Source organism: Meriones unguiculatus, chromosome 5 (assembly GCF_030254825.1).
Source record: "Meriones unguiculatus strain TT.TT164.6M chromosome 5, Bangor_MerUng_6.1, whole genome shotgun sequence".
Classification (NCBI taxonomy): domain Eukaryota; kingdom Metazoa; phylum Chordata; class Mammalia; order Rodentia; family Muridae; genus Meriones; species Meriones unguiculatus.
Genome location: NC_083353.1, coordinates 97,992,728 through 98,064,816, shown reverse-complemented (window position 1 = coordinate 98,064,816; position 72,089 = coordinate 97,992,728). Strand labels below are relative to the sequence as shown.

At 38.9% G+C, this 72,089-nt stretch overlaps 2 protein-coding genes across 5 annotated transcripts; one reads left to right on the top strand and one right to left on the bottom strand.

Annotated features, from left to right (window-relative positions):
* The first annotated feature begins 21,195 nt into the window (after nucleotides 1-21,195).
* Nucleotides 21,196-39,769, top strand: Crbn (cereblon). 2 transcript variants are annotated; one of them, XM_021649380.2, is made up of 11 exons: nucleotides 21,196-21,305; nucleotides 25,097-25,212; nucleotides 25,980-26,182; nucleotides 26,919-27,068; nucleotides 30,781-30,940; nucleotides 35,677-35,739; nucleotides 36,678-36,762; nucleotides 37,096-37,211; nucleotides 37,569-37,633; nucleotides 38,279-38,410; nucleotides 39,152-39,769. In XM_021649380.2, the coding sequence occupies exons 1-11, from the start codon at nucleotides 21,239-21,241 to the stop codon at nucleotides 39,330-39,332; spliced, it is 1,338 nt and encodes a 445-aa protein (XP_021505055.1). In that variant the 5' UTR covers nucleotides 21,196-21,238; the 3' UTR covers nucleotides 39,333-39,769. The 2 variants fall into 2 exon arrangements, with proteins under 2 accessions (XP_021505055.1, XP_021505056.1); XM_021649381.2 differs by having other exon boundaries at nucleotides 21,207-21,305; nucleotides 25,100-25,212.
* Trnt1 (tRNA nucleotidyl transferase 1) lies at nucleotides 37,503-55,854 on the bottom strand. Of its 3 annotated transcripts, none has more exons than XM_021649383.2 (9): nucleotides 55,753-55,854; nucleotides 54,935-55,107; nucleotides 51,177-51,370; nucleotides 48,622-48,760; nucleotides 44,809-44,935; nucleotides 42,265-42,458; nucleotides 41,372-41,625; nucleotides 40,958-41,239; nucleotides 37,503-38,463 (listed from the first exon to the last, which is right to left on the bottom strand). In XM_021649383.2, exons 2-8 carry the CDS (start codon nucleotides 55,080-55,082, stop codon nucleotides 40,991-40,993), a joined length of 1,305 nt encoding a protein of 434 aa, XP_021505058.1. In that variant the 5' UTR covers nucleotides 55,083-55,107; nucleotides 55,753-55,854; the 3' UTR covers nucleotides 37,503-38,463; nucleotides 40,958-40,990. The 3 variants fall into 3 exon arrangements, with proteins under 3 accessions (XP_021505058.1, XP_021505057.1, XP_060239864.1); XM_021649382.2 differs by lacking the exon at nucleotides 55,753-55,854 and adding an exon at nucleotides 55,386-55,746; XM_060383881.1 differs by lacking the exons at nucleotides 54,935-55,107; nucleotides 55,753-55,854 and adding an exon at nucleotides 55,386-55,746.
* Nucleotides 55,855-72,089: the final 16,235 nt, after the last annotated feature.

Below are 72,089 nucleotides of genomic sequence, written 5' to 3'. Positions count from 1 at the left end.
AGCACAGGAAACTTTACACATTTGATGGGGTCAGTCCTCATCACATTCTAGTAATAAAACCAGGGTACTGTTCTTAGTTGCAGCCTGAGGGAGATGAACACGTGAGGAGGGAAGAAAGGTCAAAGAGAGGCAACATTGGGAACCTTGAACATAGAGAAAGAAGACTATGGCCCAAGGAACATGAACAGACAGCCCTCAAAGCTATAAAAGGCAGGTCTTTTATTACATTTCCAGAAAACAAAACTGGCAGCACTTTTACTGTGGCCCAATAAGATGACAAGATTATAAATATGCAGCGCTTAAACTGATAAATCATAGTTATTTTATGATAATAGTAAAAACAAAAGTAATAAACATGTACTAAAATTACAAGAACTAGGCAAGAGTCCGATACTGTGTGCAGCTTACTGGACAACCCAGGACCTCTTGTATATGTATCTACAATGTTCTTTGGCTTAGCCTCACACATGTGAGGGTTCCAAAATTTAGCTTTTTCTGTACTAATTTCAAGTACTCTATTTAAAACATGTACGTATATAAATTGTATAAATGGAAACACGCACATATGTACAAGTGTGTACATTTAGTCAGATACAGTTAGTGAGGTTAATTTTCAGCATGCCCTAAATGAAAAAAAAGACACGAAGTATTCTAAAATCATAGTTGGCAAATGTCACCCTGCTGAGCTCATGGTGGTGGGTGAGCAAAGCACACACAGTACAAGAACATGCTGAAGAAAACAGCCTTTACTATGCAGCCTTGAATTAGAAAGGCGAAAATAGTTTGAGAAACTTGGAGGCTCCAAGTAGCAACTATGTGCATATGAGATTAGACTAAAGTGCTTGCTACACAAGCCTTTAGACGTGAGTTCAATCCTCAGAACCCCACATTTTAAAAAATGGGTATTATACTATATAATTATAATCCAACACTAGAGAGGCAGAGACAAGTAGATTCTTGGGATCTGCTGGCCAACTCACATAGCCTACTAGGGAGCTCCAGGAAAATAAGAGACATTGTCCCCCAAAAGGGAGGGAGGTAAATGCCTCTTGAGGAGAGACAGCTGAGCTTGACCTCTGATTTACACTCATTTTGTATACATACAGACACAATCAAAGAGAGAGAGAGAGAGATAGGAAGAGAACTTGTAAATATCTCATGACTCCACCTTCATTACAGAGACTAAGAGCACCAACAACTGCTACAAACCACACTCAAAGTATTCTCACACCTACAGCAGTTCTTACCATTCAAAGGAAAGCGGGATTGCAAAGTAAGCTTATGTCAACAGTATCCTAGAATTTGCATTATATGAGCTTGTCTTAAAACACCACTAGTATATCAACTTTTGAAGATTTTTTAACCAAACCAGGAAGTTAATCCTGATTTTAAATGCACCACATGGAACAGAAATATTTTTTTATTGCTGTGATAAAATACCATGACCAAAATAGTGTAATTGGGATTATGGTTTCAGAAGGTTAGAGTCCATTAGGGTAGGAAACAGGAATGGCAGCAATTAGCCAGTAGGAAACAAAAATAACTCTGGCAATGTCTCAAGCGTTTTAAAACCTAAAAGATGGTCCCCAGTGACACACCTCCTCCGTAAAGACCACACTTCCTAACTGTAGCAGTTTGCATAAGAATGGGCTCCATAGGCTCATATATTTAGTGTTTAGTCACCAGGGATTGAAATGCTGAAAGGATTAGAAGGATTAGGAGGTATTGACTTGATGGGGGAAGTGTATCATTGGGGGTAGGCTTTGAGGTTACAAAAGTGCATGCCAGTTCCAGTCTTGCTTTCTGTCTGCTTTTGGATCAAAATGTAGCTTTCAACTCCTTCCCCAGCACTACACCTGCCGTGCTTCCCATCATGGTCCCTGCTATGATGATAATGGACTAAGCCTCTGAAACTGTCAGCAAGCTCCAAATTAAATACTTTCTTTTGTTTATCCTATCTTTTAGGTCTATATAAGCGAGTATATTCCATGTTTGTCTTTCTCCTTCTGGGATACTTCACTCAGAATGATCTTTTCTAGATCCCACCATTTGCCTGCAAATTTCATGATTTCCTCCTTTTTGATTACTGAGTAGTATTCCATTGTGTAGAAATACCACAATTTCTGTATCCATTCCTCCGTTGATGGACATCTGGGTTGTTTCCAGGTTCTGGCTATTACAAATAAAGCTGCTACAAACATGGTTGAGCAAATGTCCTTATTGTGTACTTGAGCAAATTTTGGGTATATGCCTAACAGTGGTATAGCTGGGTCTTGAGAAAGCGCCAGATTGACTTCCAAAGTGGTTGTACCAGATTACATTCCCACCAGCAATGGAGGAGGGTTCCTTTTTCTCCACAACCTCTCCAACATGTGTTGTCATTTGTGTTTTTCATCTTGGCCATTCTGATGGGTGTAAGGTGAAATCTTAGGGTCGTTTTGATTTGCATTTCCCTAATGGCTAATGAGGTTGAGCATTTCTTTAAGTGTCTCTCTGCCATTCTATATTCCTCTACAGAGAATTCTCTGTTTAGCTCCGTTCCCCATTTTTTAAGTGGATTACATGAAATCTATACACCTAAAGAAGATAATCAAGAAAGCAGACATGGGGTATGATGATCTATCCTCATTTAGAAAGACAAATGGGATATGCATTGAACGTATGACAGGAGTCTACTGCAGAAAGCATCTGAAAGACTCTACCTAGCAGTGCTCCAAAATAGATACTAAGACTCACAACCAAACCTTCAGCAGAGTGCAGGGAATCATATGAAAGAAGGGGAGTTTGAAGTGGAAAGGATAGGAGCTCCACAAGGACCAAACGTATCTGAGCACAGGGTCTTTTCTGAGATGGACACTCAACCAAAGTCCATGAGAGGATAAAACCTAGAACCTCTGCTCGGATGTGACCCGTGATAGCTCAGTAATCAATTGATTTCCCATAGTAAGGGGAACAAGGACTATTTCTAACATGAACTCAATGACTGGCTCTTTGACCTCCCCACCTCCCAAGGGAGGAGCAGTACTGTTAGGCCACAGAGGAGGACTTTGCAGCCAGTCCAGAAAATACTGGACAAAAGTGAGTCATATGAAAGGGGAGGAGGTCCTCCCCTATTAGTGGACTTGGAAAGGGGCAGGGAGGAGATGAGGGAGGGAGGGTGGGATTGGGGAGGGAATGAGGGATACAGCTGGGATACAGAATTAACAAAATGTAACTAATGAGAAAAATAAAATTATGAAAAAAATAAATAAATACTTTCTTTTATAAGATTTGTCATGGTCATGTCTCTTCATAGCAATAGAGCAGTGTCTATGACATTAATCCTTCCCTAACTCCACCTACTTAGGCTAAGTACTTACATATATGAGTTAATGGGGATGTTCTTAGTCAAACTACCACATTCCTTTCTCTACCTCCCACAGGCTTATGGCTATATCATAATGCAAAATTCATTTAGTACAACTTCAAAAGTCTCCATGGTTTTTCACGGTCCCCAAACTGTTTTAATGTCCAAAGTCTCCTGTGAGATGCAAGGCAACCCCTTAACTGTGACAACCTATAAAATCAAAAAGTAGATTAAATACTTCTAACATACAATGGCACAGAATACACATTACCATCCCAGAAGGGAGAAATCTTGGCATCGTGTGAAACTAATATACCAAAGAAAGACTGAAAGCCTCAAGACTTTTCTCCTCAGAAAAGTATTAGATGGCCTGGGATGACCCTTCACAGTCCACATAGATCTCAGCACTGTCTTGAGCTCTTCTAGGGTGGCCTATTAGACTCTGCTTACAGCATTCAACAGTTTTTCTAGTCCAAAGCTCCAAAGCCTTTTACATTCCTCCCCAAAATCAGTTGGTCAGGCCTGACACAGCAATAGCCCACTCCATGGCACCAACTCTTAGTTACTTTTTTATTTCTGTGATAAAACATGATGTCCAAGGTAATTTATAAAGAAAAAGCTTGAGTGGGCTTATGGTTTCAGAATTAGAGTTCATGATGATGAAATGATGGCTGATGACAAAAATGGTTTGAAGCTCACAATAATGTCCTGAGTGTCTTGAGACCTCAAAGCCTCTCTCCCCAGTGATACAACAACTTAAACAAGTCCATGCCTCTTAATCCTTCCTAAACAGTTCCACAGACGAAGGACCCAGTATTCAAACATATGAACCAATGAGTGCCATTCTTACTCAAACTGCTACAAGAAGGCAGCAAATGCTAATCTAACCAATAAATTCATGGCCACTAGTATGGAGAAAGATACTTTAATCTCCAAATAATAGGCACAGTCTCCTTTAAAATATTTATCTTAATTTTTTAATTTTTTATATCCAAATATAATAAATATATTAAACTATATATAATAAACATATATTTATATGTTATAAATATATAACTATATAATATAAATAATATATAATATTTAAAATAATCGTATAATATATAAATAATAAGTATATGATATTAAAACATATAATACATATGGATTTTTGCTTGCAGGTTTATATACCACTTGTTTGCCCAGTATCTACAAAATACGAATTACAAATAGTTATCAGCCACCGTGTGGGTACTGGGTTCTTTGCAAAAGCCACCAGTACTCTTAACCACTGAGCCATCTCTTCAGAACTCCCCTTTAAAGCACTTTACAATTCACTCTCGTTTAAATTATTTGAATAATTTTGGTGTTATCTCTGATGTGTTCGTTCACTTAGTGAACATTTGTTGGCATCATGTTTGAGCTGAGAGAAACTTGGGTTACCTTATTTTTTTTTTATCAAAATTATACAGAAGAAAACATCCTGCAAGATCAAATGTTGATCTTAGGAATACAGACTGAGTTTCATGTGCATTTGTTAACTCTCAGCCTGGGTGGAATTTAGATGATGTTTTTATAACAATATCATAAAAGTCTCATAAAATGCTTCTATAACTCAGCAGCATGCACAGCCATTGTCTAACCTTCAATCTGAAAGTGTGCTCACTAGGCGAGAGTTCATAGTCCCTAAGAGAAGAAATGGTCTGATCACCCAAATTTTGGGCGAATACGTAGAAGACACGTATTCATTTTCTTCAGGGAAAATGAAATGAAAGGCTCTAACTACTTGCTGGTGTTCTGATAACCTCCTCAGCCAAACAATGTGTTTGAAAACTATGGATTTCTCATTTTCTTCTCATCCACCACATGACACCATATTATCAAGTGGTCAGCAATTACTCAGATACTCACTATAATACTTAGTCTTAGATAAAGTTGGTGATCCCAAACCATTTTTCTATTAAACTTAACACAAAGATATTATTAAAATACTTAAGCCTCAAGATCTTTGCTGGGGCAATTTCCTTGCTCTTTGCTCTGGATTTTGATAAATTCAGTCCTTAAGGAAAACCAAATTTCTACCTGTCAAGTGATATAGTTGTAACAAGATTCATTTCACTGTTGATACTTAGGGGGCAGTGGGATTTCAGATTGAAGGCATTTGCATTCCATGGGGATACTTGTTATTTGTCCCTGTGCTAATTTTAAATCTCATTCTGGAAACGAAATGTGTAACTAAGAAGAATTGTGTTAAATGATCCCTAAACATTGAATAATCACTTGCAAAAACTGATCATTTAATAAACTAACCTGAAAATGTGAAGAATGCAATGTAATTTTTCTTTGATGATTCTAAACTTACTCAAAGGCTGTACAGTATCTTGAGGTCATCACAGGAGTTATGACTTATAATGGGTCATAGAACTTTGGGATTAAAGAGGTAATTTTTGTATTATATACCATTAATAGTAGACATCCAAGCTTTGCCAACTTTTAACTTGCCAATTGTAATTGATTGTGTGGTTCTGTATGTTAAGCTGAGAATTATAAAATGATATTTGGACCTGGTACAAAAACATGATGTTATTGATTAATGATATCTCCTTTGGGTACAGAGACTGACTAGCTGGTAGAGAAGTCACTTACTTTCTTTTCCAATTCCAGACCACTTCATTTTAAGGATAAGTATCTTACAGTCAATATTTGCCATAATAAACCATCTGGTCTGTGCTGAAGCTGGCCTAACCACTATTATTTCTGTTGCCTCACTCAAATTCTGAAATTATCAATAAAAACAACCTGAAAGGCCACAGAGGAAGACAATGCAGCCAGTCCTGATGAGATGAGTCAAGGGTCAGATGAAAGGGCAAGAGGACTTGGGACTTGGCAAAGGAGGGTGGGACTAGGAGGGGATGAGGGAGGTGGCTGCAGCTGGGATACAAAGTGTATAAATTGTAATAAATTGAATTTTTTAATTAAAAAAACATCCTGAAAATAGAAAACCAAATCACTCTTTTTTTGTGTGTATGTTCTCTGTGTAGCCTTGGCTGTCCTGGACTCACTTTTTAGACAGGCTGGCCTGGAAATCACAGAGATCTTGCCTGCCATTATCTCTCTGAGTGCTGGGACTATAAGCATGCACCACCACACCTGGCTAACTAACTATTTTCTTTTCTTAGGTCTCTAAAAACGTTGGCAGTAAATAATAGTAATAATAATAATAATAATAATAATAATAATAATAATAATTTAAACGGAAAATTTATTTGGATAATGACATACTTTACCTAGGAAATTGGTGAGAGTCCACTGCCTAGTAAAAAAAAAAAAGAATTTGAAATCAGTCTTCCTGTGGTGCACCATATAGCTTAAATTGTAATTATGATTTCAGAATTCATTTTCAAATACCCAACAAATATATTTGAATGTCTTCACTATATAAGATAGTATATTAGAATGGTGAGAATAGTAATGAGATGATTTAGGCAAATATTCCCTAGATATGTATTGAACATTTGCTGGAGTCAGGCAACCTTGAGCTTTGGAGATCCAAAACCAAATAAAACCCTTCAGTAATAACGTTGTAAGCTTGCTTGGCAATATGTAACGTAATACCTAATGAATAAAGCATGCTTTGTTTTGTGAGTAGACCTACAGGAAGCTGCAAGAAACTAAAGATAAGTGCCACACTATGAAGTTAGGGAGAAACTCTGAAAATAAATTTTCAAAATAAGTGCTGAATGAAGTTCAGGAATGTCAGGCTTTAAATACTTTAAAACTTTTTATTGAATTTAACACACACATAAATCAAAATTTTTAAAAGTCAATGAAGTATCCCACAATGAATGGCATCACTACATCTATGAAATCATCAACCCTGCCCAGAAATAGAATACTATCAACATCAATGTTCCCTTTTCTTCTCCTACTCAGTACCCCTTACCTTAGGTCAAGGTTAACTACAATGCTGATTTTCAACACCAGATTTGTTTACCTTGTTTCTCTGTATTTATTTTTTTCTCATAGATACATCTTGACTGCATCCTCCCTCCCTTTTCAACCCTTAGATCCTCCCCCCGACACCTCCACTCTCCCCCAGATCCACTGACCCTCTGTTTCCCTTCAGAAAAGGACAGGCTTTCCAGAGATCTTAACAGAACATAGAATAGCAAAGATGAGGCACAAATACCCATAGCAAAGCTGAACGAAGTAACGCAGTAGGTGAAAACAGGTTCCAGGAGCAAGAAAAAGAGTCACTGACATCCCCACTCCCACTACTAGGAGTCCCTCAAACACCTCAAGCCAAACAACCACAGCATGTATGCAGAACACCTAGCTCAGATCTATGTAGATTCTGTACCTGCCACTTTCGTTTCTGTGAGCCTCTACTAGTGCTGCTTAGTTGATTCTGTGGGATGTGTTCTCCTGGTGTCCTCAACCCCTCTACCTCCTACAATTCTTTCTATACCTTTTCCACAGGGTTTGCCAAGCTCTGCTTAATGTTTCAGTGTGGGTCTCTGCCAGATTCTCCTTTCTAAGTTTAAAACTTTTCTTTTGGGTGAAATTATATGCATTGTTTCATAACTGGCTTCTTTTATTCAACATTATTTTATTTATTACCTACACTAAAAATACCTGTAGTTTGTCTAGTGTTTTTGTCATCTAATGTCACAATGTATGTGTATACTGACTCAGTATTTCAGTGAGTCTGAAATAACATTTTCATACTACTAAGAAAATTGAATATCCACTTATATTTTGGGGAAGGTCACTTAGACATAGTCTTTTATAAGCCTTTAATTCAATTTTCAAAAGTTTTTCAGTTAATTTTCTGAGTTATTGTCTTATTTTCCTTAACTGTTTTGGTTGGGTGATATTCAAAGTAAGAGCTTGAGCTTCTGTAAAGCAAAAAACACTGTCATCAAAACAAAATGACTGCCTACATATTGGGAAAGGATATTCACCAACCCTATATCTGACAGAGGGCTAATATCAAGCATATACAAAGAACTAAAGAAGTTAAAAGGCAACAAATCAAGTATTCCAATTTAAAAATGGGGTAGAGAGCTAAACAGAAAATTCTCATTAGAGGAATATCGAATGGCAGAAAAATACTTAAAGAATTGCTCAACATCTTTAGTCATCAAGGAAATGCAAATCAAAATGATCCTTACACCCTTCAGAATGGCTAAGATCAAAATGCAAGTGACAACACATGATGGAGAGGATGTGGAGAAAGGGGAACCCTCCTCCATTGCCGGTGGAACTGTAAACTTGAACAACAACTTTGGAAATCAATCTGGCACTTTCTCAGACAGTTAGAAATAGTGCTTCCTCAAGATACAGCTATACTACTCCTAGGTATATATCTAACACATTCTCAAGTATACAACAAGGACATTTGCTCAACCGTGTTCCTAGCAGCTTTATTTGTAATAGCCAGAAGCTGGAAACAACACAGATGTCCCTCAGCTGAGGAATGGATACAGAAATTGTGGTACATTTACACAGTGGAATACTACACAGCAATTAAAAACAAGGAAATCATGAAATTTGCAGGCAAATGGTGGGAACTAGGAAAGATCATCCTGAGTGAGTATCCCCAAAGCAGAAAGACACATGGTATATACTCACTTATAAGTGGATATTAGACATATAATATAGGATAATCATACGAAAATCTGTACACCTAAAGAAGCTAAACAAGAAGGAGGACCCTGGGTAAGATGCTTAATCTTCATGCAGAAAGACAAATGGGATAGACATCAGAAGAGGGTGAAAACAAGAAACAAGACAGGAACCTACCATAGAAGGCCTCTGAAAGACTCTACCCAGCCAGAGTATTAAGCAAATGCTGAGACTCATAGCCAAACTTTGGACAGAGCCCAGGGAATCTCATGAAAGAAGGTGGAGATAGAAAGGGAGGGAGGGGACTGGAGCACCACAAAGATAGCAACAGAACCAAGAAATCTGGGCCTAGGGGTCTTTTCTGAGACTGATACTCCAACCAGGGATCATGCATGGAGTTAATCTAAAACCCCTGCACAGATGTTGCTCATGGCAGCTCAGTGTCCAAATAGGTTCTCTAGTAATAGGAACAGGGCCTGTCTCTAATATGAACTCAGTGGCTGGCTCTTTGATCACTTCCCCCTGAGGGGAGGCAACCTTATCTGGCCACAAAGGAAGACAATGCAGCCAGTCATGATGAGACCTGATAGGCTAAGGTCAGTTGGAAGAGAAGGAGGACCTTCCCTATCAGTGGACTGTGGAAGGGGAATGGGAGGAGATGAGGGAGGGAGGGAGGGAGGGAGGAAGGGATTGGGAAGGAATGAGGGTAGGGCTACAGTTGGGATACAAAGTGAATAAACTGTAACAAATGAAAAAAAATAAGAGTAAAGATTTTAAGAAATGAAGCACACACATACAAAATATAAATCAATCAGATTAAAGACTCAAAACACATGGGCTATCCCTGTTATGTGAAAAGAGAGGTTGCAATATGAAGAGTGGTGAGACAGATGCAGATTTTTAAGTGGGTAAGTCAAACCAAAATAAGAACATTAAGACATTCTGCAGGCAGCATTCTTGAAAAAACATCTGCCTCTAAAAGAACCAAATTGATGTTATATGCAGGGGTGAGTTGAGCTAAAATGTGTGACTCAGAAGAATTGTCACTGGTCAGCTACTGTAAAATCTTTGACAGAGTACAATTCAACTTTTGTGAATGTTGGACATGATGGCTATGAAAGCAAATTGGCACTGTTGTGATGTACATGAGGAATTAGACTGGTGCTCCCCCATGCCAGATGGAGAACAGAAGACTGGAGTCTTTTCCACCTCAAGGTTCACTCTGTCATCTTCTAATAGCCCCAAATGTCATAAAACAGAACGGTGGGTTGGAGCTGAGAGGCCACAGCTTAATTAGTGGCAAAAGAACAAAAAAGCAAGCCAAGGAAATAGAAGTATTCATTCAACAAGAGGAGGCCATTTTGACAGGAACGTTGCTTAGCAGTTATTAATAGCTAAGCATTGGTCGTACCTGCCCTATTCTTAGGCTTCTTCACATTATCATGTTTCACGTTACAATCATCCTTGAAGATGTGGACTATCAGTAACTGGGATAACTCATTACTCAATGAGAAAGCCCATGAGGATAAACTAGCTTGCCTCCATCTTAGGTTTAAAAGTGATCTTATAAGTACAAACTAGGTTCTTCCCTAGTTTTTCTTTATGTTGATTAAATATTTGCTTCTTGAGGATTTGGGCGATGACTCTCTTGTAATCTTAACTACAAATGGTTCTATACTGCCTGTTCCATGAAACAACCATGCCTTTGTTTCAGAACGTTATTATGACCATCTGTTGTGACAATCTTGTTATAACTACCTTGTTATGACCATCCTGCAAACATGTGGTTGTTATGACCAACTGTTATGCTTATGTTGTGCTTCTGTAACCTCAATAATTTTCTTCCAAACTCCCCATTTGGGAATGCCCTACTCCTGAACTATAAAAACTCTTATCTTACCCATGTCCAATACTGATCTCTTGAATCCCACATTTAGGGGCAAACAGCCCATGCTCATGAAATTTTTTAAAGCTTTCTTTAATTAGGAGCTCACCTTAATTAATTTGGCCATGATGACTTGGATTGGTCATCTTTCTTCTCAAATTTGTGGGATTGATAATGCTTAGCAAGCATAAGGCACTGGGCTCCATCCCTAGCACCTTCTACCCTAAATATGAAGAAAAATCATTTCCAGTAAAATATTAGTTGAGGAAACAGAGACCAAGTGTTTCTGAAGCCAGGAAGGGCCAGATACAGCAGATACATCTGAAATAAATCTCATTCATTTTTATGTTCATGCCCTCGTTCAAAAATAAAGGTGATTTACTGTTTTTAAAGGAACAATAAAAGATTATTGTAAATGAGAAATTAAATTTAAGAACTGGTCTCCTGACTTGAGGGAATGTTAATCAATACCTTGTGGTAGTATGAGCTCATAAAAATATGGACAGTGATATCAACATCTTTCCTCCTTTACTTTATGCATAGTCTTAATCAGCTTTTACTTGGTATTTCTGGAATCTTTGTCACGTAAGTGAGAATAACCACAGACTCTGTTGATATAGATTGTGTTTCCCGACAACTTTTGTTTTCTGCACTTTTCTGTTTCAGACAACAGTCGTGTTTCCCTGCTCTAGAATCAAAACTTGGGCCCAGCCTGCTCCTAATTAATGGATCAGGAGTTTGTTCATTGCCCATGTATGATGGTGTGACCACAACTGATGTGACTACAGGCATACTTGTAGCTTTCTCCCAACCCCCCACCTTAACCCATAATTGCTCCTTCCTTTTAAAAATCTCATTTGTATGTTAGGTCAGAATCATGGACAGTGAAAGAATTCTGCCAAGTCAATACCTAGATAAATAAAGACATGTTTTTGAAGACACTGCAAGAGAACAATAGGAAGGAAAGTATCAAAAGAATTATCTGCACCAAGACTATGAGGCTGTGGGGTTTTATCTGGGGGCCACCCTCCTTTTGTATTGACTTCTCATCACGTATTTCCTGCCAAGCAAATGAGAGTGTACCTAATTGGTCAATATTTGATTCTTGGCAGAGGCTGAGTTTATAGGTACAAGAACTCAATTCCTGTGCTTGTGGTTTAGCTGGAAAACAAATCCTGTTTTTCTGTTGTGGAAAGGATAGCTTAAATATCTGAAAGCTTTTGAGAGAGACTCCTTGCCTTGCAGTCCTTGGTTCCTGGTGCCTCTCATCTCTGAGCGTCACATCTTAGATTCTCACCTTCCTACATTCTTCTTATAGGGACCCATCAAACTACAGGGAGCTCACTCTGAGACAAGATACTTTCACCAACTCAAAATTTTCAATTTAACACATTTGCAAGTCACCCTTTGCAGCGGAAAGTAGCATATTTATAGATAGACATCTTTGGAGGGTCAATATTTAGCTAAGTACGTATTCCAAATCTCAGCTCTTTATCCTTTTCTACAACTTCCATGGAAGAAATTCTTCCTATGTTGCCTGTTTTTCCTTTCCTGAATGAATTCCCTTTACTCTGTTCAGTGGTTGTGGGCCACTTCTCTTTGGAGAGAGCTTGGCCTAGATTTGCTTTCTCTGTTCTGCTTCTTTAGAGCTTTGCCACCCCAGTCATGGGATATCAGCTGTCTGGTTCATTTAGGTTGACTTATAGATGCCTAACTTCTGGGCTACTGAGATCATCAAAGTGGGACTTTCTTGATCCATCAGTGGATGAATAAAGACACGAAGACATTAATTTTTATGATAGCTTAGGTCTTACTTTGAGCTACCTCCCAGATTTCTCATCTAAATTAACTCAACTACTCTAATCCATGACCCTCATGTGGCTGATGAATATGCCAGATCTGAATTTTTCTTTCTATGTATTTTTAATTTTTTTTACAATTTATTCATTATATATCCTGATTGTAGCCCCCTCATTCAACTCTTCCCAGTCCCACCCTCTCTCTCTCTTTCCCCTTATCCCCTTCCTCTAGTCCACTGAAAGGGGAAGTTCTCTTCTTTTGCCATCTGCCCATAGCTTATCAAGTCTCAAGGGGAATGCCTGGATCCTGGATCCTCTTCTTCTGTGGCATGGCAAAGTTGCATCACCAGTGGCAAGCAATCAAAGAGCAGGAAACCGAGTTCATGACAGAGGCAGCCCCTGCTCTCCTTGCTCGGTGACCCACTTGTAGGCTGAGCTGCATATCGGCTACATCTGAGCAGGGGGTCTAGGTACTCTTCATGAATGGTCCTTGGTGGTGCATCAGTGTCTGCAGTACCACCCTGGGCTCAAATTTTTTACCTTTGTTGGTCTCCTTGTGGAGCTCCTATCCCCGACTTGTCCTTCTGTTCCCCTTTTCTTCTTTCATAAGACTCCCTGAGCTGATTCTTCTTTCAAATACCCTCTCTCGGCCCAGATGTTCTGCCTTTTCTCCCCTGCCTAGGATTGGCCACCAGCTCTTTGTTAAACCAATCAAAAGGTGAGGGAAGGAGACTGTATACAAAATATGATACAGGTACTGATCCAAAAGAACAGCAATACCAAAGTCTGTAGAGTACTCAGCTCTAGCCAGTTTAACGATCGACAATTGAATATATAGAGACACCTTCATACACTGTACAGAAGATTACTCCAACGGATCATTAAGTGAAAGAAGTTTTTCCTGGGACTTGACAAATAGAAAGCAGCCTGTGAACGTAGATTATTACAGTCATTATCTTCAGTGTCTCTTTTACTTTTGTCCTGGCTTAGAGTCTAGAGGTCCATGTTGACCTGAAAGATGGTCAACCCTTCTCTTTCTGACTTGAACTAAGTTCAACCATCAGCATCCCACACTTTAACAGTCACAAAGCATAGAAAGATGAATGAGGCATAATCTCTATCCCCATTGCCCAGTCTGCAGAGCAAGACAAATAGATGCAAGAATAAAATTCCACGCAGCATGGAGGTTTTAATCCTATAAGTGCAGCCCTCAGGAAGCAGAGGCAGAAGATCAGAAACTTGAGGCTATCCTAGCTAAATAGTAAAGTCAAGTCTGGATTATATAGTAAAATCCTCTTTCCCAAAACAAAAGAGGAAGAAAGAAATGAAAAGGGAATGGAGCAAGGAAGAAAGGACTTTAAAATAATGAGGAGGATATCTATTTTTTTTTCCTTTAAAGCATATCAGGAAAAAATTTCCATCTAAGAGCCAATTGAACTTAGTGAGGCTGAAAGTAACTTATTTTTCGAAAAACGTTAAAGTATAAGCTTGTAGTACTCTGTATTCATCGATTATATCCCTACCTGAGGCATTGGACCAATTGCTGAATTGCTGTCATCAGCAAAATTCATGCATGAATGTTTCAGAATAATAAGAGTTTCACCACTGTTTTTTTTTTTTGTTTTGTTTTTTTTTTTTCAAATCAAGCCCAGCAAGGAGAAAGTTGTAAATGGAAGAGTGAATAGCAGGACCCTTTGTTTTACCTGTGGCAGTGTCTTAGTTAGGGTTTTAATGCTATGAAGAGACTAGATGGCCATAGTAAGTCTTATAAAGAAAAACATTTCATGGAGGTTGGCTTAGTTTCAGAGGTTTAGTCTGTTATCATCATGGGGGGAAGCATGGCAGCATACAGGCAGACAAGGTGCTGGAGAAGGAGCTGAGAGCTCTACATCTTGATCCCCAGGCAGCAAAAGGAGACTGGGTATACCTTGAGCATGGGAGAATTCAAAGCCTGCCTCTGCAGTGACACCTTTCCTCCATCAAGACCATACCTACTCCAACAAAAACACCCCTATTTGGGCCAAGCATTCAAAACATTCCTTAGGGGCCATGCCTTTTCAAACCAACACAGGCCTCGTGGTATAAATTCATAACAGCACAGGTTTTGTATTTGGTTAGAATATGGTGTCTTCCTAAGCACCTAGCGCCAGCCCAGGGAGATGCCAGATGACAAGAATATGGACAAATGGCACCACTCAGAAGACTTCAGGCTGGGCTGAAAATCGTGACTCACTCATTCTCTAGACCCTGACTCAGGTCAGTAGAACAGTAGATTTTATTCAACCCATGCTGTGCACGCCGACTCAATAAAGCAAAAGACCTTTAAGAGACGATGGACAGGGTAAGTGCGGCACAGTCCCTGAAATTCAACCCATTCAATGCTCAAACCAAGCAAATCTTTGCATATTTTCAGCAACTTCTAACAAGAGCAATAAATAAAACTAAACCACCTTAAGGCAGTGTCTATGCTGTACAAGTAGGAAGTGCAGAAGTAGAGCTTCCTTCCAAAAAGTGTTGGGAATCTCTGTTTCATGCTTGTACATTCCCAGTAGAAGACTTACAAAGTTGCCAAAACATTGGGTAGCTGCCCGACATCTTGACAGACTACAAAATTAAAGTTTGCTGCAAATTTTGATTGTGCCCCAATTTTATTTCGTGAAAATCAAATTTTAATCTTCTGTGTTTTTTAATTCTATTAGTACGCAGGCTTTAGTTAAGCATCAAAATGATAACCTGTGAGCTCATGCCTATGCACTGCTTACTTTTCCTGTTTTGGTCACATAATACCTGACAAGTGTAATTAAGGAAGAGTTTATTTTGCCTCGTAGCTTGAGAGTATAGTCCATTATGGTGGGAAAGTCATGAGAGCAGGAGCTTGAGGCAGCTGCTCACATTGTATCCACAGTCAGGAAGCAGAGGGAGATGAACACTAGTGCTCAGCAGAACCCTGGTCAATGGAACGGTACCACCCACGGTTAAAGTGCGTGTTCCCGCCTCAGTTAGTTAGAAACTCACAGACACATTCAGAAGTCCGTCTCCTAGGTGATTCTATAGTCCTTCAAGTTGACAGTAACTGTGTTAACCATCAAAGTCTACAATCCTCAAAGAAAAGCCGAGTCTGGGATGTAGTTTCAGTCTGTCTGAGAAGAACCCTTGGAGCCAACAGTTGCCTCATGACCTACTGTGGTTTGGTTATATATATACAAGCTGGTGTATTTGGACCCTCGGTCCCCAGGTGGTAGTACTGTTTTGGGAGCATTAGAAAATTTGGGAAGTAGAGCCTAGCTGGAAGAAGTGGGTTACCGGGTCACAGGCCTTGAAGTCCCATTTCTTGTCCCATCTCCCCTCCCTGATCCACATAGATATGATCAAGTAGTTCCACTTGCCCCTAATACCACAGCTGAAACATGGCCCCACCATGGTCTTAGCCATCATGATGGAGTATATTCTCAAACCTCCACACAAACAAACAAACAAACAAACAAACAAATAACCTTTCCTTCCCTTAAACTATTACTTGTTGGATCACAGCAATGAGAAAACTGACTCATAGTTTATACTAAACAAAACATAAAGCAATGATTTAAGTGAAATCAATGTTTCACTTAATGTGGAATCCTGAACAAAGCACAGGGCCACAAGGAGCAGGAAGGAGGCCGCAAGGCATAGTCAAAGGAGTACTCTGAGCTTTATCTAGGCAGTCCTTGAGCAGTGTCAGTTGGATAGGACAAAAGTCAGGAACACACAGTAAACAAAGACATTAAGGAGACTTAAAGAGACAAAGCCGCAGAGACGTGAAAGCTGGCTTAGATATTAAAAATCCTTCAGGCTGGACTTCTTTCATACATGGAAACTGACTTGTGGTCAGAACATATTGGGCTAGGTTGAGAATAGAGTTCTCAAGAATACTGTAAAACCCAAAGAAACCACATACAAAGTACACGCCTCAATTTTGTATCAGACTTAAATGTTTAACAAACACTCGCTCACCTGTGAGTGACAGACCAGAAGTTTAGAACCGAGTGCCCTCCAGGCTGCCAGGTGACCCAAGTACAGTGATCCTGGACTGCTTTTGGAATGGTGGCTCGTGAAGGTGCGATGCAGCTAATGAACTACTGCCACCTAGTGATGCTACGGTGTCATAGCACGATATATTGCTCACTGTCGCATTGCTCATACAAACCAGTGAACCTTCAGTCATTTGTCACATCACTAACAGTTAACTATCATACTATTTTTACTACTGGTTTATGTATTTACTGTAATATACGTTCATGAATATTTTAGAGGGTGTTCCTTCTACTTGCTTTTCTAAGTTAAATTTAAACAGCCTCGGGCAGGTCCATCTCAAAGTATCCTAGCAGAAGCTTTGTGATCATATGAGGCCACACTCCAAATGTTACTGCCCTGAGGACCCTCCAGCAGGACAGGATACAGAAGTGGAACACAGTGGTGGTAAGCCTGACCCTGTGTAGGTACCAGCTAATGTGTGTGCTGTCCTTTCGGTTTAAACAACAAGGAAATACGCTTAGAACATTTAAATATGTGATTGAAGATATAAAATCCAATCTACAAAAAAAAGGGGGGGGGTATGGTGATACAATGTGTTTCTATGTTTAGATACAAGTCAAAATGTTTAAAAATAGCTCATAAGGTAAAAAAGCTTTCGATATGCTAAACTTTAATTCCTGGAGCAGCTGTTTTTATAAATTTAGAGTATCAGTGCGTATCATGTTTACAAAGTCTACTGGGATGAACTCAATGTCCCTTATCTTCATATACATTCATCACTCACTCAACAACTCATCCAGAATAATTTCTAAGTGCTGGAAGCTTCACCCAGGGCATTGGCTTTGCACCGTGTGCCAGTTCTCATCCACGGTACCTATCCTCACCACAGTTAGATCCACAAGTACTTAACAGTATACTACAACTGCCCATCACATTCAGGACAGCAGCACCCTGGACAAGCTTTAGGTTAGGAGTGGTGGACTCTGGTCCATGGAGCCAAGAATAATAGCAGGACTATACCACTCAGATTTTGAAAACACTGAAATCACTTAAAAATGTATTCTTTGAGTTTATTCCCGTGGCTAACTGCAACATAACCAACCATTCATATATATATATGTATATATATATACACATATGTGTGTGTGTGCGAATGTGTGTGTAAATATATATGGTATGTGTATGCACCCACATACATGAAACCCTTATTTAATCTTACCCTGTGGCAAAGCCTTCTAATATGACTGAATTCCAGTTTGTGATAATCTAATTCTTCCACTGCAACTTAGACAGAGCCCTAGGTTTTGCTTTGGCCCACGAAATATGACTAGAGGTTGATATGCTTCACTCTGAAGCGGGGGCATTTAAATGAGAATGACTCATTCACCAAGCTTTTTCCTTCTGCTGTGGCAGCCAGTGATTGTAGAAGAAAATTCCAGTGGGGCGTTACTACTGGGAAGTAGCCTAATGGCCCATCAACAGAGAAGATGGTGTGCTGGAGACGGTGCCCCCATATTCTCCTTTGTTGAGAAAAACATAAACTATTGCACTGAACTGCTAGTCTTTTGTCATTGTAGAAAACTTTCACATGACCTGGATATAGTCAGTTGTTACAGCAACACTAAGAAAACAGAGGCAAGGAGGAAGACGTCAAAATCATGATCTAAAAAGTGAGGGAGAGGGTGGAGCCTAGAGCCTCTTCTGGTTTTGTGCTCTCCTCTCTGCGGTGATTCTCAGCTATGGTGGAAGTGCCACCTGCCATTGAGAATATCCAGGTGAGTCATGAAAACAATTTTGTAGAAGAGTCTAAAAACCATCAATTCCCCAACATTTTACCATCTTACAAAATCTTCTCTACTTTACCTGTCAAGTCAGAGATGGATGCGGTGGTAGGAGGTCGCAGTAAATTGCAGTCCTAACTACTGTCCCAAACAATCATTTTTCACAAATAACCCAACCTCTGTGGAACCCGCATACACTCTGGAGGACCAGAAAATATTACAGCAGCCGTGAAAGCTGCACATAACAATTTCTTCAAACCCTGCATTATTCTACATATAACTGAAATATGAGAGTCATTAATAAAATTGTTGACACTGAGGAGGCTATGAAAGATGCCCTGCCTCTTATTAATTCCTGCTTACAGAGCAGGTTTAGCCCTTTACTCCCCTCTAGACCTGTGTAGAACAGACAAGATCTATCTTTATCCACCTGTAACTGGAATTTACAGTATGTGATGCTGAAGTACACATCTCACGGCAAGCACTGCCAGACCCAGCGCTTGACAGTTAGAGGTATGCTAAAGAAAAGATGTCTTCCTATCTGGGTTACCACAAACACACACACACACACACACACACACACACACACACACACCAGTATATGATCATGGTTCTTATTTACTTCTAATACATAGGGCTTTAATATAAAAGCATGCTTGCTGAGGTATTTTTTCCAGTGATATTTCTTGTGATCCTTACTGAAAGATGAAGCTATAGGCAAAGGAGTCCACATTAGAGGGATGAAATGAAGAAAGAATCAGGTGGTGAATTTGAAGGGATGAGAAAGAAAAGAGAAAACAGTGAAAGGCACAGAATGGGAGCTCTAGTGATGGTGATGGTGAAGCATTACTTTAAGAGAGAGAGAGAGAGAGATTTCCTATGACTCCAGTTGTCCTTTGTTGCCCAGACAGTTCCTGATTGAATTCGGGTTCAGAGAATTGAGAAAAGCACAGAAAAGTAATAGCTTTCTTATTTTGAAACTAAATACGTAGGGTTAGGGTGGTGTCTTACTTTAGTACTTGTTGTGCAAGCATGAGGACCTGAGTTCAATTTCAAGAATCTATACAAATCCTGTCATGGCGGTAAGATTCACTTGTAACACCATCCATTGCTACAGAGGCACAGCGGGTCCCTGGGGCTCACTGGGATTCTTTATCCCCAGGACAGTGAAAGACGTTGCCTCAATAGACAAGGCAGATTACTCCTAAATAATCAAACTCCAAGTTGAGTTTTGGCCTCCACAGTCACTGTCACACTTGCTCCCCCATAAACCAAAAAATGTGAATGCATACATGCACAAACAGACATACAAAATAGAAACCAGATGCTTGCTTGCTTGCTGTATAGAGAAAAAAAAAATCTGCAGATACACAATTTATTGAAAATCTGCAGACTGTATTTAAATTGATCCCGTGGTAACAAAAATACACATATATGTGTACAGCTCTGCACATTTCTGCATCAGTTGCTCGAACTCTTTGCTCCTCCTTTAACACTCATCATCTATTCTGTGGGTTCTCTCCTGCATATGCTCTCTAGTGGTCCAGAACTGAATCATCCTCTGACTAGCTAGACCAATACCTTAACATCACTAACCCACCACAATGGCTCATTCGGCTGTTTTTTAACTCTGATCATAAAAGGCATCAACATATCACATGTTATTAAAAAGGACTCATCTTAGACATTATTTGTTCTAGTGTTAAGATTGTATAAACAGAGTCCTGTGGTTTGGCCAAGGCCATAGTGACTTAGGGATAGAAGGCAGAGTAATAGGGAATTGATTGAGGTACTGTTCCAAAATGTTTTCAGATTGTGACTTTTCAATGTGGCAATTTTTCTAGGGATAAAATGTCTTTTTGGCTGTCCTGGACTCACATTGTAGAACAGACTGGCCTTGAACTCATAGTGAGATGTCTGCCTCTGCCTCCCAGAGTACTGGGATTTAAGGCATATGCTACCACATCCGGTTGGGGTAAATTGTCTTAAAACCTCAGATTTATTAGTTTTCTCTGTCTTTTACCCCTTCCTCTTATTCTCTGCCTACCACTACCACTTCCTTCCTTCCTACCACTTTCCTTCCTTCAATTTTTTTTTCCAGTTTTCTTTCTTCAGTGAAAACATATTGGAAAGACATTGTCTACACTCTTGAAATTTAAAAGAATTGCCAGCCACGATTCCGGTGCTAAAACAATTCTCTTTCTTCTGGTATATTGTAATTGTTTTACCATATATTGATTTTTTTTTTCTCTTAGTAAAGCCATTATGACTGGGTTGGTTTATACCCTGACAGTTTTACTTTCCAGGTGGTTATCGGCGCTTTTCTTGTTCTTGAAAGTCTTTGCCACATATTGTTACACGTTAATTTGGGGCCTATATATGAGGGCTACTGAATTTTTTTTTTAAATCAGCCATATTCCAACTGCCCCTGGAACAGTCCATGTGCCTTCTGAATATTCATTTCCATACTTCTGCACCAAAGAGGTTTGTTTGCTCAAGGTGGACACTAAAAGCACAGCCTTGGGTTCCCTACCTGCAAAACTGTTTTCGTGGCTGGGAAGAGGAGAGGCCTGTACAAACTGTGGGAGGGCGGGCAGTAGGTCGGGCAGGGCAGTGGATAACGAAAGGTCCCTTGCTGTTCTTCCTTAGGCTTGGTTATTCTGCATTTCTCGGCTAGGCGGCTCGCGGCTCTCCTGGTTGGAGCCGCCAGGAGGCGCTGTGGCCCAGGAGCGTGGCGGCAGCGTGGCGCAGATCCTCCCCCTGCGTCCGGGCACCGCCCTGTCCCAGGCTCCTTTGCGGGTAAACAGACATGGCCGACGAGGAAGATCACCGGGACGCTGCGCACAACATGGGCAACCACCTGCCGCTCCTGGCTGGTAATCTCCGGGACCGACGCCTGGCTGCCGGTGGAGAGCGAGGCCCGGGACCGACTCCGCAGGGAGGACGGGACAGGATCCCAGGCGCAGCGGCGAGGGGGAAGCTTCTCGCGAGCCTCGCCCGCCGCAGCCCTGTGCTTTCCTCCCGGCCTCTGGCTCCTGGGCTGTGGGGGATGTTGGGGCGAGGGACTTTACAGAGCAGGGACCCATTCCTTTCCATCTTCCGCCCTAGCGGGCCTCCATTAAAAATGCTCTGGGACCAGGCGAAGTCGGGAACCGGGTCACTTTAGTAGCCGTTACTTGTCCCGCAAGTCTGTCTTTTAGTAAGCCTGACGGCTGATAGGTCCTAGGCATTACACTTGCATGTCACGAGCCCCGAAGTGAATGCTTTGCATGCATTTCTGCTTTTACCGTTACACCTGTCGCCTGTTCAGAAACTTGCTTATAGAGGAGAAATGTATTGACGGATTGTTAAATGTATACAATTCAGTGACGTGGAAGGTCACACAGTTGCAGACAGGGTTCCGCGGTGTGCTGGTCTGTCATCACAGCTGGTACCTCTTAACTCTCTTTGTGTGTGGAAGCAGTATTTGGTGGTGTTTTCCTCAGGTTTGCAAATAATACGCTTATTTTTAAGACACTTAAGAGAATGATACTACCAGTTTCTCTTTCCTGTTTACTTTATGCCCGTATGCTTTATGGCAGCTTTATGTTGCAGTACTGAATACTGAAAGGACATGAACTCGTGATGCATACTATTCTTAGAATGCTGTGGACAACATAGACTATTGTTCGGGTCTTCTGCTTGTAAGCCATGTAATGTGCTAGCCTTTGTAAGAAAACCATCACCATACTCAGCATTCTGATTTTAGGAGGTTCACAGTTGAGGTAAGGCAATTGAGAATAATTATAATCTCAGGTGCAGTTCATTTGGGGCCACATAAGCAAGTGCTGTTAGGGTGTGTTAGCTTTGTGTTTGATTCTTTGCTATGCTGGATTGGATTCCAGGGACTTCCAAATCCTGTGAGCTTTGTCCCCAACTCCTCTTATGATTCTTTAGAATTAGGGGTTATTCTGGGGCTAAAGAAATTGAAAAATCTTGTGATGTAGATTTACTTGGGATATGATTGTGGACTAGGTTAGTTCTGAGTTGTTGCAATCATCTGTAATCATTTGAGTTAGGAACTTTTTTGTGAAGTGTGAAGAAATAGTTTCAGGTTTCAATTAGTTGCCTTGGGAAAGCTGTGCTTTGGGTATGAATCTGTTCCTTGGTAGTAATGTAGATTGAAGGAGACGAATGCTGGGTGCAAGGCTAGTGCACAGAAGGCAATTTACAAGTCACTGTTTGTGAAGCTTTACTTGCTGAAGTTCATAAAGGTAGTGAAGTCACATTTCAATAGAAGAGATTTAAGAGAAATTGGCTGCACCTTGAATGTACCAGATATTTAGGAAGAAGAGTGTTGGAGTCGGCAGAGGGTGTTCTGTTGGCATTCACCTACATGAGTCATTGGTAGTTCTGAAAAGTCTGTGTGTATTTTCTCAATTTACAATATTAAAAGAGGCTCACAAACTCTTATAGATGTTGTATACATAGAATAATGGTTTCCCAAGGTACAAGAGTTTGATTTCTGGAGAAACTTTGGCTTGCTCCTTGAATCTGTATAGTGTAAGTTGCTTTGAAAAGCGATTCTCTTTACTTGCCAGCAAAATTGCTTAACATTTTAGGTGTGAAGAGTCTATATTAGACAAATTGAATGTTCAAAGATAAACATAGCCTTGTTTATGAGAATGGACACCACAAGTAACACATTCTTTTAAAGAATAAAGAAGTAGAAATTTTCAAGTATAATTTTTATATAACTTCAGCCCTTGAGCTAGCATTGGATATTTTATACATGTAGAGAAAAAAATGAGTCTCCAAATGTCATGTAAAATCTAGATTCTCAGAGTTGTAGATTAAAAAAATAATTCAGAATGATTTTACCATCATTTTAGTTTTGTCTTTATCTCTTAATGTGACTTCCCTATTATCAAGAAAAAACATGTTCAGAAGTTTTAAATATCAACTATCTGCATACAACTTGAAATAATTATGTTCACTGACAGAGCTTAATACCTAGGAATTTATAATAAAGTTCTAGCCATTTCCCTTATTGTAAAATCTTTGTATGTTCTCTTAGGAACCTACTTACAGATAATTTGATATAAATAATTTCTAAAATGGAAGAGCTGACCAATTTGTAATGAAACCTTATGCATTTCAAATTTTTTTGGAGGCATTTAAAAAATATATGAATAGAAATGAGGTTTGGTGGGTTTTAATACTTAGTTTAGGCCAGTCTTGAAACTGTCAGCATTCGAGGCTGGAGAACCCCTTGTTGAAAGGTGTACCTTAAGCAGTACACTGAGTTTAGCAGCATGCCTGACCAATCCCAAGTCTGGCTTATCAGGATTTTTACAGTTAAAGACATCTTCAGACAGTTCCAAAAATCACACAAGCGGGGGGTGGGGGGATCATTCTTGGAGTAGGAAATGAACCTGTAGTTAGCAAGAAAAGAACAACTCCCACTGATAGAATAACACCTCCATAAAGTAGTGCGTTGTTTTGATTTTTCAGACTTTCATCTCTGTCCTTGGTAATATCAAATTTTAAAGTGGATCATCTTAGTTTTAATTAAAAAGAAAATGTCCTTAAGACATCTCATTTAAAATATATTTTCTTTGTGAGAACACTTTTTTAAAATTTAAAATGATGAAGCAATGTTTTATGAAACTAATTACAAACATTCAATGTTAACTATGATATTGACAGCTAGGAAAGTAGTTACTGGAAAAGCAGTACCCTCTGCCAAGTCTTAATGCTATCTTTTTTTCCAGTTTAAGGAACAGATCTTTCTTCCCTGCTTATTTCTTCTTTGTTTTCTTTCTTACAGAGAAACTCTTTATAGTTAAATTTTGCAAGAACCTCAAAGGTTATACCTTGTTAAGCATTCATATTTTTTTCATATGAAGAAACTAAGCTTTAATCAATTAGAATTCATCGTGTAAGATGTTGGAACTAATTAGTAGTTATGGAAACGAGAAAAATTGTCCATACAAGTGAATGGCATAGTTTAGCTATTTCCCTTATAAGTTTGGAGCTAGTGAGAAAGGAAGGAAAGGGAGTTTTACCGTGAAGGAGCCTGGTTGCTGTTTCTGGCCAGACGGCCAAGGAAGAACCTCAGCCCCTAGCTCAGGGAGAAGTATCCATGATGTGAGATGAGGGAACGGCTCTGTCCTTAGCAGAATTCTGAGGATTACATCCAGTTGATCCCTAAGGAAGGGTACTGTGTAAAGTTTCTGATGAGGAAAACAGAACTAGCAGCCTGCCAGAGGCAGCAGAAGAGCCATGACACAGAAGTATAATGTGGGACCCTGGAGGAGAGTCTAGAACAGGAAATGGAGATTAGCTAAAAATTTAAGGAAAGCCAAATTAAATAACTAAATTGTTAATAATTTGCTAATATTGATGACTTAGTTGTGAAGAGAAGCAAATGAATATACCATGTCAACTAGAGGAAGATAAAAGTTGTGGCACACTAGAATTCCATTTCTCCAACATCCTGTGTCCTAAAATAGTTATTAAAAAGAGGGGGGGGGGAAGGAAAGAAGGAGCAGAGATTCAGGCTTCCACTGTCTCTCTGCACAGAGTGCCTTTCCTTGAGGTGGGCTGTGTGAATGGGAACAGAATTGAGGTTTTTGTTTGTTGTTTTTTTTTTTTAATTTCATTTTTTCCTTCTATTCTACTTTAGCAGAGAGTGAAGATGAAGAAGATGAAATTGAAATGGAAGTAGAAGACCAGGATAGTAAAGAAGCCAGAAAACCAAATATCATAAACTTTGACACCAGCCTTCCAACCTCACATACAGTATGTAATTTAGTCACTGAGCTAATAGTATAAATGGACCTGCAATTTCCTAAATGCAAGTGGCTGACCCTAGAACTTGTGGATGAGGACAGACTGTTATTTTCCAATGCATACACATGTAATTTTAAAATTTAAGCAATGTAACACTATATCCTCATGTGATTCTTGTACTATTTTCTAGTATCTATATATACAACTTTAATTTTTTTAACTTGTCCTGGGTGTCTGAGGAATTGTCTTCTCCCGAATGGTTCAGAGGATTCCTTTTTTTTTAAATTTCTTTTTATTAATTACAGTTTATTCACTTTGTATCCCAGCTGTAGCCCCCTCCCTCGTCCCCTTTTAATCTCACCCCCTCTACCTCCCTCTTCTTCTGTACTCCTCCCCCCCCTTCCATCTGACCTTAGTCTGTCAGGTCTCCTCAGGACTGGCTGCATTGGATTCTTAATGTAGTCTCTATATTGCTGATGTGGGGTGGTATCCTGCATACTAACATTCTGTCATATTGGTTGTCATATTTGGACACGGGCTATTTTGGTTAAAATATTTTGAACTACAAAATCTTGATGATTCTTCATAAAAATCTGGAGTTTTGCTAATAGGAAATACTAGGTAAAAAAATTTGGGTTTGGTAGAGGTGTAGTTATATAACCAAGTTTATGTAAATCAACACGTGTGTCCTGTCTGAGTAGTTCTTTCATTCTGTCTTGTTCTTTAACCTTTTGAGCTGTATTGAGCTTCTTTCTTGACTCTGTGTCCTTGAACAGTACCTGGGATCCGATATGGAAGAGTTCCATGGTAGAACTTTACATGATGATGACAGCTGTCAGGTGATCCCAGTCCTCCCTCAGGTGATGCTGATCCTGATTCCAGGGCAGACATTACCACTTCAGCTTTCTCACCCGCAAGAAGTCAGCATGGTTCGGAATTTAATCCAGAAAGACAGAACCTTTGCAGTTCTGGCTTACAGGTACGAGATTAAGTAATCTGCTTACTACACTGTCTTTTGTTGTGACAGCCAAGGCCAGTGTGGCAGCCAAAGCTGACTAAAATTTTGCAGCTTTTGGTTTAGAATTCAAAGTAAATATTGTCACGTAGGAGTTTGAAAGTACAGACTCGCTTATTTAATACTATTTTCATCATTTTGCAAGTCAGACATTTACTTTCATACTTTAGCTGTTTCGGACTCTAGACCTCATTTAATGGAAAACCTGCCTAGAATCAAGTTTAGAACTGTCTTTATTCAAAGATAGCTAGGCTTTTATATTTTCATGTAGAGATTACTTTCCCCTTTCATAATTCACAGGGTGTACCAATACAAAACCCTGGTAAACTGGAGTTGTTCTTCAAGTAGCAAATAAAGGAAATGTGGTGGAGGCAGGAAGTGGAAACAGGAAGTGTCCAGTTATCCCATACACTCACATAGGCATAGCGATGCTAATTAGCAGCAAGCATCATTGTCTAACAAAGTGAAATAATGTTTACTTTGTGAAATGACAATTTAAAGCTTTTTAGCCCTAGGTTATTTCTGTGGCTCTTAACAATCCACCCTTATTCTAAAATACAGTATTTGCTTTCTGGAGCCTTGTGTCTTCTTAGCTTTACAGTGAGCATTGGCTGCTTGTTTTCCTTCTGTTTTGCTTTTGACAATTTTGGGTATTTAAAAACAAAAGCTGAAAACTTTCTGTAAATTTTTGTCTTGGAAGTAATATTCAGGAAAGGGAAGCACAGTTTGGAACAACGGCAGAGATATATGCTTATCGTGAAGAGCAGGAGTTTGGAATTGAAGTAGTGAAAGTGAAAGCAATTGGAAGGCAGAGGTTCAAGGTCCTTGAACTTCGAACACAATCAGATGGGTAAGAAACTTTGAGCATCTTACAGAGAGATGAATTTATGTTAATTTACTATTTACTGATCCTTTCTATTTTATAATTTCCTTAGTTGTTTGTTATTATTTATTATTGATTTATCTTTTAGTTAAACAGTGGTTATTCCTAAACAAGCTGTATACTCAAATCACCACATAGAGACTAGGATTTACTTAATTAACCTAGAGCACAATGCTGGGCAATAGTCACTCCATCCTAAACCCCAAGCCCTCGTAGTTTCCTCCCATTTGGATTTCCCACTTTATACCTGGTTTTAGTCATATCTTTGGCCCAGTTCATCTCTCCTCATAGTTCCAAGTCCTCTCCTGCCCATCTCTCCTCTCCGACTCCCCCAACTCACTTCTTTCTCCTCCCCTCAGGAACAGGATGTCCTACCCTAGTCTCTCCATTGCTCAGCATTGGCTGGTTGTTTTATTGAAATTACAGAGAACAAATGATGGCATGTTTACACAAATGAGACAGGTGATGCTTAGAATAAACATCAATGCAATGTCAGATAGTGGGGTAGGAAAATCAGCATTTGAATGAACAAGGGTAAATTGTTCTCTTTGCCTTCTAAGGTGTAAGCCCATAGTTTCCAACTTTGATGTTTAGCAGAGTCACCAGCAAGTGTAAAAACGTAGAGACTTCAGTTTCAGTCTTACCTCTCAGCCCAGAGTGTGACTTAATGTGGAAGGAGGCTGCAGCATCGTGTAAAAATTATTTCTAAGGGCTGGGGAGATGGTTGCGTTTCCAGGGGTCCTGAGTTCAGTTCATAGCAACTACACTGTAGCTCACAACCATCAGATCTGATGCCCTCTTCTGTCATGCAGGCAGACAGAACACTCATATACATAAAGTACATAAAAATTATTTCTAGATGATTGTAATATCCCTCTAGGTTTGAGAACAATAATATAAATACCAAAGATAGTACCGCTTGCGGGCAAGGCATCTTTGGAATTGAAGAGCTCTCTGTAGCATAGGAGAGTAGAAGGCAAAAGCTGTGGTCAGCATGCTCACCGGGACAGGTGTGGTATTGGCAGCATTCCTGTGCTGCTTGAAAGCCACATGGAGTAGTCCACCTGCCAACTGCTACACCTGAGCTGTACCAGCCAGGGAGACTTGTGGCTGTTTGCATTTTGAGTTTTATATCATCCCAAGATGTCTTTTATATGAGTAATGAAGAAATTCTGTTGTCTCTGCACTGTGTGAAGTTTAGAAGCTCCCTGGAAATAGCGGTGCAGTTAACGTAGCTTTTCATATGACCAGAAAATATTGTTTATTTATTGTTTGTTTATCTTTTTCCATTAGTTTCTGCTAGCTTAACCCATACCTCTAAAATGGAAATTAATTAGAATCATTTGTCTTACTTGGTGTCCTGTCTTGTCTCTGTAACAGGCAGCACCTGTAATATTTTAGGGGACAGCCTCTGGGTTCTGTTGTTTCTAGGGAATTGTTCACTGATTTGTAGTTAGAGCTGAAAATTCTGTCAGACTTCTTTATTTCATGTGGCATCTGAAGACGTTAGGAATCAGCAAGAATGTGAGCTGCATGAAGAAAAGATTTATTGTCTGTTATGTTTCTATTGTGAGCAACTGTAAATATTAAGTAACAAAAGTGTCTAAGAGACAGCATTTTGGGACAAGAAATCATGTGGATATTGAGTGAGGTGTCCAGATGTGAGGGGCTTGGTTTTCTCCTGGTCCTTCCCTAGAACATTTCATTACACAAACTCAAAACCTTTGTAAGGTTCTATGCTTTAGTCCTTCAGTAGACATGGTGCTGGAGAAGTGACTGGAACTTGTGTGGTCTACATTTGAGACAGCATTATGGGAATGAGTACAAGGTGATCTGAGGGTCTGTTAGTAATTGGTTGGTTGTTTTGTTACTGTGGATTTTGTTGACACTAACAGGTTTTAACTTACTTCCTATGTACATCTTGTTACAGTTTATTTTGTGAATATTATTTTCTAGAAGCTACAAAAGAAATTGACTTGTGATACAGTGTATTTCTGTATATGACTTCAAAAATTGGTTGTGTAAAACATAAGCTTTAAGTAGTCATCATCAGAAAGTAGGTCAAGAAACATGGCTAGAATCTAGTGAATATTGACATACTGACAGGCCTTGGGAAGAAGAATTCTTTCTTGTATTCTGTTGACCTACTATATATTAAAGTCTCTCAAAAAGATGGATCTCAGCTTAAAAGCCTTCCGTGGAATAAGATTTCTTTGCCTCTACTTCCACCCTGGTTCTGAAACCACCATGACTTAAAAGGGCCAAGTCAAAGAAGGTTCAGGACAGTCTCTTTTTGCAAATGAGTAAGGTGTACCAGAAAGGGTGCAGGTATCCAGTTAAATAAGAAATGGCAGATTTGTTCCACATTCTGACTCCCCAACTAGCTGTCTGCTTTGTACCAGAATTGTTCCTCAGCACAGTGGGAACTTAACCCTATGAAGTCTGTAGTTTAAGACTGAATTTTTTTTTTAACCTAAATGACACTTCCTAAGCACAGTGTAACTGTTCTTGTTAAAAGTCTATTTTTCATATACATGGACTTTTTAAAAACTAACACAAAGAAAGGTGTATTTGACTCAGTGTGGGATTCTTCAGAAATCTGTTTCTTAGGAGTAATGTACAGAAAAAGATATTAACATCCTCCATGAATTATAAGATATTTTATCTGTCAGATCTGAGATAAATAATTTTTAGTCAAAAAAGTTTGAACTATATAGTACAAACATTTTAGCTGAAAATTAAAATAGTGTAACATTTTGGGAAAAGACAAGAGTTGTTTTCTTTGAACTGCATTTGCAGATCCATTAGGATGTAGAGAGATGCTCTGTACTTTGTTTATACATGATCCATCTACACTTGCAGTTCTTTTTTACACATAGTACAGACAAGCACTAGTCAGTGTGAATACAAAATCCTAAAGGTTCAGATTTGCCTCAATTTCATGTGCTTTTATAGCCTTTTTAATAAAACCATGTAATCATAAAGTAACTGCCGTAAACACATTAGGGAGAACCAACACACTCACGCACACATACACACCCTGCAAGCATGTTGAACAGAGACCATGAAGGCTCACTTCATCTCTGGTTTTTAAAATTTGTGCTGCAAAAGCTGGTATGGCATAGAGGACATTGGTTCTAAAATGTCTTTGGTACAATAAAATTTTGTTTAGAAACAGAGTATGTATGTAATACTGTAGTCTTACTATCCAAAGTACATTTGTGTGGAGTTTTTTTTCTCCATTCTTTCTCTACCTGTTTTTGCTTTCTGGATATTAATGACAGAGTGTATGAGGCCTACAGCCTTGAGATTAAGGGTTAGAGAGTTGTAGTGTAAGAAATTAGATATGTCAAGATAATGTGTAGCCTGTATGCTGTTTTATTAAATGAATTTTGTTTCATTTGTGCCTGCATATTTATCTGAAATGTAAAATCTCTTTATTCTTCAAATGAGACTATAATTTGTATCTAAATTATCTCATTTTATATTTAGATTAAACAAAATTGTTTTGAGAATTTTGTGTTTGTGTGTGTATGTATGTATTAGCATTTGGTCGATTTGATTAAAAGAGGGAACTTAGAAAGATCTTAATATTTAAAATTAACCTATGCTGAGAAACTTACAGTTTAACTTAGTGTATCACAAAACTGAACACCATGCTTGGTTCTCTTTATTTTAGAATCCAGCAAGCTAAAGTGCAAATTTTGCCGGAGTGTGTGTTGCCGTCAACCATGTCTGCAGTTCAGTTAGAATCACTTAATAAGTGCCGGATATTCCCTTCAAAGCCTGTCTCCTGGGAAGAGCAGCACTCATGTAAGTGGTGGCAGAAATACCAGAAGGTGAGATGCTAATTTCTTACACGTCTTCTAGAACTGAAGAGAGTCACAACTGTCCTGACATTTTCTAGATACTGTAGCTCACTAGATCACAGATGTATTTAAGAATAATTCACCCAGCAGTTAATACGAAAAGTAGTTTACAGTAGTGGTGAAATGCCACACAGTTGGAAGACTCTTGATATTATGTTTATCATGCATGTATTAATGGTGTGTGGCTCTTAGTTTCCATAGGAATTTTAGAAGAATTAGTTAAATGCTGCTTTAAAGAAGGGACAGAATTGTTTGGGCTGGAATTCAGTGGCAGTAGAAAAGAAGCTGTCCTTAGAATTTTCAGAGGCAATGTTTTTGTCAGTTGTTTTTCAGCAAGCTGCTGGCCACAGAGGAACTGACTTGAGAGTTTAAGGTATTGCTTGTTTGGTGCTGGGAATGTAGCTCAGTGGTTGAGGTCTTGGCTAGCATGTTCAAGTTCCTGCATTTGATTCCTAGCACTGAGGAAAGCTAAGTATACTTGTTTAGGCATTACTTCTTATGTATTTCTTTGGCTAAATGAGTTTACCTCTTAGGACAAAAATAGAAGCTGTTCTGTCTCATTGGTGAGTTATGTACATCCCTGTAGTATATATGTAAATACAGCTTTAGGTACAAAACAAGCTTCCTAAATTTGTGATTTTTCCATAACTGAAAAATATACTAACTTCTAAGTTTAGAATAAATTATTTTGGTACTTTCTAAAAAAAAAAAAAAATCCTTTGAATCATTGCCTACTCTTTGTTAATTTAGAGTAGGAAAAGTTTACATTTTGATCTAAATAGTATGGTATCCTAAACTGATGTGAATTAGTATATAATTTTCATAAAAGTCTCTTTTTCACCATTCTCTCACATTTAGAGTTCTTTTGGAAGTCTTTAGCTTCTAGAGAACTTTGGGCAGAGCAGATATTGGATGGTCTTATAAGTATTAAGATATATAGTTAGTTTTTCTTCTTGTTCTCCATTCTGTTAGCCATTTGTAAATAGTACAGTATGCTTTTATTAGTATAATTATTAGACTGCTTAAGCACATGAAAAAGAATAATACAAGTAATATTTTGGAAGCTTTAACATTATTATTACAGCCTTAAGGTGCAGGCTATTTGTACAGTTTTTCCTTTTCCAAACCGGGTACAGAGATTTTCTATATTTATCAGTACAACAGTAGGGAATTTGTTCACGATGATTTTGAGCATAATTCTTAGAACAAGTATGTAAAAAGATAGTTCTATCAAGGAGTTTTATTTTTCCTTTTAGATTAAGCTATTTACTGCCTAACTGTGTATCTGTCATTTGTTTACTAATGAACTATGTGGAAAACTAATCGTATCAAGATGCTTGCTTTCTGTATGTCATGTCCATACATATTTAGTTGTCCATTTAAATGACTGATACTTTTTCAGCAGGACTTATATTGAGATTTATAATTTGTTCTGGGATGATTTAGCTAACCTTCAACATATATAAACTACGCCCAGATCACATCAAATAGTATTTAAGCTTCCCTAAGTACTCTGTGCAATGTCCCATTTTGCCAGCAGCAGTAGAGAAAATATGAAAGATATACACACACTCAACATGGTGGATGTTGAGAAGGGGAAAATATTAGCGAAGTTAATTGAGAACACTTCAAAGTCATTCAGTATAGATTTGATTTCCTGATATATTCACGCTTTGAAATTGGTGTTTACTTTTTTTTTTTATTATTGAATCTTTCTAAACTCACTAGAATGATTGAGATTGTCTCAGACCACAATCCTGCATGTCTCTCTTTGTCCAAGCTGAAGCTTGCCATGCCAATTAGAAGAGTTGAAATATAAAGTAAACATAGTATTTGATGCTCATCCTTCCAGTCTGTGCTAAATAAACAAGACATGGTTGTTCCTAAGTGTGATGTAGAGCGTGGCAGAAATGAACACTAACTTCAACGGCTTGGTACTCAAACATGCTGTCATAGGGTAGGTTTTAGTCCTCTAGAGTTTATAAAGATATAAATGTTCATTTTTCCTGCACAATATGCAAAAGGGTATCTATTTCTGCTGACCTTCTCTTTGCTAGGGGTGTCTTACAGGAGACTTTTCTGTATCCTTTGATAGACACAGCATCTTTCCTTTTTAAAGCTGCCCCAGGCTGAGGTGTGGTTACACTGTAACCAGTTCTTTAACACCTGCACTAAATATACAAATTCCTTCTGCACATATTCTTAACCTTAATAGTGAGGTGGAGTGACAATAAGGGCTTGTAGTTTTATTTTCAGAGACCCTTATAAAGGAGGTTCATATCTGTTGGTTTCCTTGTTCCCATAGTTTCATAGTATACAGTCACATTTGATGATCTGGTAAGTGTGCCTTACAGATTTTATTTTGACTTAAAAACTTGCTAAGCATGTTATTTAAGGGACGTGTGTGTTTGTCTATGAAGTTTCTGTCCACACTTTTACCCCTACTGGCTCACTGGCTTCTAAGAACTCTTGGTTTTTATCATCTTTGTAATCATATCAATTCCTCTAGTTTATCATCAGCTAACTTTGTTTTTGGTGTACTGTCTTACAGGGAGTTTTATCTTTATGTAACTGTATTCTAAACTGTAACTAATAACTTCCTGAGGAAGGGTACTAACACATTTTTCTCTTGAAAGTGGAGTTCATGTAAACATGTTTATCCTGGTATGAATGAGTGCCACTGTTTCCAGATAGCACATCTTTGTCCCATTAATAGTTTCTGGGAGTTTCTCTCCTTTAGTGATTTAAGTGGCCTCCTCAGACCGGGTTAGTTTTATCTTTTACTACTCCTGTTCTTGTCTATATGTACTGTTGTACTCTTATCTATGAACTGTTGTAGCAGTTCTGGAGTTTATAAACACTGTGAGTACAAACTGGGCCTCTGGCCTTCTTACTGCTCCTTTTCAGTGAAACTTTCTAAGACACGTTAGTTAGGCCCTGTGTAATCGGCTATTAACAGAGAAAACATGATTTTTTTTTTTCCTCTTGCACACATACCATGCATATGCATATCTACCGTTATCTTATAAGCCACTAGACTAGGAAAGACCCTACCAGCTCTCATTACCAAGATAAATTTGATAAATGAAAGAAAAGCAAAACTTCTCAACTTCCAATTTACTTACATAAGTTTTATCATTTACTTTGCTCACTGTAATAGGAGACAAACAAAAAGTATTTCTGGGCCCATCTAAACGAAGTCGCTGGAATAATTTCTTTTAGCTTCTCCTCTTTTTCCATTATGAGTTTCATTGTGAATCTGACCGGCTTTTTGCAATTTTTAAAAGTTCTTGCAGTTTATTTCAAGGGCCTTCATGCATGCTATCATTAGTAAACTCTGTTCCCTGAACGACTGCAACATCTATGAATCCTTAGCACCTTGAGCTTTCTGGCTAGTATTATGACTTTATTAAAGAACAACTCTTTTACAAAGTAAGCCTTAGAAGAACACCTATGACTGCTGCATTATCAACAGCACCACAGAGAAGCAAAGCCAGTGTGCACTCGCAGGCCAAGAAGGACTCTGAATGAGTGCTGGGTACGGGTAGTTGCTCTCTAAGAGCCGTTCTGATCCTTTCAGTTTGTGTGACTACTGTTAAAAGCAGTTCTTTCTGCATGGATTTTTTAGACTCTGTCCAAATAACCTAATACATACTTTGAGAAGTCCTTTTCTTCAGTGGGAATTGAGACATTGGTTTGCTTATAGGTCAGGGCTGTGCAAAAGGATGGCACTCAGTACATTCCTGTCACTGGTAACATGTCACTTATCTTCTGCTTGTAATTAACATAAATTAATGATTTGCATTTCTCTTTACCTTGATGTATCAAAGTACACTTTTGTACTACACTTTATAATGTCTTCTTACTAGAGAATAATCATCTTAATGCAGAATATGTTTTACTACGTAGTTGGACATGTGTCAGCCACTATTCTATAAAGAATTTCTAATTTTAGGAAGTAGACTTCTTCCCCAAAAGTATGAGCATCATGGGCTGTGATTTTACCTTTTTGTTATGCTACATTACACATGTGTAATATCCCAAATACATAAAAATGATCAACACATTGAGTAAATAATGGTTAAATCCTAGCTACTTCCCACTACCAAATCTGTGACCTCCTATGCTTGGATTTACTTACTTTTAATATGGAGATACTTGTAGTAACCGTGTGGTACTCTTAATAGAAGGTGAAATTCTTGCCATAGAATTAATGGCTTTCATGGTAATTACTGGTCAGTCATCTGTTATTGGAAGTGTGACAGTAACTACATGGTCTTAGAATTGAAGGACAGCTTACTGGAGAGGACTTAAGTCCTCTGCTCTGGCCCACTAGGCTAGACTCTTGAGCTAAGCATGAGTAGGAAAACATCCAGACCATTTTTAGGTAGCCTGAAATAAAATGTTTATGCCAAGCTCGATAGATAGATAGATAGATAGATAGATAGATAGATAGATAGATAATAAACTTTTTGCATCTCTGTAAGAATGAGAATTCCAGATCCAATACTTATTTAAAAGTTATAAAAGTATAATTGTCAAATATTTCTAGAATTACCTGCCATGAGAGTGAATTCATTTCAGATAATCTATTACCTTTTTAAAAATAGGAAGTATTTTTATAAGACTAATCATTTTCAGATGTTACTATTTGTAGTGTTAGAATCTTTTACTTGAATTTTCATAGGTAACACTTTTTGTTTCAGAGAAAGTTTCACTGTGCAAATCTGACTTCATGGCCTCGCTGGCTATATTCATTATATGATGCGGTAAGTACTTTGCCTGAAACTTGTATGTTATTTTAGCACTAGGTATAAATTGGTAAAAATAGGCAGGTATTAACTGGAATTGTCTTTTATTAGAATTTTTATAATCCTAATACTTACAACTTAACAAAATAGGATGACAAATTTTTGGTTACAGAAATTATGAAAGGTCATGTGGAAGTCACAATAAAAGGGTTCTTATACCACAATACTTATTTTCCAAGCAAGTGTACTCCTCTATGTACCTCTGCATCATTAGCATATTAACTAACATGCATCTACACAAGTTGTCAGTTGAAAGAGTGCACTGTCACTGCTTACAGAAATCACTAAGACAATACTAGGATAACTTTCACAGAATCTTGATTTGGAACAAAAAGACTGCCTTCAAAGCCTATCAGTTATTCTGTGGTTTGGGGCAAATGGTGTAATGGTAGCTGTTGCACATAGTGAACACTAAACAAGTGTTGTAGTTCTTAGTGAATCCCTGCCAAGGAGTCTAAAGAACTAGAAAAACTAAACGAGGAACTTGAGCACATTTGATTTTCAAACCACTCAAGGAAGATGCTGTTAACCTTTGCCCTTCAGCAGCTTTTGAATCATCACAAACATAAAAACAGGAAAAGACAGCACTTTTCTGTAAAGATTAGTTGTCAAGTGAGGTATAGACAGTAAATGTGTCCATGGCCATTTGCACTGAGCTAGAAAAGGGCTTGAGAAACTCAGAAGGGGGCCAATGCAGGCTGCAGCCTAGCATCCAGAGGCATTTAGAATCATACTCCTTGGGATAGACAGCCTAAGGGCAAGAAGCCTAGTTCCTAGTCAAGGGAGTTAGATTCAACCAGTTCCACCTTTAAAATAACAAGCATTTCACCTGGTCTTGGGGTTACTACTTTTTTAAAGGGCTGAATCTTACTGTGGGTACTTTTATTTTATACCAGGAAACTTTAATGGATAGAATTAAGAAACAGCTACGTGAATGGGATGAAAATCTCAAAGATGATTCTCTTCCTGCAAATCCAATAGGTATGGCATGTACTACAATTTCAGGCGTGTTGTTGAAAAACTCCTTAATATTAATCAGTTTTAACTAACCTTTGAATTCTGAAAAGGCAATTGCATTTCTTTTACTTTGAACATGTTTTTAAAAAAATTAGTATTTTACGCAGCAGCAGAGTCAATTTTTAGTTAAACTGAATAGCAGAAGTGGCTCCTTGTTCTATAGAGCCTCTACAAGTGAAGCTGGCTCCAGGACTTAGCTTCAAGTATATGTGTGACTTAAGGGAAAATAACTGGGATGTAAGCGTACATTAATGATTCCTAAGTTTGAAGCCTGCAAACCTGACCATGTCTTTTAAGACTTTTCTTACAGAGTAGCTGCTTGTCTTCCTATTGATGACGTATTGAGAATTCAGCTCCTTAAAATTGGTAGTGCTATTCAGCGGCTTCGCTGTGAGTTAGACATCATGAACAAAGTGAGTAAAGATGACATGTCTGCTGTGTAGACTGTGTAAGCTGCATAGACAGTTGGGATCAAGGGCTACCTCTATTTTATAGTAATACAGTCAGGTACTAGTGGGCATTTGTTTGGTGCTCTGTAATTTAGACCATTCCAGATTTGGGGGATTAGGAATGTATAAACAGTAAAATCATGTCAAACTTTGAAGAAGGTATATTCAGTATGAAAATCTGAAGCATTTTAAATCATTTTGCAATCCTTAATCCAAATTTATCTGGTTAGAAATGTGATATACAACCCAAGACAATAGTACTCCAAAGAAGTTTATTCATCATCTGGGTAACATGCCTGTTTTTCCACTTAACTTTTTTAGTGTACTTCCCTTTGCTGTAAACAATGTCAAGAAACAGAAATAACAACCAAGAATGAAATATTTAGGTAAGATTTTTATTACATTTTTAATCTACTTCTCTCAGTATATTCCAGTTTCCCTTCAGAATTTTCTAGTTCCACTTTCCTTATTTCCTCCAATGCCTAAAAATATACTCAATAAGGAATATAAACAGGGAATTAATTCAGTTTCAGATAAGGCTTTTCTTCCAGGCTAGAAACATCTGCAATGTCTACACAGTACTTTCCTCAATTTTTGTTTAAAATCTGAGATATTCTATCTTTTGACATAATGCAAGTGGTTCTAGCATTGTATTTGATCCTGCTACACAGGACCAAAATAGGCATGTTTCTGAATGAGTGCTAGTGCTGTGACACAGCAGTTTAACACGTATAAATTTATTAGAATTATAAGCCAAGAAAGTAATGAAACAGGTAATGTCAAAAGATAAATAAACATGACCTTTTCAATACGCTTAGTAAACACTGGTATATTTCCCTTTGAATCATCAAAGAACATTTTCACGAACCTCCTGAATACAGTTAGTTTATATTTTACACAAAGGCTATGGAGTACCTAAAATTCAAAGATTTTAAAAAGCATAACGTTTATGTCCCAAAGAAAGAAAAATTACTGAGATTCCTATTTTTCCTTTTGATTGTCTTATTCTCCATATTTCTTCTTTGTTGTAGTTTATCCTTATATGGTCCAATGGCAGCATATGTGAATCCTCATGGATATGTACATGAGACACTGACTGTGTATAAAGCTTCCAATCTGAATCTGATAGGCCGGCCTTCTACAGTACACAGCTGGTTTCCTGGGTAATATGGCTGTTTACGTCTCTTGACTCTTCATGTAGTCCTAAATGAAGCTTCTAGAAATAATGCAAAACAAACAGGATAGAAAAAGTTTAACTAATCTTAGTTTCATCTATAGGTTGAAATGAATTTGGGGGTGTGACATGACTCACTGCATTCAGGAAAAAGTTGAAATATTTGTCAGCTCGTTATAAAACTTTATGATCCACAGTAACTATTTACAACTCTTGATTGATATGTGGACCAAAAGGCCTTAAAGCAGGAACATAATGGGACACAGGAACCAATAAATTCTGCTTTTTCCAGCTTGCTTTATTGTGGGCCACCCTTTATACTGGAAGTGACAGAGGAATTAGGGATTAGTGAGTTTACTTGCTAATCTTTCATTTTAAAAAATTCTGACATCATTCTTGAGGTCAGTGAAAGCTAGTATTAATATGCTAATGTAAGCATTACAAGCAGTATCCTTCATTTGAGAAAAAAGTGCCTTTTTTTTTGACAGGTTCATGCTCTCCTTCCTTCCTCTAACTTCACCCATATCCCAGATTGCTGTTCTCTTAACAAAAATGTAGTAGAAGGCAATGACATTAAAGCTGAAGCAGATCAGCAATATAATACCTGCAGTATAGTAACAAGGTCATAATAGTATTATGACAAGGTGTTTTTGTAAACTTACAAGGTTTCAGAAATATTGCATGACAAGCCTAAACCAAAGGTAAAAAATGTCTTTATTTCATTTTATAGGTATGCATGGACCATTGCCCAGTGTAAAATTTGTGCAAGCCATATTGGATGGAAATTTACAGCCACCAAAAAAGACATGTCACCTCAAAAATTTTGGGGCCTAACTCGTTCTGCTCTGTTACCCACAATTCCAGAGACTGAAGATGAAATAAGCCCAGATAAAGTAATACTTTGTTTGTAAGTGCACCTGTCAGGGTAACTTCCTAAGAGATGGTTTCTCAAGTCAGATCTGCGCCGGACAGCACTGCCTCTCATGTCTGTGTACAGTGGGTTAAAGCCTTTGACTACCAAGTTCACAGCAACTTGTGAAAAAAGCAGTATAAAACACAAGGCTGGATTCAGAAGCATCTGGTTTTAGTAGCTGGATGCCATTAATTATCCTGTTGAATATATGCCATTGATAGGGTAAGAAAGCACCATTGAAGTACTGAGAATGGCTATGAACAGGATAGGATGGATAGAGGCACCACTGCTCTAATGATGAATGTTCCAGAAGCTGGGTTGGCAAGGCAGTGTATATTATTTTTAACTTTCAGTTTTCTTTAGCTTGTCTGAGATGCTGATTTGTAAATTTTGGAAATATTAAAGAGTAAAATAAGCAGTTTGAGCAGAAAAAAATATAGCATTTTGTGTATGTGCACTATTTATTTGTTGACCCTGTCGTATTAGAACCCTTTAAATAGTAGCATATGTCCATTTTACATTTCATTTGCAAATGTAAGTGAACAGTATATATTTCTGGAATTATACCCTTTAGGAAATAAAGCTAAAGCAACTGAAGGCCATCTTCAAGTAAAACTGACCAAAAATAATATCTATATCCAAAGCTACACTATCTAATTGAATTATGTTTAAGCAATCAAGTAAAACATTTAAAGTATATTAAGTATAATAAAATGTAACTCAAGAATAGGCTAGTCCTCAATGTCATTTTTTTACAGCTCTACTTCTGTTTCATTCATGCCCCAGTCAGGAAATGAGGGAATTCTGCTTTTACTTCTGCAGTATAATCTCACCATCCACTTACTCTTTAAAGGAATCTTGCATGTTCATGCAAGTGGAATGACAGCAGCAGGAACTCCATAGTATAAAATCCAGCTTTATTGACTGGATGAAATGGATTTTGAGCCGCCTCTTTTTTGTAACATGATCCTATTCAAACTCCTCTTATTTGGGCTTTAATCAAAAGCTGTTGTTTGCTTACACAAATACTATGAGTGTCTATGCAGAAAGGAGAGTTAATTATAAAATGTTAAAATCTAAGAAGCCACATCCGTCTAATTAGTAAAATAAATAGTTGACTATCCGTGCCCACTCTCTCCAAATATCGTCGACATACTACTTGAAGTCCTTCCTAAAGCAATGAGACAACTAAAAGATATCAAGGGGATACAAATTGGAAAGGAAGAAGTCAAAGTATCACTATGTACAGATGATATGTTAGAAATTATTCCTATAACTTTCTAAGCTTTGCATACATAAGGAAATCAGAAACAGTCCTGTGTAAATTAATGCCATTGTGGGCTAATTAATTTTAAAATTCGGGAAATAGCTAAGACAACAAACTAAGTTATTTTAGTACATAGTGTTTTCCTTCAACAATTACCACGTTTTAAGCTCATTGGCCAGTCTAAGCAAGTAACAGCTATGACTTTTCTCACCTGGCACTGTTCCAATAGAGTTGGAAAATTCAGAGTTAAACTGTATTCAGAGGAGGTAGACTTGAACTTAGTTTTTCAGTACTTCTGAGTTTATTCTTGCTATTTAAGATATTTAAGAAACAGAAGGAAAGAAAACCAGACTTACTAAGACTTTCCACTGTTCATACGGAGCTCATTTTTAGGGCTTCTTTATGTAACTTAGAAGTTCATCTTTTTCCATTTGGTAACCACTTTTCTTCCACTGCTCACGCAACTGCTGTAACAGGGCTCCAATTTCTTTCCCTGAAGAAATGCCAATTTTCCTGATGTCATGTCCACTCACAGGGAATGGCGGGACAGACCACTGCTGCATCTCCTTGAGAAGACCATGCTCTCCTTGGTACTTCAGCAGCTCACACACACGGGCAGGGGCATCCGGTTCCCTAGACTAAGTGACACAATTTTATCACATATTGACACAGCTTCGTTCTACTATTTAAATAATACGTAAAATCTACAGTTTGAAAGTCACTTCTCCAGTTACTGAAGAACTATTTTCTGAACAAGCCTACATACTTACATCTATAACAAAGTCTTGATATGGTTTCAATGGTTCTGAACTATCTGTTGCTTTAATCAAGTCTTTCCTGTTTTTAACTATAAATAAACCCAAGTTTTTCTCTTCTTTTGAAATTTTCAATCTCAAATCCAGTTTTGTGACATCATCTTGGGTTTTGAATAAAGAGGCCAAAAGAGTCATCGGTTTTGGTGAAAAGCTTTCAACATTTTTACTGACTTTGTTAAATTCTTCTAAATTTGAATTAGCAGGTAAACCTGTACAGACCCAAAGAAAAGAAAAAAGTCATTTTTTTTATTATAAAACCTCACTCATCTCTTAAACTATGCAGTTTTTACGAATGTATAGTGTTCAGATTTCTCCACTGCTTATTATCAGCCCATCTGTCACTCTCTCTTTAACTCCTATGGGGAAAATTATCATGTTCTTGTTTCCCAGAAGGTTCAGGAGCTGTGGTCACATCAGGTGCACAACAGATGCCTTCTCAGTCACACTCCTGTCTATACCCATTCACTAACCAGTAATTTCTTGTTCTTGTAAATCAGAGCCAAAGTTCCTGACTTCAATATATTGGCTATAATTACTGACTTACTTTCTATATAGTAAGAATCCTTGTGAAAGCACTTATTGTACATTAACTTGCGGCTTCCTCTTACTTTCTATGAGCTAAGTGCTGTTATTTTAACCCTTTCACCAACCCAACCTGCAAAGCCAGTAAGTGGCACAGCATCAAATTTAAGTGTTCTCTCTGAACTATTCTTTACTTATAAACTCTCCTAATCCTTGATCCCAAAGTTTACCTTAGAATAATTCCTTAGCTACATAACACAGAACATTTTACCTCATGTACTTTACACTAGCTATTTTGTTGTTAGAAATTCACACATTGTTCTCACCTATGTGAGGAGCCACATCAAGGTCATAGATTAGATGCATCAAATGGTTTACATGGTTACCACTAAGAATTTTCTTCAGCTCTACCCAAATCCTCTCTCCTGATATCCCAGCCAAGCCTTTGGCATTTTCTGCAATTGCTTCTAGAATCTCATGGTCATGGTCACCAGGTTTGTCAACAATTCTGCCATAAAACCTGTAAGACATTTTTTTACATTTATTATTAAAAGAAAAAACAGCAACTACCCTCAGTTTTATTACCTCTGTACAGGCATGTATCACCACAAAAAATGTTTTCCATTTTTACTAGGCTAACTCAAACACATCTAAGTGATGGATCAACAAAAAATAGACAGTGCTACTGGTCTGTTATTAACAGACTGTTTGCATATGCTCAAGTGTAAAAAACTTGGATGTACTGACAAAATATATTGTGCAACACAGTATTCTGAGTGGTCCCAACTAGTGAACAATGTTGTCTACTACCAGGTAGAATTATTTTTTAAGGTTAAAATTTGGATTAAAAAAAAAAATCCTTGTTAAAAAAACTATTGAGATACAACCTACAGAATATTTGTAAATGATACATCTGATGAGGCATTGCTTAAATTATAGAAGGAACTAAAAAACAACTGGCTGATCAAAGATAACAAGTGCTAAAGAAGTCATCCAGAAACTCACTTGCAAAGCTAGGCAGAAATAAACTAGTAGAAGCAAAGGGAAGTGGGGAGACTCGTCTGAAGACTGAACAGATATCCACTCTAGATTTTTTATGTCCAGAGGAAGTAAAGTCAGTTATCGGGAGGTGATCCTGCCTCTATTTTGTTCACAGTGGCTCACTTTTAAAAATAAACATCCAAGAAGTTAAATGGACTGCTGATCAACTGACAGAAAATGGAGCACACTGAAAATATGGTGCCGTAGCCTTAAACTCAGAGTGTAGCTAAGGCTGGCATTGAGCTCACAACCTTCCTGCCTTAGGTTCCCTTAGTGTTAGGATTATAGGCATTTTAGGCATATGACACCACTTCAATAAAGTTAGAAATAACAGTGTTAAATAGTCCAGACACAAAAATATGTGCTTCATATCACATGTAACCAAAAATGGGTGAGCTCAAAAGTTAAGGACATGTAATATAGGACAAACATAAACTCTATACACCTAAAGAAGCTAAGCAAGGAGGAGGACCCTGGGTAAGATGCTCAATCCTCATTCAGAAAGGCAAATGGGATAGATATCCAAGGAACAAGACAGGAGCCTACCACAGAGGGCCTCTGAAAGACTCTACCCAGCAGGGTATCAAAGCACACGCTGAGACTCATAGCCAAACTTTGGGCAGAGTGCAGGGAATCTTATGAAAGAAGGGGGGGATAGAGACCTGGAAGGGACTAGAGCTCCACAAGGAGAGCAACAGAACCAAAAAATTTGGGCACAGTGGTCTTTTGTAAGACTGATACTCCCAACCAAGGACCTTCATGGCGATAACCTAGAATCCCTGCACAGATGTAGCGCATGGCAGCTCAGACTCCAATTGGGTTCCCTAGTAATAGAAACAGGGCTGTCTCTGACATGAACTCAGTGGCTGGCTTGTTGATCACCTCCCCCTGAGGGAGAAGCAGCCTTACCAGGCCACAGAGGAAGACAATGCAGCCTGTCCTGATGAGACCTGAAAGGCTAGGGTCAGATGGAAGGGGAGAAAGACCTCCCCTATCAGTGGACTGGGGAAGGGGCAAGAGAGGAGAAGAGGGAGGGAGGGGAGGATTGGGAGGGGATGAGGGAGGGGGCTACAGCTGGGATACAAAGTGAATAAATTGTAATAAATTAAAAAATTAACTTTAAAAAAAGTTGAGGACTAGGATATGTTAGATGACTTAACTGTGGGCACTCAGTTATAAGTCGACACATAAAATGACATTGTCATCACTGCTCCATACTATTGTGACTACAGACAACCAACATATTCAGAGATGTGCTTACATTACAATGTATCAAGACATTACATATACATGTATAACTTGTATTATGTATCAATTTAAAATTTAATCTACAAAAATTCAAATCACTATCTACAAAACTGTCCATGTAATTTCACACTTAACCAGTTTCCCCAACTTTTAAGTATATTTATCTTCCAATTGTTTTAACATGCATTTAATAGCATTTTCCTTTTGCGTGTCATTTTGTGGTAAGACACCAGATATGTCCCAGAGCATCTCAGACTTAAGCTCATGAGGACAGACGCTTTAAATCACTCCTCACTAATCAGAGAACCTAATCAGGCACGTGGTAAGGATACAATCCACAGGATCAATGATGGAAAAGCACTAATAATTTAAAGCTTTTATACAGAGCATAGCACAAAGAATACTTTGATTGTGTATAGTTGAGAATAAAAGTCAAAGGGTGCTACCTCATCAATGAAGACTGGTACTTGGGGTCTCTAGTTTGTATTCCTGCTGATGTCACACTACACAAAATGGGATTGTGCTCAAGGGGTGACATTAAAAACTGAAATTTCCTATTGTTAAAACTTACAAATTCTTACCTGAAATATCTTAAAATTCGAAGATAATCTTCTTGAATTCTCTGTTCAGCATGTCCAACAAATCGAACTTTTTTATTTTTTAAATCTTCATAACCATTAAAGTAATCAAACAGGGTACCATCAAAACCTATTCATGAGAAAAAGAGGGAAGAAAAATCATTAGAGCAAGGATTTAATGGGGAAAAACCATCTGCAAACTACCACAAACAGAAAAAAAAAATCAACAAGGGTATCATTTTAAAATATAAATATAGTAACGATATTCACATATATCACTAGTAAACGAGTAAAAGGCCACTTATACAAATGAAAAACAGAACCTTCAAAAATAAGCAAAATTAATTTACCATACTTTTATACAGCAGGAGGGAGAGGAAGACAACAGATAGGCTGATTTTTATATTAATACGGAATATGAACAGCAATATATTCTTGTAAACATAAATGTAATATTCCTAAACTAAGAATAGCAGAACAGACCCTGTCTCAAAGGAATAGGTGGAAAGTAATACAGAACACCCAATACCTTTCTCCAGCCTCTGTGCACACATCTGCATACATTCAGACACAAGAAAATGAATCTTCAAAGAAAAACACTGCTGCACAAATATTTTTTCCCATTGTGAACCCTGAAATTGTGACCTATTTCTTGTTTGATGTGGTTCGGCCCTAACACACACTTTTAATGCGAGCTTTCTGTTTACTGTAAACAAGCCCTGGTGGTGTGGCTCAGCCCTAGCACAGACCTTTAATCCAAGAGCTAAATAAAGTCAAACCTGAGTGGAGCAAGAAACCAGCTGACAGGAATTAAACAGAAAGGAAGGTCTTTGATTTGAAGGGGACACAGTGGAGAAGAAAGGGCTTTTAGGTTTTGGCTTTTTCCTTCTTGGATATGAGCTGAGTAGAAGCAGTTTTTTTCCTTCTGGGCTAAGAGCCAAGTGGGAAGATCAGCTGGGTGCTTTCTCTGCCTCTCTGAGCCAGTAGGCTTTCCCCCATGCATCTGGTTCCTGAGTCTTTGTTGGTAAAATCAAATGATTGGGATTTTACTGCTTTAAAAACAACACAGTAGTAAACATAGTAGATAAAAACATGTAACCCATCTATGAACTGCTGGATCATGTGAAGGGGCTGGTCATAAAAACCAAAGCTGTATGATCTTCATGACATAGGGCAACAACAGGCTATCCAAGATGAGTCCTGATGAGGATCCAATATTGATAATGTAGCAGAAGCCAGAAGCCTCAAACCAGACCAGTGACTCAGCGCAATGAACATTTTTTAAGTAAAGCTGATTGGGCAGATGGTACACTGTGTGACACACCCTGACACCAGAGCATCCATGGCGAGATTTTTTTTTTAATTATTTTTTCTTTGTTTTCTCTGGGGGGAAGGGAAGTTGAAGGGTAGGGGGTGGGCACGGAGAAGTGTGATTGGAATGCATGATGCGAAATTCACAAAGAATAAAAAGTTAAAAAAAAGCTTTTGAAAATACAAATAGGCTTATTGGCAAAACAACAACAACAACAACAAACAAACAAAAACAACCACACACACACATAATGACAGCCTTAAATAAACACACCAAGATGGCAAAACACCTATTAGCTCAGCATTCAGGACACTGAGAAGATGGCATGAACACATACTCAAAATATAAAAACAAAACAACCATATAAATAAAAACAGGTTAAAAAATAAAATCCAGAAATCTTAGTAACATTTCAACCTTAGTCACAACACAAATTTTTGAAAAGCTTTTCAGATTTCTCTCAGACTGGGTAATACTTTCTGGTAACAACAGCAGTGACAAAGCAGGCACTCAATCACCACTCCCTCACACTCAATCACACACACAGCTGTAGTGTAACAAAACCTACTCTGATGGTTCTGTCATTAAAAGGGGGAAGGAGGTTTGTCAAACTACTCCTAATAGTTTATAAACCTTGGTATTCCAGTTACCCATTCATCTTGGTTAGCCTGGGATTTTTCTTCTTTTTTTTTCGAGACAGTTTCTCTTATAGTCCTGGCAGTGAGGCACCAATCGCACCTTCCAGGAAAATCTCAAACCCAAATAGCTACCTACTTATCCCAAGAACTCAAAGGAGAAAGGAAACATTGAAAGCATTCATTCAATTAGCAAATCATGTTGGCTACTGGCCCTGTGAGATGTTTCACTCTGCACCTTTGGAAACAAGAGAAACTATCACCTTTGGGAAATGACTGTCAATTTAGCTGTTTCATATTAAATGCTGTTTGATTATTCTAAAATCAGGAACACTGGCAAGCTCGAAGTTAAGGCTCTAAGTGTTTCCAAGCTGTTGTGGATCTAATCATAGGCCAAATACTATACCAAATGAATCTGTATTTATGACCATTTCGAAAAGTACCCTATGAAAACAAAGCAAAAGCAAATAAGACTACATAGTATATTTATCTTACGATCCTTGTTCTAATGCAAGATTGGCAAGATGGCTAACTCTCTTCCCAACTACCATGTACAGGCCCCTCATTTTCATCTCCAGTGAAAGAGAAACCTAAAGCTAAGTAACAAGCCATTTACATCCATGCTATGAATATGCTTGAACCAGTAAGATGCGAAAGAAGCCTGAACAGAAAACTGCCTAATGTGAGGATTGTTATCATTGTTTTGCTCTAATTACTATTAAAAAAAAAAAAAGGAGAAAGAAAAAAAGACTAAAGATGGGAAGCGCATAGCCTCTAGAGCCAGTATGCCTCAGCCCTCAGCTAGAATCCTAGTTGTATAATTTACAAGGTATACATTAGACATGTTGCCATGAGTTACTGAGCAGGTCAAACTTCCTCAGTGTGCTTATAACCATGCTGGCACATGATAAAGCTCAGAACACTGCAAAACAGCACCAAGAGTAGCGTTGTTTTATGTGAAATACTACTTTAAAGACTCAGGTTTTCAATTTCGTAAAGTATACTAAAAACATTCCCACTGGACAAGACTATTAAACCAGTTGGAGTAATTTAAATTTGGATTATATAAAAAGAAACACTTGTATCTTTATATATATATATATATATATAATCATTCATTATCTGGCTCCCTCGTCATAAGCTACCTAGGCTTTGGAAGCTCCTGCTATCACTAGCCAGGCTGAACTACAGCACTTACCATTGTGCAGTTTCATGTAGCCATCTGGCCTAAACTTAATTTCTCAGCCCCTGAAGCAATAATCAACACCAAAGAGATTGTATGAAATTTAAAGTGTAAAAACTGATATAGCAGAGATGTCCCAAAAAGCTACGCCAACTCACCTCAGGTCCTGCATGTTTCTCCTCACTTTTTGTATCACAGAAGATTAAGCTGGTATGTGTTTCATTACCTATGGCAACTCAATTGCTGACTCATAGGATTGGATGCTAACAAATACTGAGGTTGTATGTCAGCAGTTACGAAGATTTGATAGTTACTTGCCATTCTACAGCAAGATGCCAGAAGAGGAATGAGTGGACACACATGTATGAAACAGTGCAGAGAGAAAGCCTGACACGTGATACACATTTTCTTGCACTGTTTAGGTACAGTAAGTCAACAGACTAAATGGACAAAAATGTGTCAGGCACTATTGTTAAACACTGACATTTATGTCCTTAATCTTCACTACAGTATTACAAAAAACTGACGAAAACAATTTATAGTTAATGATGCTGGCTCCAGCCAACAGGCCCTGATAAGTTAGTGCAACGTAAAAGTTGAATAACATTTCCAACAGTGCCAGTTTAACCCAGAAAGGAAGCACTCAGACTGAATTACGATGCTGTCTTGTCCTCTCAAGAGATTACCTAGAAACATAGAATTTATGGTGAGATCTCTCCGTTCAGCATCTTTCTGCCAGTCAGTTGTGAATTCTACCTCTGCATGTCTTCCATCAGTGCTGACATCAATCCGGAGTGTAGTAACTTCAAAGTTTTCTTCATGAAGCTGCAATGAAACATAAGTTTTTGTTATTGTTTGTGTGCCACAGCCAAACACAACTTGCACAAGGATGCTATCTCCTTCCACTATGGGGCTCTGGGGACTAAATTCAAACTGTCAGGGTTGCCAGCAGGTGCCTTTACCTAGTGGGCCACTACACTGGCCCCATAAACTCTTTTTTTTTCTTTTTAATTAGTTTTAGTTTCACCAAATATTTAAAAAACTTATCTTTGAGGCAGGGTGCTTAATATCTGCCATTTACGATGTCTTTTTTAAAAATCCATTATTATATACATATAACTTTATACAGAAACATATAATTAAAAAAATACTAAGAATTGTTTCTTTAAAGTTTCCATTGTGATAAGATCAGTTTCCCACACAAACATCCAGCTCTGAGGAGTGGGAATGGGGTGGTAGGAAAGAACTCTCAGTGCACTAGACTCCGGTTATTCCTTTTCAAAGCAAGCTATTCTCTGAAGAGTGCCAAAGTCTAATTTCTGCAACATAGACCACTGAGCAGCATACTGAGAAACAACAGCTGAAAGTACTGTGTATCCTGCAAAGAGATCACTTCCAGCTTCGAAAGCTGGTAACAACACGATAAGAGCTGAACACTGAGAATGATCTGGATCTAAAATGAGGGAAGAAGCACATTTTAAATGCAAGCTCATCTGCTCGTGACCAATGGTGCACTGAGAAATGGTATATTAGTGGTAGTCAAGCACAGAGATATTTCCAACCAAACAAGACTTCTGGACCTCCTCATCAGGACCTGCATTCCTCACACTTCCACATATTTTTCCAGATACAAAGCTGTATCTATATTCTCATTATAAAGTAAGGCTCTTGAAATACAACTATATATAAAGAAAAAAGAGAAGGACTTACGGAAAACTATGAAAAATTATTACAAACAAGTATACTCTCCCTCCCTGTACAAAACCAGGGTAGACCAAAAATTACCAAAACTTGAGGTACCAGAAATGGTAGAAATAGTAGAAATGAAACACCACAAGTGAAAACAGGATTAAATGATAATCAATAAAACTTGTCTTTTTCCCATTTGATTTTCAAAATATAACACAACTCAGCTTATCCCTTGGCACAACTCTGGGGAATTCTGATCTCTTATGAAAAGTCCTAACAGCATGGGGAGCATTAACTCACACTTTTCATGAGACTAACAACAACAGGTCACTTTGCTGAAGATATGGAGCATGGGTACACAACCTTCTGACATCATGACACGACACTGTCATCTGCAAATGAGCTGGACTTCATTCATTAATTATCCATGGACACACTTGTCCAAGAGCCTGCCTGGTCAGGCCTGGTTAAATGCATCAGCCAAATATAATAAGAGCCATAGAATATGCACATTTAAGGAAAGCAATTAACAGAAAATGCACAAAAGAAACATTTTGTTAAAACAATTATAACTGATAGCCTATGGAAGATGAACATTTAAAATCTGACACAAGAACAGAACACTGTAAAAGAAATAGTCCTGTGCCACATAAGGACACTTAACAATGGACCTCAGTATATATTACAAACATTATAATCTTTGTGGCAAAAGTGTAACACATGTAAAAACATATATGTACATAGTTTACTAAGGATAAACTTTAGTGAATGTCACTTTATTTAACAAAGGTATGTTCTAAGAAACTTATTTGTACATAATTTCATTAACATCTGTTTTAAAACTTTTTACAATAACTTTGGAAACATAACATACAACCTGAAAAATAGTTTCTGTCCTGTTATAAACCATACCACTCTCTCTTAAAAACTGTTTTATTAACAAGATACAGATCAGTCTAATTCTGCAGGGGAAGAAAGGAGTATTGAGACCACCAATATCATTGTTGTTCAGCCCCACATCTTGGCCTACTAGAAAGTTTTCATGGAGTTACAGATGGAGCTGGTCTCTCCCACAATAATAGTATCTGGTGAAGTATGTCCAAAAAAGCCTGCCTAAATCTGGTTAAAATATATTTCCAGAACTCAACTGTAAACAACTGTCATAAATGCAAATTCTGAACCTGAATTAACAAAAAACTACAGTATCAAAACCTTGGAAAATAAAGAAAGGGGAATTATAGGGGCTTGCTGTGGAGAAAGAGGTGGCAAGGAAGCTGTATCACAGGAATGAAGACCATCTGCAAACCTACAAATTAAAAATGAAATGTACAGCAGAAGACTTACTTGGTTTTGTATCAGAAATTGTAAAAGTAAGTACAGAGTATCAACCTTACATAGCAAATAACTCCAACAGAAGAGTATGGAAGATTCCAGAGGGTAGGAAGCATTTTACTGAGGTTTTTTTTTTTTTTTTTTTTTTTTTTGAAGTTGGATAAATATGTCAGCTTTAAATAAGCACAGAAATGCACAGCCAGTAAGCAATTTCACTCACCCTGGCAGTGATAGTCCCATGCTTCTCTCCTTTGTTGTTTATCATGCGAATGCCAGCTGCCTGGAACATCTCCTTCATCTGAGTAGGCGTGGCAGTGGTGGCAAAATCCACATCTTGAGGCTTCACCCCATTTAGTAAATCTCTCACTGCTCCTCCTGCTATTCTTAATTCATGATTCTCTTTGGCAAATAATTCTGAGGGGGAAAAAAAGGTTTTAATTTTGGTGTTTTGCTGTTGTTTTTTTTTTACACACAATGTGCTTAAACATTAGGACTCACATAAGCACAAGATCTTATTATCTATTACATATAGTAGATATCACTGAATAATAGATATTATAGTATCACAGATAGTAGATATCACTGAACTGAGTATTTTGCATGAGAATGAAAACAAGTCCTGAACATTTGAAATGGTTCTCCTATAGTAGACTGCCCCTAAGAACTGTAGAAGCAGAGAACTTTGAAAATTTCTTTCTGATCCAGAAGATAGTTCAGAATTCCAAGATGCCTTAGAATCAGCACTAAAAATATAAATTATTATCAACAGGAAAGCAAGCAAGAAACCATTCTGCTTGCTTCTCTGTGGTAGATGTGCATACTTTAGATTAGAACTGTTCTAATTCTCCTAGGACAAATATAGAGGGAGTATGCTTATGTGGAAAACCTATGATAAATACTACAGCCAAGAACCCTTAATAAACAAAACTGCATATATTGATTGAAATCAGTTTGCATCTCTGCTATATACAGTACGAACACTACCCAAAGCAAGCCTTGTAAAGTTCATGGAATGATTACCCTAGCTTTCCAGTCATTTTTAGTCTGTGTTCTCACCATCTAGCTACAAATTAAGGTAGCTTAGCAAGCAACTAGCTTCTCTCAATCCAAAAGTTAAGAATGCCATCAGATAGCAACTCAGTCGTATAGAACAGCTCCCCTCATTTCATTGTACCTTGCTGTCTAATGTATGCACCAATGTATTTTAACCTTGCCTTAATTTATGACTTTCTCTGTTCTGTAAAACTTTATGAAATTGCTTCCAAATTGGAATATGGACTGTGTGGTAACCTAAGTCAGTCTGAGCTATGTACATGCACATGGCTCCCCTTAAGATGGCAGCTGTAGATTTTAAGTCAATAACTGAAGATAAGTCTACTTCCTGAAAACATCCAATCCTCTGCAGATGCCATGTCCTAAACTCTCTCCAAAATAAACTAACCCAAGTCCCAATATTGTAAAAAAGCTAGTTCCAAAGCCCTCTTGTTGCTGGGCCACAGGGATCTCCCTAGGCAGCATTCTTCCTTTACTGCAAGAAGCAGCTTTGCATGTTCTTGGAGACTGTGCATTAGCTAAACCTATCCCTAAATTTAGTCATCAACTTCTGTTGTCTCATACTCTTCTTCCACCTACTCTTTACAAACTGTTCAGCTCCACTCTGTAGATTTGCTAAAATTGCTTGTCTAAACAAATAATGATGTCTTAAGCAAACATGGGCTCTTGTACAAGATACCACTTCTATAAGCCTGCCCCAAAAACCATTCACATGCCCTTAATTCCCAATGTAGTCTCCCAACCAATACCCGAGTTAAGAGTCTTTAAAATATAAAAATCATGTCCACAACTTTCATAGACTAATGGAGAGATCCATGTACAACTCAAATGTTGTCCAAACTGGGACTTATATCCTTTAACACCTAGACCAGTGCTCTAGTCTCTGCTTATTATGACACAAGGCTATCAAGTGCCCTGTTATCTCCTTGCTCCAGTGCCAAGGCACTGGGGCCTTAAATTTAGCCTCTACAGCACTAGAGTACATTATACTAGGCAATTCCTCCTACTACAGATTTGCAATACAATGTCCAAATTCTCTAGCACAATAAATAAAAGCCCCATATCCAACTTCTGTCTCAGCTGTCTCTAATCCTTGACTCACACTTTACCTACAGGAAAATCTCCCTACAGTTCGCTTCCAGCTGTTTGTATTGAATACTTCACTCCAAGTTTCCCACCTTGTTCAATTCATCTCACTGACCAGTGGTCAAATTTCTTGTCCAGCAACATCAACTAGGAAAGACACTACTTACAGATAGCAGTGAGATAGCCTTTATGCTTTAAGAGTGACCGTGTTCCACCCCTAGAAATTGATGGGTTATTGTAAAAAAAAAAAAAAAACAGCAAGTAAAGAGAGTAGGAAGGTGGGGGAAGAAACAAAAGTATTTAGGGTGGTTATGATCAAATGGTATGAAATTTTCAAAGAATAAAAATCTTTTTAAAAAGATATTAAAAAAACAATAATATTTAACGTCTTAATTATTGTTTCTAATGGTGAGGGCAATAAAGAATGGGAAAACTAGTGGCTTAGAGAGGATCTGAAAAAAAGAATAGGCTCAATCAGCCCAAATTGGAGCTGTTGGATCTGTAGTGTTCAAGAAAAAACTGCCAGCCACTTGCTGTTACTGAGCATGTGAAATGTGCGACTGAATAAGACATGGTGTATGTTAGATATATGCACAAATGTAAATTTCATACTCATATGATAGTATATTAGTAGACGTTTAAATACGATGCCTGGTTAACTATTTAAAAGAAACTATTAATTTCTTTTTAGTTTTTTATTGGACAGCGAATTTCTAGCTTTTTTTCACTCTGATTACATCACAGTGAAAACAGTATCATAAACTTGCATTTAAACCCTCTACTTCACTAAAAAACTTAAAAAGAAAGTTTTTCTCAGTAGGTACCTAAAATACTACCATCTCATTTCAAGAGTACAACAGTAGCCTTGGGGAGAGCATAATAAGTTTAAAGATATGTTTCCCCCAGAACTGATCATCAGAATTGATCTGTGGAGTGAAAGCAAAAGCAAACATGTCTATCCTTCTGAGAGCCAGTGGACTGTAGGGCTGATTCCCAGCATTTATGTTTAAAGGGCCTGTGAGATGTCTGAGTATGTAAAAGTCATTGTCACCAAGCCTGGTATCTTGTGTTACATCCTGGAGCACACACAGTGGAGACTACTAACTCCTACAAGTAGTCTACTGACCTCAACACTGAACATGCACGCTGCTCACCCCAGTAGTCAAAAGGCACCACAAGTGCATGTAAGTCTCTGAAGTGATTTACACACTCACACAATACAGTGTATTTACGGAAGCCATTCTTGACAAAGCTACAGGCTTTAAACTGCAGCTGTGGGCTGCTTCAACATCATTTGCTCACATAAAGATCAATACTAACCAAACTGTGACAACAGCAATTTTCTGCCTGCCTCACAGACAAGCCTTCTAGTTGCACATAGAGAAAAAAAATGAAATAATTTCTATTTCCTTCTGTTCTCCCAGAAAGCAATTATAAAAGGAAGAAAGCATGGCTTCACTGCATACAAAGTGGGTGACATCAGACTAGCAATTTAAAATCTAACTCCTTCAGTTAGTCATAAGGGAAACAAACAAGGCACTTTACTTCCTAAGCAGGTGTTTCCTCTTCCATCCAGGAGAACACAGACCTAAAGGAGTTGGGTCTCATCACACGATGTATGGTAAATGGGACTTCTTGGGGGATATAGAAAAGCTGTGGTCCATATTGCAGTCAGCTTCCCACTTCTGGTGCCCCAACCCAAGCTTTTCAATTCATCCCAGGTGGGTCTTTCTTTCATTAGCTCCACAAAAATCTCTCCACGTTAAACGAAAGCTGCCTGCCTTTTACTTCTCTGTGGTGGACAATTCCAAAGACCAGAAGGCAACCTTAACCCCTCACCTGTCAGGCTCTTCAATCCTTCTGTGAAAAGTGACTGGAATTCTGGAGACTGCAACTTCATTGTAAATAGGTATCGCCTTAGAAGGCACAATCTACTCCAACTACAGCTCAGGACCTGCCTGTGCCGAGGATTCAGGAGCCTCTGCATCTGGAGACAGTCATCAGCTACACATCTACAAGGCAAACAATTAAATACAAGGCGCTAATTAAATTTCAAAATGAGGGCCAACAAATGCTGTCGGACAGCTCAACTAGCAAACTCATCTCTCCGAATTAGAACTTGGAAGCCGTTTAGGGAACACTAAACCCCTCCGATGGCAGCTACCTGGTTCTGTACTACATTTATTATATCGGAAGCAGGAGGAGGAAAAAAAAGAGTCGCAGAAAATGAAATATTTGACCGGCGGGAACAGGAGACCTCTAGAACATGTTAGTTACACGCGCGCATCACCTTCATCTGCCTCAAGGTTACTGCCTCCAAAGGTGGAACTTCGCGGAGCTGCCTCGGCAGTCCCCGCCATCTGCTCGACCCCGGAGAGGCGGCAGCTCTTAAAGGTCTCCAAGGGAAGTACGCGCCGCGAGGCCGGCTACCCTCCAGCAGGCCAAGCGTCTGAAACGCCTGCTTGGACTGCCGGGGTGCCCGCCCTGAGATACGGCCGCCGCCCACGACTCAGTGACGAGAGACCCGGCGTCACCGAGAGTGGGGAGCGGCCTCCACCTCCCGCCATCTCCCCAGCGCGCGTTCGGACCCACGCGGCACAGGGGAGGCGAAAATGTCCCTCAGAAAGGCGCCATTGCAATGGCGAGGACCCGCTTACCGCCCGCCGCCCGGGCCGCACGCGCACTTCCGGGTCGCGGCGCAGTGACGTCTGCACGCACTGAAGAACCGCGGCGAGAGGTTCCGCCCACTTCCTCCGGCGGGTGCGGGGGCGGGGCGGTAGGTTTTTTCCTAGCAGCGCCAGTTCCACCTGCGCCTGCGCACAGAGCAGCCAGCGTTCCGGGTCTTTTAGATTTAGAAAATTGGCAGCGCGCGCGCCTCTTGATGCTTGAGACCGGCTCCTCACGGTTTATCCAAGCAGATACCGGTTTAGCGAGACCGCTGCTACCTAATCTGGAGGCTTCATCGGGCAACGGGAAGGTCGTGGATTTGAGTCAGTCCTTTGCAGAGTGGAGAAGACTGAATGGGAAAACAGACATGTGGCTTAAAATTCCTTAATCTTCCTACAAGTTTTTCTTGAAAAACGTATACGCCATGGAGTTTTTGTGTTTCCTATTACCCGGCCGCTTATCTTCAGGGAACATGGGTATCTAAGTTTTGAAACAACAGGCTGCCTGTCCCACTCATGATTCAGAGACACAGTGATGACTGAGTCTGGAGCCTGCAGAGAACAAAACTCAGATCCCACGGTTTTGTTCCTGCACACTAAGCAGATAGTAGGATAAACTCTATAAAAATATGCAAATGCACTGAGGTAGGATAAATGTTTAACGTGACAAATTTAATCTCCAAATTAATAACCAACAAGTAACAAAAGTAAAATTTAATTATTAGCAAACTAAATCCCACAGCATACCCAGAGGATATATCCCTGGGTATGTAAGTTTGTTCATTCCTAATACAAGGAATGCAAGTTGGAGTTAATGTTCAGAAACCCAGTTGAGGGAACTCACCATCCCAACAGACTCTGGAAGGGCCACAGAGTTATCCCAGAGACACAAAGAGTTTGTTTTTATATACATTCATTCAGAAAATTAAAGTTAAAAAGGATTTTCTTAGAGTAAAAGGCACCTGAATAAAAATCTACAGCTCACATCAGATTGAGTGGAATTTGGTTCATGTCTCCCTTAATATTTGGAATGTAGCACTTATTCAGTATAATCAATTATTTCCAACATGTGACTAATTCATCATCATCAGTAAGAGAAAGAAAAATAATTTAAGTGCAACAATACAGAAGAAACCAAAAACTGGCTCTTCATATGACATGGAGAAATCAGTTCTATGAGTCTATACAGGAGACCTTAAAAATTCCATCAGGAAACTTTTGCAACTGGTAAATACTTGGAGCAAAATGGTAGCATATGGAATTAACATTAAAAATCTTTCCCTATATACTAGTAATGAACATGGAGGAGAAATGAAAACAATACCATTCAAAATGGCCTCTAAAAATACCTAGAATAAACCTAGACTAGGAAGAGAATTACCGGCTTAATGAGAACTTTTAAACACTTGATAGAGATGGAAGAAGACACTAGAAGATGGGAAGCTCTCTGCTCTCATGGGTTGGTAGAATGAACCTTATGAAATGATCATTTTTACCAAAAACAATGCACATTTTTAATGCAACCCCCATCAGTATGCCAACATCATTCTTCACGGATGTAGGCAAAACAAACTTAAAGTGCATTTGAAAACACAAAAGACCCTAGATGGCCAAGCAAACTTCAGCAAAAGGACTAATGCTGGAGGTACCACCACACCTGACTTCAAGTTATACTACAGAGACAGTAATAGGAACAGAATGAAGCAAGCTCAAAAATAGACATGTATGTTAACTATCAACCCTGGGACAAAAGACTGAGGTGCCTATTTAACATATGGGGTATTGGTTGAGAGACAATACAGAAACTACCAACCACAAGGAATACATTTAGAAAGCCTCAGGATACAAGATAATTACATAAAAATTCTGGTGTTACATTCTATCAGCCAAACATACGCAATGAAAGCACCCATGGTTTATTTTATATAACTAAAATATGTAAGAATAAACATATATTTACACAAATCTGTATAGATATACAATATCATTAAATTGCTGGGAAAATGAAAATCATACTGAGTCACTATTAAAACATGACACGATGTTTAAAACTGAAAAACTATTATGTGCTGATAAGGATGTGAAGTGGGCAGAATTCTCATACATTGTTGAAAGAAACAAACCGGTGTGCTACTTTGGAAAAAAAGTTTTGTTAATACTGTAACAGAACTTATGACCCAGTAGGTGTACCTCAAAATGCTAAGATGTAAAAAAGAAAACTTTATACGTAACAGGATTTTTGAATGGTTATAGTTTTATATATAATATCCCAAACTGGAAGTATCCCAATTTTTCCTTCAACATATAAATAAATGTGCAAGCTTCAGTAATGAAACCCTACCTGGCAATGAAGAAGAGCATTCTACCAATACACACAGCAACACATTTTGCTCTTAAGTGAAGACAGCCGGATTCACGAGGCTACATATGATTCTGTTCATATGGCATGTAAAAAAAAAAAAAAAAAGAAGGCTAGAGACAGGAACAAGTCCGTTGTTAGCCAGGGCTGAATATAGAAACAGAGTTCATTACAAAGAAACAGGAAAAAGAGAGAGAGAAAGAAAAGCACCGTTCTAAAGATTGACACAGCTTGTGATTATATGACTGTGTGCTTGTCAACACACGCACAACGGTCCATTCAAAATGGTTTTGAAAAAGGTATTTTTTTTCTGTACATAATCATACTCCAAATAGCTCTCCAATCGTCTTTTTATGTACTGAAAAAAATTAGAACATAAAACCACACTTGAAAACAAATGCTTATGTTTTAATTGAAGTATCTATAAAAGCAAGATCAGGAACTTTCAGGCTATTTAATTAAAAGAAACTTTTATGCATAGAATGTGCAATTGAACCACTGGGATGCTGTGAGGACCTCTGAAGATCCAAAACTCCTTACCGCAAGCATGTTTACTGTGATCATTCATTACAAACCAACCTTATGGAAAATAGAAACTTCAGCTTCAGAAAAACTGGTATTTAATACAGAAACTGCCCAGGAAGAATTCTTTCTGGGTATGTGTTTTATACTCTTGAGACCATTATAGTACACCTATGTAAGGGTCTTGTAAGCTTTTACTGTTCTAGAGACAAACTATTATTCATCGGTTAGCAGACAACATGTGATTAAGAAGAAATATCAGGAAAGTGAAATAAAAGCAATCTACATGCTTATGTACATATGTGTCTAGGCAACGTATATGTATAATTTACTTAGAGGCTATGGTCCTGTTAGTACTGCAATGTCTACCACTGGAAGGTCTAAGAACCCAATACTTGTTCAATCCATGAGGCTGGATGTCTTTATGTGCCAGCTGGCCTTCAGTATATGTTAGAATCCCAAAAATGTAGGCCCTAATGCCAGTGAAGAAATGGACTTGCCAACTAGAGACACAGCATGCAGAAAATGAGAGCAAGCTTCCTTCTTCTTTGTCCTTTATATAGGCTGCCAACAAAAGGTGTGGCTCAGATTATTCCTACCTCAAAAGACCTAGATTAAAAGAGGGCCATCCCACTGTAAGTGATTTAACTACGAAAAATACTTCAAAAGCAAACTCAGTCCCTTAGGTTTCAGTTAATTCCAAATGTAGTCAAACTGACAACCAAGAATAGCCATCATGGGCTTCAAGTGGAATTTTAGATTCAAGCATTCTGATTCAGAATCATTACTCACAATGATTACACATGGTGGGGGGAGACCATAGATCAGACAGGATGACACCATGTATCATCACACTGAACATATCTTTAATTTGAATAGGAAGGAGATACTGGTTTTACTGAAGTAGGGATTTTTATAAATCCATTTGTGTTTTCCAAAGGGTGATCACTGCACACTGGTTGCATGGAGGTCTGGGGAGGAGGCTGAAGTTGCCGCTCTTATGCACTTGGGCCATGATGGAGCAAGGTCACATGGCATCTCTGCTTCTCCGCTGGGGGTATCCAGACTTGTTGTCCACAAAGTGGACTGGAGGGAGGAAAGCTTAGCAGGGGATGATGGGTGCAGGCAGGATCTTGGTCAGTGCAGGGAGTGTTCAGGCCAAGAACATAAGTCTGGGAACAGCTTCTGAGAACTACTTCGTTTATTGGTGGGAGGTGGACAGGGTCTCTGGGACAAAATTTGTGTGGCTCTGTACCATTGGCTAGGACAGGGATGTTGAAAGATGCTTCATCTATATACTCAGGGGCTGTGGGGAGGGACCTTATAAAGTCAAACAAGGAGTGAACCCTGATAACTGTCAAGGTAATAAATTCTCCTCCCCATCCCCCGGAGTACCCTAGTAAGGGGAACAGGGACTGTCTCTGACATGAACTCAGTGGCTGGCTCTTTGATCACCTCCCCTCCTGGGCAGGGGGAGAGCCTTACCAGGCCACAGAGGAAGACAATGCAGCCAGTACTGATGAGACCTGAAAGGCTAGGGTCAGATGGAAGGGGAGGAGGACCTCCCTTATCAGTGGACTCGGGTAGGGGTATGGGAGTAGAAGAGGGAGGAAGGGTGGGATTGGGAGTGGACAAGGGAGTGGGCTACAGCTGGGATACAAAGTGAAAAAATTGTAATAAATAAAAAGAAAATTTAAAAAGGAAAATATAAAATAAATTTGTATTAGCATTAATTCTTGGGCAGATTTTATGGTGCCAAGTTGGGGCTGGGGGCTGGAGCCAACTGCTGTCCTCATCTGAGATATCCATTGTTGAAGCTCTCTCCAACCCTTTCTTCATAATCCCGGACCATTATGGTCCCACAGCATTGGGGACAGAGAAAGAAAAATGAATGGTAACTGGAAGAAAACTTAGAAAGGATAAAGGTGAGTGAGGAGGGGAAATGATTGGCAACCCACAGCATTAGCTCCCTGTGGCTGATGTAATCAACCGCTCCAAATGTAATGGCTGGAAACCACATAAATGTATCATCTCACAGCCCTGGAAGTCTGCATTAGTTACTTTTCTCTTACTGTGATAAAGCACTGTGACCAGAAATGTGTTACAGAAGGAGATTATTTTGAATTATCTTTTTGGAGAGATAAGCCCTCATTATGGTGGAGAAGCACAGCAATAAGAGGCGAGCAAGGTATGCAAGCTATAAGTGGGATGAAGTTACCAATTCTCAATGCTGTCCCCCAGAGATGGACTTCTTCCTGCAAGGCGACACTGCCTAAATTCCCTGAACAGCATCACCAACACCTACTGGTGACCCAAGAGTACAAAATGCCTGAGCCTGTGGGAGCCATTTCTAATTCAAACCACCTCAAAGTTAAAACTCTAAAACAAGTCCATTGAGTGGGGTTCCCTCTGCGTATTCCGGGAGGTACTGTTTGTTGTTGGAGGATGTTTTGTGCACTGTGTTATTGAAATGTAGATTTATGTACTCAGAGATCTGGTTAGAGTCCCTATGCTTGCTGTTGTCATTATTATTGAAGACTCCATAACCTATGGTTGGTTAATAAAGAGTTTAACAGCATATAGCTGGGCAGAAGAGATAAAACAGAATGTCTGATCTAGTAAGGGGTCCTAAGTGGAGAGCAGGGAGCCAGGGCTGCCATGAGAGGAGTCACCATGAGGACAGAGATGGCGTAGGAACAGCCAGGGGGAATAAGATGGCAGGATGGCAGGTAACTGGCCACATGGCTGGGAAGAAGGCCAGTGTCAGGATTAGTCAGGTTAATTTAGATTGAGCTAACTGAGAATCTGCTCAGCTATAGTGCTTGAAGATATTCATAAATATAATATGTCTCCATGTCACTATTCAGGAGCCAGAGCAGGCATACAAAAAAAAAAAAAATCTTTTACTTTTGGTTTGATTTTTGTAGCTCCAAGAGAACTATACAATCTTCGAAGCCAAGAGTACAGTGTCCTCCCTGCTTCTTCCTAATACCTTGTCATAAAAACATTGGTGACTGGATTTGTTTATCTAGTTATCTTAAGATGATCTATCCACAGAAAATACCTCTCCTTAACTATATTTTTTATGGAAGTAGGCTGGTTTCTAGGTTCTCATTATTCATCCTGTCAGTGGCTAGGCAGATGAAGAGAAAACAAAATACCATGGAAAGAGCCACAAAAGTAAAGTAACATTAGCTACATCAGGTAACACTAAAATACTTGCCTGGGCTTTCCCTTTCAGCTGTTAGGCAGGCGGTGAGATTTTTATCACAAATATGGCTGAAGGACTGGGAATATAGCTCAGTTGGCAATGTGCTTGATGTTCAAGCCTGGGTAACTAGGTTCAGCACCCAGAACTCGTGCAAGTTAAAACCAGGCATGATTGCACACATCATGCCTTGTAGTCCCTGACATGGGGAAGCAGAAATAGGTAGATATCAGTGAAGCTGAATTGGCAGTTGCCAGACTAGTGAGAAACACTGTCCCTCAAAATTAGATGATTATGTTTCTGAAGAATAGCACCAGAAGTTAACCTCAGTTTTAAACACACACACACATGCAGCTTTACATGAAGATAGACAAACACACACATCACCCTTACATTAAGACACACACACACAAATAAAACAAAAACATGGCTAAATAGAAATAGAACTTTCTACTGATTGTTCACTCAGGGACACATCCTTCTACTCCCAGCCTCCTCACTCTACCCTCCTTGCTAGAAGCATAGTACAGAGAGGGCGGAAGGACTCTTCTCACTGTGCTGGGAGTTAATAGCATTGTCACCCACTTGAGAAAGACATTTTAGGCGATATTTAGGTAAGTCAGGAAAAAAAAAAATGTGATTTTGACCTGATGTGACAGTGTACAATTAGGGAGTTCTGGTAGTAGACTTCTCCCGTACCCCTGCCCACCTTGGGCCTTTTCTCTGACACACACTCATTTGTTGAAAAAAAAAAAAGTTTTGTTTTAAGCATGCGTGCTCTTCTGTGAAACAACAAAAAGTACTTGTTTGAAGAAAAGTCATTCTCTAGTTTTGTTCTCATAAAAGTTTAATAGAAGCCAACTAAAGTTTAAGATCTCCCAGAGGACAAATAAAGATATTTCTCGGCAAATGTGGAATTGCACTTTCCATTGGTGCTGGGGGATTTTACACACAAATGCAATTTTATTTTACATTTAAAAGAGGTAAGTAAATAGACGAATCAATTTTAGCTGCTCTGAAATTTCATACCGGGTCATTAATTTTAAAAGATAGGACTTCAATAATAGTTAAGAGAACAGAGGCACACGGGTAAAGACTGAAAATAATCACCTTTAAAATTCTGAGTTTTCAGCAGCCTCAGATCAGAGGAAAGAGGAACCTAAAGTCAGTTTCTTACAGTGCTGTTCTCCACTATACTTCATGTATAGGGTCACATGAAACAATCTACTGCCAACACAGAAACTGCCTCCCTCCTTGCAGCACCCAAACTGCTTTGTGTGATGGCCTCCTGCAAAGATTCTGAAACACTGAAAACAAACATGTGTCCTATGACCCACCCAGGGTTTCCGATTTGAGATGGGAGAGGCACCTGCAGCCATCACTGCAGTGGGGACAGAAGTACAAACATCACTATCTGTTTAGTAACAGCACAAAATAGAAAAGTGCAAGCATCAGGTCACTGGGGAAAAAGGAACTAAGAAAGGGCTTCATGGACCAGAGGACATTCATGTTGAACTGCGATTTAATCAGCGGGTTCTCAAGAAGAATTACTCACCAGCCATTACCAATTAAACATTCCATCCAAGTCAAACAGGTCTTCTAAAATAACTCAAATATATGTAAGAATGAAGTGAATTGGGGGAGCATCACAAAGAAGTTGTGCTATGTAAATTCTCTAAGCCTCAGTTTACTCACCTGTAAAACGGGTGTGTGGGGCTACAGTGATATATGCACAGCAAAAGACAACTTTAGATACACAAGAGCTCCTTTCTTCTCTGAAACAAAATGTTACTTTTTGCTAACAGTGTTTAGCCATACAGTTTTTGATAATTTTTTTCTTTTCTTTGTATGTTTGTATACTATGTCTGTTATGTGTAAGTATGTGTCCACTGAGCCATAGGAGATCATCTGTGTTGGGTATCATCTGTCCTGTGAGGCAAGATCTTTCCCTGAGACTTTGTACTTTTTTTCAGCTAGGCTGGCAGCCAGCAAGTCCAAGAGGTTTTCCTTTAACCTCTGCTTTAGTGAGGTGACAGACACATGCAGTACCTCGCTTGGCTTGTTGTGTAGACGCAGGTGTCTGAACTCAGGCCATGACAGGTGCGCAGGAAGTGTTCTTCATCTTTGAAACACACCTACAGCTGTTTTGTTGGGTTTTACATATTTTGGCTGTTTCCCTGTCTGACTTGCAAAGCCTTGGAGGCTGGATAAAGAACTGGGAAAGCTTCAGCTCCTGGGAGTGTCTGCTGGACAAAGATGAGCTTTGAATTTCAGTGCTATAAGCCTGAGGACACTGAGCTTACATGATACAGTTTTGCTAATAACTGCCCGGGATTGATCAAATTTTGTTAGGGACATAGTTCTAGTATTTTTATGACAGTTGTACTGGCACATAATTCATTCCGTACAATTCATGAAAAGTATGTAACTCAATGAATTTAGAAATCGGTAGACTTGTTGTCACGACAGACAGTTTTAAATGATTTCATTACCCAAAGAAACTTACACTCAATAGCAATTACTGCCCCTGTTCTCCAGATACTCCCCATGGTGTCCTCTCCACAACTGAACTCAAAATCACTAGCTGACTTTCTTCCTCTGTAGATTGTCTTAGTCTGGACACTTCAAGATAAGAATAGAATCATGTGTTGGTCCTTTCTGACTAGCCTGACTTAGCTTTCTGTTTTTAAGGTTCGTGTTTGCGTGTATGTGGGGGTGGGGGTGGGGAATCTTGTCAACAAGATGAAGGGCAAGCAGGCAAAGAGCAAAAGCTTCCTTCTTCCGTGTCCTTTATATAGGCAGCCCCAAGCTGTGGCCCAGATTAAAGGTGGATCTTTCTGTCTCAAAAGATCCAGATTAAAGGTGAGTCTTCCCAGGTAGCAGAAGCAGGTAGATCTCTGTGAGTTTGAGGGCAACCTAGTCTACAGAGTGAGTTCCAGGACAGTCAAAGCTACACAGCAAAACCCTGTCTTAAAAAAAAAAGACAATGAAAAAATGAACAAAGAAAAGAAAGAAAGAAAGAAAGAAAGAAAGAAAGAAAGAAAGAAAGAGAAGGAAGGAAAGAGAGAGAAAGAAAAACAAGCCTTTACAGGTGTGCCCAGATGCTTGGGTTTTAGTTACTTCCAAGTGTACTCAGGTTGACAACCAACAATAGCCACCACACCTCATGTTCATGTCCTTTATCAAGATGATTTCTTATAGGTTATAAAATAGGTTCACTATCAGTTTTTTGCATGTGTATGTGCATTGTTTGTAGAAAAAAACTTGTCTTTCCACCATTGAATTGTACTGGTATTCTCAAAAATGACTTGGCTGAGTTGAGGAGACAGCTCTGTAGGGAAGGCTCTTGTGCAAATGAAGTATCAGCATTTGGAGCATTAGAGTTTTGATCCCCAGAGCCAACATGGAGGTTGGCCACTTGTGACAGCCACCTGCAGTACCAGTACACCGAGGCAGACAGAGAGTCCCAGAGCAGGCTGGCTAGTCAGATTGTTGAGTTCTAACCTCATTCGAGAGACCCTATCTCAATAAATAAAGCGAATATTAATCAAAGGCAACACCAGATGCCAATTCTGAAGTTACACACACACACACACACCACGTTTACCTATATATGCATACCATAAGCATCATATATAAAAAATATTAGCCGACCATAAATCTAACAGTTACTTCTGGACTTTCGGTTTTATGCTGCTGATCAGTGTATGTTCAATAGTTTTAAGCAGATCAGTGTGTCCCCTATATTTTTAAGTAACTTTTTTTGTTTATGAGCTTGTATAAATCATTTGTGTTATATGAGAAACACAGAATAAAGGAAAAGAAATATTAATCTTGCTGGATTAGAAGGAATTAATTTATTCCCAGTTCTTCATTGACTGGTATGTCTGTGCTCTTTTTGCCTTCATCTCACAAATGTGGATGAGAGTATGCTTTAGACATGAGACTGTTGATTCTTGGTTTGATTCTGCTGTATTCTCAGAGCATTAGAATACCATTGAGCTTAAATACTCATCATGAGCTTAAACGGCTGGCCTTGCCTGCATTTTTGCAATTGTAAAAAGAACATGTCTTGGGTAGTCCCAGTTCCAGATGTCCTGCAGATTCCTGGACCAAACCTGAAACCAATGTAATCTGCAACCCAGTGCAAAACAAACCAGACTGCAATGAAAACTCAGACACACAGGTGAGAAACAGATGCCTTTCAGTGATGACCACTGGCAAGGCACCGTGTCTGTTCTGAGTGAAAGGCTAAAAGACCTACAACTTAGACATAACCTTCTAACTTCTCCTCCCATTCTTCATCTGACTAAAATGACATCATAAAAGTATATGTGTGTGCGTGTGTGTGTACACTTTCCTATTGCTTTTCCCATAATAGCTACTTATCAAAAGTCCTTGATTATAATGGGCAAAGTGGTACAGACCTGTGACCCCAGAACATAGAAGCAAGAGGCAAGGGGGATTAGGAGTTCAAGCTCAGCTCTGGCTACAACTAGTTTGAGAACAGCCTCGGTTACATAAGACCTAACTTTAAACACACACACACACACAACACACACACACACAAAGAAGCCATAATCATCTATTATAATAATCATCTACTGTATGGATGATTATGGAGCTGTATCTGTCTTCTACCCACCCCTATATTACTTTTCCTATCGCAGGAAAGGCTGCAATGCATTTTAGTCTCTTATGCATAAAGCTTGGTCTACACATCACGCTTTAATAAGCTCATTAGCCAGAGCTCAGGGGGAAGCTACTATATCTTGCTTCACATTTAATTACAATTCAGATTTCACCTACGCCATTTGACTAAATCTTCCCTGTTTTGCTTCTGAAGGAATGCAGCAGGTTAAAAAAAATCAACACCTAATTTTGTGAATTCTTCTAGAATATTCCACTGTCTTTGGACAGTTATATTTTATCTTAAAGAATAAAACTAATGGCATAAAATATAAACTGTGCAAATCCCTGTCTTTATTTCCTTTGAGTTCACAGGAAAACATAGGAGAAATATAAGCACAGGTTTTTGTTTTTTTGTTTTTTTTTTATTGGTGTACTAAGTTAAAATATCAGACCATGTCATTGGGAAAAACAGTATGCAGAGGCATAGCCAGAATAATTTTTGAAAGTCTGCAGAGGGCTTGGCATTGTGTGTATCTGAATTCTGTAAATACATTTTGAATCAGCATGTGTAAGAAATATAGCGAGCACTAAAAGCAGCCTTTCAGGAACCAAAATACTGTGCTCATGATGATTAATAAGTATTTTCTGCATTCTTTAGTGAGGAATGGTCTGCATCTACACTAAGACGTATAGTACTCTGAAAAACAGGTCAGATGGCTGAAACTGTCTAAACTTTCCTGGACAGCTCTCAGCAAAGAGCTGGACCTCTTTCTGTTTCTTGTTTCACTTCTTCTTTCCCCAAGGAAAATCACATTTTTTTTCAGGTTGTCAAACAATAATTGATCTGGTTTCATCTTGGTAACTGTTTTAAAACGGTTACCTTGGGAACCCCCAGAGCACACACAGTACTGTACTTATACCGTGCGGACACTGAGGTGTGCGGAAGTTTCCTTCAGGGTACTCATCATTTATCACCTCACAAACAGGAACATTGATCTAGCCTCCACAACGGCCTCTCTGTGTCCGCTGTGAGGGGACGGCTGCCCCTCTTCTCTGAGAGCTTCTGTACTGGCTTCTCTGGGGACTAGGATTCCTGCGCCTACAGCTGAACCTGCAGCTGCCCTTTCCGAGGCAGCTACTAATATCTGACTCCCAAATTGCATTGAACACAGTTCTTGTGTACATGCGCGCTAAGCCAAGTGGTTCTCAGCCTGTGGGTTGTGACCCCCACAGGGCTCGCATATCAGATATTCTCCATATCACGTATTTACGCTATGATTTGTAACAGCAGCAAAATTACAGTTATGATGTAGCAGTGAAATAATTTTATGGTTGGGGGCTAGAGTCACTGCTCTAAGCCATAATTAAAATGGGAAAACTCTTCTCCACTAGCCACTAAGCTTGAAATTCCCCAGACTTAAACACCCAGACAAGAGCAAAGGGCAGGAAAATCCATGTGTGTCTGCTTCGACTGAAGCACAGCAGTGAGGGCTGGGTGCTATACTGGGCACTGGGCGACGACTCGAGGAAAGTGTGTGGCGTGTGCCTTGGGAACTGTCACCGCCAGAGCTTATGAAGGATGCGCTGGGTCAGGCCAGACAGATCCTAGCGATTTATTATACCCAGACCCCTAGGCACTCCTATCTCCACATGTTTACTTAAGGGTTTAGGATTTAATAACAAAACAGAAGAAGTCACAGGGCCTGAGAAATGTTCCTTAGGCTCAGGGTGGCCGGAGCTGCCCATGTGTCAGGCCCTGAGACCTGTCAACTCATAAGCCCGCTGTTGGGGTAGTGGCCAGACACTGTCACCTCTCTTCCTGATGAAGTTTCTTAAATATTCTAACTCCCAAAGTCAGCAGCGAGCTATCACCACCCTGATGCTGAAGCTTGTAGGGTTACGAGATTGTGGCTATGTGGACGAGGCAAGCGTTTGTCACCGAACAGTATGGTCACTGAGAGTCCAGTGTGGCTCCTCTTGAATGGATTGTTCCCTTAGGAATCTTCCTCCAGGTGGTCTTTCCACTGTAAGAGAAACGCCGGGTGACTTCTTAACCATGACAGCTGTGATGATGAAAGAGTAAAGAACCGCCTCAAAGTCGAACAGTGCACCCAGAGATAAGGTTCACAGCTGCAGTCTTACATCGTGGTAGCCACCGTACTTGTCAGCGAGCGAGAATCAAACGCTTGACTCACTGTGGAGGTTGGTGGGGCAGAGAAATACTGTTTCCTACGACTAGGCTGAAGACACACCCGGGACCCCCAACAAAGGGAGGGGCAGGAAAAGAGAAATAATTGGTAAATATATAGAAAATGTTTCAATAGAGAAAAGAGGAAACAGAGCACTTCCTAGCCCTGTTATCAGCAGAGACAGAGCTAACACTGGGGGTACCAAACTTGAAGAGCCTCACTGGACAGGTCCAGGGTATGCGTTTCTATTTCTGGCGGTGGTTCTATATCTTATGTGCTCATTCATACCAAGGTGAGTTCCATTAAAGTAACATTTTTGTGTTACTTACTAATGCCCTTGGAAATAGAAGACATTTGTCTCCTACTGCTGTAGTTACTTTACCAAATTAAAGAGAGTATGTTTCTAGTGATAAGACTTCTTCAAAAATATATGTGTTTAGAAAATAAGTTAGAAATGTAGTTAAAGGTCTTCATGAAGGTGTTTCAGAGTTAATTTCAGAAGTTACAAATTCAGAAACAACAATAGGGAAATGATATCATCATATAAATGAAGGTATTTTGGTTTTGGTTTCTGCTGAAATTTCTTTGGTATTCATGACTTCTTTTTTTTTTTATCTTACCTAAAATGTTCAAAAAGCTTATGGAATGTCCCACTTGGCTTTATGCTCACTCATTAGTTATCTAAATCCAGGAAAATATATATTCCATGTGCACAGAAGGAATGGACAGAAAGTAGTCTAAAAGAGAGAAAGAGAAACAGAAAAAGAGAGAGGAAAACAGGAAAATAATAATTCAATGAATTATAATTTTGAATATTTCACCACCTGTCATTTCTGCTTCATTATAATATGACCTCTTCAATAGTTGCCTGATAAATCTATGTAGTTGTTTATTAAGTTTACATTTTGAAATAGAACAGAGTTTTAGACATCAAATTGTCTCATTTGTTTAACATTACTTAAAATGCAATGTGGGGAAATTTTTTAAGTAAGGCATGCAAGGAGCCAGGCTTGCTAGGTGTTCCCCACACTGTCCCACAGCTGAGCTAAGCTGTCCTTTTGTTGATGTTGAACAGACCTGCCCTGCCTCGTCAGGGCTGGGTACTGACATCCCCTATTCTCCACAGGAATGAACCTAATACACATGTGCCCTAGAGTGCTAGGTGCTGGGGCCCTGATGGGAAGCCAGAAGCGACAGGCAGCTGTGGTCCTTGGCTTCTAATGTTGGAACCTGTGGAAGTGAAGGGATCGTCCATAAACAGGTACGTCTGCCAATGAGGAAGCACCTATGCCGATAATGCTTAGTACTAACTGGGACTGGATGGATGAAGTTGAGCACTGGGATACCTGCAGCAAACACATTCTCTGTAGAGAATATTAGAGTGACAGCTATTTGCACCTGGACTTGCGGAGTGTTTTGTGTTTGCGGCCACAACTTTAATGGAAGGGGTGACATTTTAGGACTATTTTAGAAAAGTGTCCAGAAGTGCAAAGGTAGGAAAACCAAAGCATTGCATGTGTCATCCTGTTGCTCATTTATGTTTTTGTGAGTATAGGTTTCACTGTAGGGGTGACATGGACCTAGTTAATCGCGTCCTTTGGCTTATGGATCCGTCACCCGCACTGAAGAATTGGGCTTTACGGCTGGCTGAGTTGCACAGAGTTAAAAGGAGGAAGCAATTTTTTTTCCTTGTGACAACATAAAAGAGCATGAATCCTCCCAGTGGCCTTTTAATTTCTGCCACTCAGGTTGTGCCTGGAATCAGATGCCACCACAAGTCACTCTCAGAGGCTCTAAAACTGGGGCTGCCAATATCATTTTGGTTGTAAAATGAATACTCCAGGCAGAAGAATTAATTGGAAAGGGAAAATTTTATTTCTGAACTTCAGCAGAATTTGACCAATTCTCAGGAACACTGGGGAAGTCCGTCATTAAGGGCTAGAGCCTGACTCAAGTTAATTTCTAGAAACATCTGTTATGAGAGAGATCACACTCCTTTCATCTTCTAAATTTCAAGGAGGGTGCTCAAGAAATTTAAGTTCACTCGCAGAAATGTTACATGAACAAATTCCTTCCAATCACCCTCAAATAGAGTGTGTGCATTTCTGAATGTAGGTAGTCAATCTTTATTTACTTTATTCTTCTTAATTTACATTTCAGTTTAAGAATGTAATGGCTTTGGGTTACATTTCAATTGGTAACCAAGAGAAAAAGTTGGGTATATTGTCATCTCGAGATTACACAAATAAGCTACTCTATTAACTATATTTTAACATGATGCCTTACAGCTCATTTGATAATGGTGTAACATTGAAAACATGAACCAAAGAGCTTGAATCTTTTTTTTCCCCTTTCCAAAGATGACAGCTCCTACAAAAGGCTGGTGTGTGTTAGACAGCCACACAGAGACCAAGCCTAGAGTCATTTGGGGAAACAGAGTCAGCTAATCACAGGAAACACAGAGTCAGACATTGAAGCTCCAGTACTATCCAGCCTTTGCTGACATTTATTTGCTCAGTTTTGAGATATCTGTGGTCTATTTGAGTACCTTGTTCTGTCCATAGGACAATCTTTCTTCTTTCAAAGATATTGCCTATGGAGATATGAAAAATCATGTTGCCATTAATGCCCAAATCTTAGTAAAAAAAAAAAAAAAGTTGGAGTGATCAAAGTTGAAAAAGAATTCTATTTTCAGCTGCTATAAAATTAGAATGCAAGGTAAATTCTAGGGGAGAGTGCTTACTAATATAAAATATTCAATTACCTCCCCACTGAGATACTCAACAGAGTCATTATTTACTTCAACAGTTTAATTGCAAAGGATAAACAGATGTTTGTTATTTTTACAAGCACTGTGTTAAGACACTTCCTGTTTTACCAGTCAGTAAAAGGCACTACGGAGTATTAATTTGAGAGGTTTTTTTTTCCCTTCCTGACCTAGAACTCCTGTTAATGAAATCAAGGAAAGGTAGGGTATATTGAACATCATGTCAAGAAGTGCTGACATCTGAAGATGTAGCTTTCATAATTTGAAGTAGCAGTTATCTTGGTTGGTATTAAGGATATTTTAGCTGAGCTTCGCAGGCTAATTGCATTAGAAATCCTTCCCTTTAGCATGAAAAGTCTGACTTGTTGGTAATTTATAATTATATAAATTATATTGCAGTACCTGCTTTCATCGTCGTGATCACGATTGGTATAAATATTCACGTATATGGGTAGGAAATGTCACAGGGAAAGATTCAGGATTACATTGATGAAAACTGGCATAACTGGTGAGTTTATGTGAAAGAAAGAAAGAAAGAAAGAAAGAAAGAAAGAAAGAAAGAAGGAAGGAAGGAAGGAAGGAAGGAAGGAAGGAAGGAAGGAAGGAAGGAAGGAAAGAAAGAACACTGATTGTCTTCCATGTGCATTCTGT

Excerpts from the sequence above, each read along its gene's own strand:
- Crbn (XM_021649380.2), top strand. The coding sequence starts at position 21,239 with ATGGCCGACGAGGAAGATCACCGGGACGCTGCGCACAACATGGGCAAC. Across the intron at positions 26,183-26,918 it reads TTTGCAGTTCTGGCTTACAG|TAATATTCAGGAAAGGGAAG; the intron begins GTACGAGATTAA and ends TTGTCTTGGAAG. Across the intron at positions 35,740-36,677 it reads TATATTCATTATATGATGCG|GAAACTTTAATGGATAGAAT; the intron begins GTAAGTACTTTG and ends ATTTTATACCAG.
- Trnt1 (XM_021649383.2), bottom strand. The coding sequence starts at position 55,082 with ATGCAGAGGCTCCTGAATCCTCGGCACAGGCAGGTCCTGAGCTGTAGT. Across the intron at positions 48,761-51,176 it reads ATGGGACTATCACTGCCAGG|CTTCATGAAGAAAACTTTGA; the intron begins GTGAGTGAAATT and ends GTTTCATTGCAG. Across the intron at positions 41,626-42,264 it reads TGATGTGGCTCCTCACATAG|GTTTACCTGCTAATTCAAAT; the intron begins GTGAGAACAATG and ends GGGTCTGTACAG.